The 71,190-nt window shown below is 38.9% G+C and overlaps 4 protein-coding genes and 1 long non-coding RNA gene across 9 annotated transcripts; 1 reads left to right on the top strand and 4 right to left on the bottom strand.

The window, feature by feature from the left end:
• Window positions 1-16,582: 16,582 nt before the first annotated feature.
• On the bottom strand, window positions 16,583-20,920 carry LOC103446839 (probable galacturonosyltransferase 4). 2 transcript variants are annotated; one of them, XR_530954.4, is made up of 10 exons: window positions 20,278-20,920; window positions 20,158-20,195; window positions 20,021-20,068; window positions 19,748-19,871; window positions 19,433-19,629; window positions 18,931-19,202; window positions 18,371-18,728; window positions 17,614-18,189; window positions 16,960-17,292; window positions 16,583-16,829 (listed from the first exon to the last, which is right to left on the bottom strand). XR_530954.4 is itself a non-coding variant. In XM_008385992.4 (9 exons), exons 1-9 carry the CDS (start codon window positions 20,396-20,398, stop codon window positions 17,017-17,019), a joined length of 2,010 nt encoding a protein of 669 aa, XP_008384214.3. In that variant the 5' UTR covers window positions 20,399-20,920; the 3' UTR covers window positions 16,583-17,016. The 2 variants fall into 2 exon arrangements, 1 of the variants encoding a protein (XP_008384214.3); XM_008385992.4 differs by having other exon boundaries at window positions 16,583-17,292.
• Window positions 20,921-31,093: 10,173 nt separating this feature from the next.
• Window positions 31,094-40,439, bottom strand: LOC114819314 (uncharacterized). The gene is made up of 2 exons (XR_011571997.1): window positions 40,085-40,439; window positions 31,094-32,052 (listed from the first exon to the last, which is right to left on the bottom strand). It is a non-coding gene; the product is annotated as an uncharacterized lncRNA (long non-coding RNA).
• A 3,221-nt stretch (window positions 40,440-43,660) lies between these two features.
• On the top strand, window positions 43,661-54,713 carry LOC103414515 (ras-related protein RABB1c). 2 transcript variants are annotated; one of them, XM_029087721.2, is made up of 7 exons: window positions 43,661-43,764; window positions 44,013-44,065; window positions 44,208-44,347; window positions 44,515-44,597; window positions 45,031-45,235; window positions 45,350-45,418; window positions 54,378-54,713. In XM_029087721.2, exons 2-7 carry the CDS (start codon window positions 44,020-44,022, stop codon window positions 54,468-54,470), a joined length of 636 nt encoding a protein of 211 aa, XP_028943554.1. In that variant the 5' UTR covers window positions 43,661-43,764; window positions 44,013-44,019; the 3' UTR covers window positions 54,471-54,713. The 2 variants fall into 2 exon arrangements, with proteins under 2 accessions (XP_028943554.1, XP_070662578.1); XM_070806477.1 differs by lacking the exon at window positions 43,661-43,764 and having other exon boundaries at window positions 43,791-44,065.
• Window positions 54,714-55,254: 541 nt separating this feature from the next.
• LOC103446833 (probable galactinol--sucrose galactosyltransferase 2) lies at window positions 55,255-61,679 on the bottom strand. Of its 3 annotated transcripts, XM_008385984.4 has the most exons (14): window positions 61,068-61,647; window positions 60,748-60,980; window positions 60,296-60,386; window positions 59,997-60,045; window positions 59,790-59,881; window positions 58,762-58,869; window positions 58,558-58,689; window positions 57,502-57,912; window positions 57,101-57,242; window positions 56,937-57,004; window positions 56,295-56,429; window positions 55,967-56,181; window positions 55,768-55,856; window positions 55,255-55,658 (listed from the first exon to the last, which is right to left on the bottom strand). In XM_008385984.4, exons 1-14 carry the CDS (start codon window positions 61,400-61,402, stop codon window positions 55,374-55,376), a joined length of 2,385 nt encoding a protein of 794 aa, XP_008384206.3. In that variant the 5' UTR covers window positions 61,403-61,647; the 3' UTR covers window positions 55,255-55,373. The 3 variants fall into 3 exon arrangements, with proteins under 3 accessions (XP_008384206.3, XP_008384207.3, XP_017190289.3); XM_008385985.4 differs by lacking the exon at window positions 58,762-58,869; XM_017334800.3 differs by lacking the exons at window positions 58,558-58,689; window positions 58,762-58,869 and having other exon boundaries at window positions 61,068-61,679.
• Window positions 61,680-63,977: 2,298 nt separating this feature from the next.
• Window positions 63,978-67,607, bottom strand: LOC103446920 (subtilisin-like protease SBT5.4). The gene is made up of 11 exons (XM_008386071.3): window positions 67,524-67,607; window positions 67,316-67,425; window positions 67,092-67,189; window positions 66,788-66,952; window positions 66,538-66,643; window positions 65,771-66,308; window positions 65,523-65,617; window positions 65,185-65,430; window positions 64,979-65,093; window positions 64,638-64,851; window positions 63,978-64,534 (listed from the first exon to the last, which is right to left on the bottom strand). The coding sequence occupies exons 1-11, from the start codon at window positions 67,605-67,607 to the stop codon at window positions 63,978-63,980; spliced, it is 2,328 nt and encodes a 775-aa protein (XP_008384293.3).
• Window positions 67,608-71,190: the final 3,583 nt, after the last annotated feature.

Genomic DNA, 71,190 nt, shown 5'->3' with positions numbered 1-71,190 from the left:
CATGAAGAAATTCACAACATCAATTATATATAAGATTAATATAAATAACTAGAAAGAAAGTTAGAAATACTAACAAACTTGGAGTTTGAGGCTTGCATAAATGCAATGTCCTAAAGATATAATTTTGCCCATACTCTTGTGCTTGTAGTTTGGTAGGCGTCCGTCTCCTAGGATTCAACAATCTATAATCTGAAGTCAAAACACTTCAATTTTCAGGCTCTGGTGAACTTCATATATTCCGTATTTTTAAGACCACTCGGATTTTTAGACATTGGAGAAAACTCTCTCTCTTTTTCTAATTGGACAGGTGAGATGCTTTAGTTTATATAGAACTCAAGCCACCCTTTTTGAAACATTATGATTGTTGCCTAAAGTTCCAATGAATAGATACAACTCATGAATTTTAATTCAACACAAGACTCTTATTTTTCATTCATACAAAAATTAAATATTATAATATATAATTATAATATATAATTTCCAACAGTTTTGCTGATTCAGCTTAGTCAGTACCATACCAGCAATATGCTGGACAATGATCGAAGCCAGAGAGATCGAGAAGGAATTAGAAGCATCTCCAGGATGATTAAGACCAGAAGAGGTGGCCGGAGAGGAAGAGTCGGCGGAATATATCGCAATTATGCAGAAGATTTGCAAGAAGAAGAAGAAAAATTAGGTAAGAAGATTTGTTTGGCAAACAAGAAAATTGTAGAAAATCGGAAGCAAAAGATCGAATCGTCATGAGACTATGGCGGCGATACCATGTAGAAATCCAATATCTTGCAGAATCAAAAGAGAGAGAGAGAGAGAGAGAGAGAGAGAGAGAGAGAGAGTTTATAGAGAGAGAATGGATATGTGAAGAAGGAATTCTTATTAGCTTTCACAGTACACTCTATAGAAGGATATAGACTTATAAATAACTGTCTATTGCCTAGTCATCAATCTTACATAACAACCTTATCTACCAATTACTTAATCACTAAGGTAAGTATTAATATGGTGCCTTGAGTGCACAGCGATATGATGATCCTCTATTATCCTTAACAAAATTATGGTGAATTTATCCCACTCGCCCTGTCCTCGCTCAACCTCCCTAATCTTGTTCAACGCTTTTGAATGGTCTGAAAAACAAGGAAAAGCAATAAAAAAAATAAAAAAAAAAAGGAGAAAAAGATGTCGGAAGGACCACAATTTTTTTCCAAAAAAAAAAAACAGGAGAGAGAGACCGTGGGCTTGGATTTGAATTTCAAAGCTTGGTAAAAAGAAACAAGTATGATGGCACGCGGCTATTCCAAAAGTAACTGGATGGATTGGATAAGGATTGGACTATCGGAGTTGGACTGAAAAAATAAAAAAAAGGGAATCGTATTGGTTGGCGCCAAAACTATTTATCTTCCTCTTCTATCTGCAGACTGCATTCCTTATCATATTCTATATTCAAAGCAATTTTACTTTAATTTGGAAAATGACTAAAGCCTAAGGTAATTATTGAGTCTGTCAGTATTGAGTATCCGAAACTTAGCGAGCGAGGGCCGAGAGAGTCCCGAGCCGAGAGGAAGGGAGGAGAAATTCTGGGTAGAGAGACCACGTGTCCTTCACTGATAGGATTAAAAGTATACCACAAAGTAGCATACAAATATTCTATTGATTTTCCTTATTAAAGCTAAAATTTGTCAATTGTAGCATATGAAAATAAGGGTTTTTTCCGCAGAAGATTGTTTTATCTAACTATTTAAAATGTCACAAAAACTGGGCTGCTGTCCCTACTGACCAGCCATCGGAAAATAATTATTAGACCAACTTACACTTATCTAAAGTCTACTAAATTTTATATGAAGATACTAGACACATAGAGCTACACTCACACAAAATTTTGGGATTTTTGGAGTTGATTTGCTATTTAAATTAAATCGAACAAAAATAGGACAGAAACAAATCTTAAATAGTTCACAAATTAAAAAAAACGAGTTAGGGGAATTGATATCCACCACCAAATAATCATGCAAACATGTTATGTTTCATTCAAATTCCTTTTATTTCTGGATGAAGATGCTCAAGTTGGCTCAATGTTAGAACTCAACCTATTACTCTTTCTTATGTAGTATGTTAAGAGAATGACGTTTTCAACTTAACTTAGTCTCTATCATGCAATCTAGAATGATGTGTTCACAAATTTAACAAGTAGAAATCATTAAGAACAAAAAGAGTTTGAGTTATTACAAGGCATCGTAAGTACTAGCGTTGTCTTACTTATCCTAGAAATTAGTTTATATGTTAATCGTAATTACCAAGTACTACTCTATAACATATGTAGGTCCTCATTCGACAAGGGCAGACATACACATATTCATAGCATTAGAATCCTAGATATGCTTACTAAGTATGCATCCGTAGAAAACACATAAAGAATTCATCAATAAGATAAGTAGTGAACTAATTTTCATCTATTCATAAAAGTAATTCAAACAAAATGTCATAACAAACTTGCAATCATATTCGGGGCTTCAAAACAGCCCCTAACTACTAAAAATTAGTTACACAGAGTCCTTAAATAAAACCAAAAGAAAGACATGAGTTTGAGAAGATAAAACCGAAAAAAGAGAATGCCAGGATTTCCTCCTTCCTCCCTTCCTTCTCCAACGCCGATGCCTTGTCTTTTCTTTCTGTTCTATTTTTTTTCCACCCTTTGCCGTTGCAACCTGCAACCTTTTTGTTCTTGCTTGCTACCCCAATTCTTCTCCATAACTCACCCTACTAACAACCATTTAGTGATGACAATAAGTGAGAGGAAATGGTAAAACAATTGTAACTCTTTAGGTAGCATTTATGCCCATTACTCCCACTTAATTCTCATCTTTATTTCCATTTCCTCTGATATTTGAATAGGTGTCAGCTAACTTGTTCTTGGCTGCATCAGTTTTGGCTACTAGATTTATTGGATTTATTGCTTTCTTGTTAGTTACAAACTGCTCATCCTCTTGAGAACCTTTCAGTGTTAAAATGGCCATAACTTCTTCTAGAAAAATGATATTAACAATCCGTCAAATGGTCCAGAAAATAGACATCCGTATATTTCCAAGAATATAAGGCTCATTCTCTAATTCATTATGAGTTGTTCGCAACTTGCTTCCAAAGTTAGCTAACCTGCACAGGCAGTTTTGACGAATTTGTTACTTAAAATCTCACTTGTGCTATTCTTCTTTTCTTTACTTGACAAATCCTACAAAACACAAAAACAAAGTAAATAACTCAAAAATATAAAGAACTAAGTAAGAAAAGATAAGTGAATTTAATGTAAAATATATACAAATATAAGCTTATCATCTACGACCCACTCACAAAAAATACACTGATTTGTCAGGCCTAGGGATGGGCAAATACTAATTGGTTATGGGTAACTGCGATTACCAGTCCATTTAAATTTCAGGGTTATGGTTATGGGTAACTAAACATAAACGGTTATGACCCATGAAATTTAAATGGGTGATTATGGGTATTAACCACGGTTATAAACGGATAACCGTTTACTCGTTTATTTTATATATGTAAAATTAACACAAGCTATGTTCCCTATTAGACAAAACTTAAATCAATGCTATTGACTATAATACATGGTTTCTGTAGTTAATATAATATAAACTCAGCACAATTTGAGGGACTTGTAGCCGTTGGATCAAATTTCAAAAATTCGGATATCCGGATCCTTAGGACTTGGTGCAGTGCAATTGAAAATTTTTAATTTGGAGAAAAGATGAACCTGCTCTTGCTTTTTATCTTCTCTCTCATCAACTATTTCAGATTATCATGTAAGCAACAAGCTATCTCTCCCTCTCTCTTTCTAAGATTTTTGTTTAATTCAGTTGTTCAAATTTTGGTGACAATTAATATATGATGGGTATGATCCATTAGATGTATATGCCAACATAACAGTCAGATGAGATTTTCTGCAGCAAAGTGGAACAAATATAAACATATTATATTTGTGTTGAAAAAATATGCCAAATGACAAATTTTTCTTTTTTAATTTTCAAGTTGTTAAAAAAACATGTAAACGGATGAAAAATAGGTAAATGGTAAAAAAGAAAGAATAAACGGGTTAAAAAAGAGTAAATGGGTAAATGGGTACTAAACGGTTACGGTTAAATAGGTACGCGGTTATGGGTATGGTTAACCGTTTATAAACGGTTATGAGTATGGGTAGAACCGTTTAGGCAAATACCCAACGGGTAAACGGTTATGCGGATATGAGTATAAACGGTTATGGATAAATAACCGCAGTTACCCACCCGCCATTACCGTTGTCCATCCCTTCAGGCCCATCATTTCTCAAATTTTAGTCTCATCCTTCTCCAATGGTAATCAGTTGAGTTTCTTAATACTACCTTACTGAGGTGAGGAAATCGTTAGTGGACAAAACTTTGATCTGTACTATAGGTCTGTAAGTAAAGTGATGATGTGCACACACTGATTAGCTGTAGTGGGACATTTGAAAAGGAAGTGAACAAGTAGTTTGAAATTAAAACAGTAGTAGCAAGGCCAAAAGGAGATGCAGCAATTGGTTTTGACAAATCTTTGATTTGGAAGTTTAGAGTTTATTGCATTCCTTGTAAGATGATACCGTTTCAATCTTGAAATTGCAGGTATCTAAAATCACTGAAGAAGGTGTGACTATCTCTCAACTCTACTCTTTGAAGACTTTCTGGGGTTTCTCTGCTTTTGAAAATCCAACATTGGCACTAAAGGATCATAGTAGCTGGATGGCTGCATAGCTTCTAAACATGAAACAACCAGCGAGGACCCAAGTTGAAATTTGTTGTGTTTCTGCAGTTGGAGCTATGAACTTGTAACATAGTTTACACCCGGAATATATTTCTTGGCGGCTGGTTGGTTTTTAATAACTTTTTAGAGAATGCATCATTTTCTTTATTTCGGTGTTGCAACATCCAACAAAAATGAACTGATTGTAGTGATATTTAACAGTTTAATTTTGCAGCGGATTACTTCATATTGATACATGTTATGAACGTTTATGACTAAATATGATTTGTTATGAAAGTTCATGAAATAATACCCTTTGGTGTTTTTTGGATGCCCGCTTGTAATATGTTATGAAATAATACCCAAAACCCTAGTGATGACCCACATGGCAATAAGGAATTAAAAAAATATAATATGAGAAATTCATATAAAATAGAGAAAAAATCAAAAAAAAAAATTTGGTAGTTGCTGCGGACTTGTTGCTGGGTGCTCACTGTTTTGATGGTAAAAAAACTTAAGAAAAGTTGTATCAAACGAATCACAAGGTGTCATATGGCACATACTGAATAAAAAAAAGTTGTCACCGACTCCTTGAATTGTTCTTGTCAAGAAATAAGCATAAAACCTCGAATATGAGTTGAAACCAAATAGGAGAATAAATGTTAGATTGGGCACTTGGTGTTTGTCTTGTTACACGATACACTTGTACAAGTTTCATAATTAGTTACCTAAGGGCATCTTCTTGGCCAAATACCATGTTCATGACACCAATTTGGTATATTAAATGTAACACATCAAAGGCATCACATCATCAGTCACATACCAATCAATGAAATATTTTTTGCATTTGTAAATTATTTATTATGAATTTTATTAATTTCAACCTCCCCTAAAAACATTTTTCATGAAAGTTGTTAATGCACAAAATTGGATAGACTTTGGAACAGCGTAAAATGTTAAGTTTGTGAGCTTCGCACGGTTGCTCCGGTCGCCTAATGAGGATAATATGTAAAGAGATAATGACAGGAAAACAAACACAAGATGTATGTGGTTTACCCTAAGTTGGGCTACGTCCACGGGGGTAGAGGAGTTCTGATTAATAGTAAAGAGTTTACACAATGCATAAGTTCAAGTATAATCATCACTAGTGAGTTATAAGGACGAGTTTACGTACAATAATGGAATTAGGGATTAATTCTAGGAGAATGGCCTCATTTTATAGTTGATGAGAGTTTCTAGCTTTCGTCTAGGGTCGATGTGGGACTCTTGGAGCTTTATTATGATTTTGACACGTGTCGTGTCGTGATTGGCCTCCTAGTTGGAGAGAAATTTTTGTGCTTCAGCATAGGTGTCTCAACACAAATCCTTTAGTGGGTCCTTAAATGTATGAAGTTGATTGATGCTCGGTAATTTTAAGATTCGTGAAGTACGGTACAAACAAAAGTTTCTATGATTTTAAAAATCCAATTGATGATGTAATCATTGCCATAACATAGAGAATGCGAACATGAGCGTTGTTTCAATTTTTTTAATATTTTCACACTTGTAAATTAATTATTATGATTTTTTATTTATTTTCAATCTCCTAAAACACTACTCATAAGGGTTTGGAGGGTTTTAAAAATCCAGACGGATCAACGTCAAAGCGTAGAGGATGCGATCACAAGTGTTTGCATTTTTTTTTCAAATTTTTTACACTTGTAAATTAATTATTATGAATTTTTTAACGTGCTTTTGTATTTTGTAGGAAAAATCAAATTAAATTAAAAATTCATAATAATTAGTTTATAAGTGTGAAAATATGAAGGGTTTAGTTTGGTCGTCGATGAGAAGATGACGGAAGAGATAATATAATTGGGTATAAACAATTTTTTTAACACAAAATAATAAAATTTAACAATTTTAAGTCTTGGTTAAGTTGGAGGACACGTGTCGAAAAAAATATCAAAGAGACATTAAGGAGACAAATAATTGGGGACAGCAGATCCATGGCAATAGAAGTAGAAAGAGAAAGGAAAAGAGAGGGGAGCGGAGAGAGACATTAATGAAAGTGGATGAGTAAATGCAGATAGAGGAGAGACCCGGTTTTACTGTAAGCTTGCTTTGATTGATTTGTTTTCAGCCATTTAATTAGATGTAACGACTTATATTTGTCTGCACTAAGGTCATCTCCAGTCGAACCGGTCATAGGGTCATATGCCAAAGGATAACCTTTTTGACACAAAATCCATTTGCAATGGAGGTCTGGGTAAAAAAATCTTGGGACCCACTGAGGCAAAATCCAGTCAGCCTTTTCAGTTGGGCCCAGTTGGATTTTTTTTAAGACAAATTAAAAAAAAATTCTAATTTTTTTTTTCTATAAATACCTAAGACATTTCTACACCATTTCTCACATCATTTTCACCATTCCATACTATCTTACCTCATTTTATTTTAATGATTCACATTCTATATACTTCAAATACTCTTTTCATACACACCTCATCTCTTACCTTTTCCAATAACCTTTTCTTTGATTTTTTCAATAATTTTCAAATGGCCACATCTTCAAGTGGCACTCAAAATATGTCCGAAAGCTTATTCATTAGAGTGACTAGTGACATTCAAAATATGTTCGAAAATATTATTTAATATGGTAGTTTAATTCAATTATCCAATAAATTAAAGAACAAACTTAAATAATAAATTATTGAGGGAGCTAAAAAATAGCCCATTTGGTTGGAGATGATATATAACTATGACCTAACATTGTTAATTAAAAATTAATTTCTTGCATGGCTATAATCTGGACGGGGGTTAAACATAGCCCATTCAGTTGGAGCTAGACATGGCTAAAAGGCTATAGGCCATTTTTAGCCCGTTTTGGTAAAAAAAAAAAAAAGACTCAACTCCAATGGAAGGCTGGGCAAAAAATGTGTGAAAACCACCAAGCCAAATGATGGCCTTTTGGCTATCAGGCTGGCCTCTTCCAGCCACCTTCTCAACCCATTTGTTGGTGCCCATCTGTCACCCTCTAGCGCGCTAACATTAGCTAGCTGTTGGGTTTTTTTTTTGTTTTTTTTATTTCCAGACAGAATTTAAATAAAAAAAATATTTAAAATCTAATTTTTCCATAAAAATACATATGGCATTTGTACACCATTTCTCACATTTTTTCACGCTTACAAACTATCTTACTTCATTTTATTCTAATTTTTCACATTCTATTCATCTCAAACACTCTTTTCATACACACCCTCTCTTAATGTCTAAGTTGTTAACATGCAAGTAGTATTAAAATATTTAATAAAATATGTAACAATACCAACATGAAACTTAAACAATATGTAACAATACCAACATGTAACGATACCAATAAGTTAAAGAACAAACTTAGAAAGAATAAATTATTTTTATTTTTTAAAATAATAAATTATTGAGGGCTATGTTTAGCCCATTTCAATTGGAGATGATATGTAAATATAGACTGGCATTGTTCATTTACAATTAATTTTTGCAGGGTTATAATTCTGGACGGGGTATACTTAGCCCTTTGGGTAAGAGATGACCTAATGAACCGCAAAAGAAGGTCCACATAGCAGAAAACGCAATGGATAGTAGTTTAACTCCTTACAAGTTGACTTGAGTTGCTTGGCCAAAAATAGGCTTGCCAAGTTATGAGTTTGAGGGTTGGGCTCTTGACGAACGATGCATTTCTTCAAACTAAGGTCCTCTTCAACCGAAGGGTCCAAAGGGCCACAGGGCAAAAAATAACCCGAAAACCGTCTCCAATCGAGGGCTAGGCCAGAAGGCTCGTGGCCCTGATGAAATCTGAACGGGCCAGAGGTCTGGCCATTTTCAGCCAACCAACTAGCCTGCTGGCCAACCCACTTTGATTTTTTTTTCTTTTCACTTGCCCAGCCCGGTTCCCTTTTTGTGTTTTTGTTATTTCAGCCCACTTTAGGGCCTTCAATTTTTTGTGTCAGCCCATTTTTTTTTGTTTTTTTCTTAACAGCCCACTTTTTTCTTTTTTTCTTTTTTTGGATTTTTTTTTAATTTCTAATTTTTTCCTACACCATTTCTCACATACTTTTTTTTTCACCATTTCATACTGTCTTACATCATTTTATTTCAATTCTTCACATTTCATACTATAGCCCTTTGGCCCTCGGTTGGAGATGGGTTTTTGTAACAGTGATAAAACGAGCCCTCTAGCCTTTTGACCCTCAGTTGGAGATGGAGGAAATTATAACTCTGTACTGCTCATTAAAATATTAATATCTTGAATGGCCAGAGGGCTCTTCGGTTGGAGATGGCCTAAGAGTTGTTACAAATAGATCATCCTGCATCATTTCACCCTGGATAAGTTACACAAAACTACCTTAGCTATGAGTCAAATCACAATCTCATACCTCATGTTTTAAATATTGCAATTCATACCGCAACTTATGAATTCATTGCAATGTCAGATATTCGTTAAATTTTCTGTCAATTTAGCTGTTAAATGATGACATGGCAGAACTGGAGGCCACTCATTCCCCAACTAGAGTAAAAATTTATTAATTATTATTAATTTATTAATTTTTTATTTAACAATTAAAATTAATTAAAAAATTATCTTCCTTTTTTCTCCCCAAAACACCTGTCGTCCCCCGTCGTCCTCCACTTACTCCCTCATTTGTACCTCTGTGGTCCTTATAAACAGCCAAATGGAAATGCTCTTGCAGGAATTGTTGCAAATGGAAATGCTCTTGCCAGAAAGAAATGCAGTTCTTCCACACTGACTTCCTCACCTCAGTCACCCCCGTCACCTCAAACATTTCAACGTCGGCGAGGACTGCCCAATATTTGACGGCCTCTTCGATTTCTGCCAGGCCTTAGCCGACGGCTCAATCGGCACCGTCAATTTCGATGTGACTAAATGGGTCGTTAAATTCTGGGTTTTGACCCGTGCGGCGAGCAACGCTGCGACGAATGGGATGATGGCGTTGGTGAAGCGGCCAAAGTATTGGCTGGCGAGGGCTTTGAGCGGCGAGGTGGAGTTGGAGAGGATGAAGCAGAGGCCAAATCCCAGGCTCGATTTAATTTCCGGGAGGACAGAGAAGACAACAGAGGTGGTGAAGGTGGCGACGGAAGAAGAGTTGGAGGTGGGTTTCATGGGAATTTTTGTTGGGTAGAAGACACAGCGGATGGCGAACTAGTTGGTGTCAATTGTGAGGCGAATGGCTGGATCAAGTTGGGCGTCGTTGATGAAAGTGAGGTCAATGACATTAGTGATTTTTTTGAAGGAGTTGAAAAGTGGAGGTAGGGGAAAGGAAGAGGTGGTTGAGGAGAAGAATGATGAGGATGGCTGATAAGGATTGGTGGGTGGATGGTGCAGGTCTTTGGGAGGGTAGTTAGCAATGAGGGGAGGAGAAGGGTAGTCGAGGCGATTTGGGGAATTCGAAAAATTTGAGGAAAGAGAGGTTTTTTTTTTTCATTTGAATTGTTATATAAAAAGTTAACAATTAATTAATTTTTTATTTCAATTGGGAATGAGTGGGCCTGCATCCTACCACATTATCATTTAACAATCAAATTGATAGAAATTTAACAGATGTCTAACATTGCAATGAATTCATAAGTTAATGTATAAAATTGAAATATTTAAAACATGAGTTATGAGATTGTGATTAAACCGTAATTGAGATAATTTTGTGGAATTTACCATTTCTTATGTATATATTTCTTCTATCAATATCAGTATCCCCCTATTTTGGTTAGAGATAGTAACCGACTGTCCAGGATGGACAGATGAACGTCACTGATTTCTGTCCACTGTCTAGGAGGGACTAGGATGGATCATGGATGGCCTGACCACCCGACTACAACATGTTGGTATATGGTCCAGCCCATGATCAATGTTCTAGATTATTCTAGTAAGCAAGAGAGGTGGCTGGAGCATGCTAGACAATTCTAGCATGTTATTAAGTTGATGGAAGAAGCTAGAGAGTACTAGCTTCCTTGGTTGCAAATGGAAAGATCTAGAAGCTACAATTTTGTGGCTAGTCTAGAATTATCTATGCTAGAGATTTGAAGAATACACTAGAAACTAGTAGAATGCCAAACCCTCACCTATACATATGGGTGTGATGTTGTAGTGAAGTAACCAATTAAGAACTAAGTGTGAGTAGCAAAGGATCAAGTCCAAAACTGCTCCACTCCAAGAGTGAGAGTGAGAATGTTCCACTACACATTGTGTGAGTGAAGTTTAGAGTGATAGAAAGTGTTTGTTATACTTTCTTGTATCCATCAAACCTTGTCTTTGGCTTGGTAAGACTACTCTTGTTGTACTCATTTTTTTCATATAATGAAGATTGATCCTTGTTTGGTGGACATAGGCATAAATTGCCGAACCACATAAATTCTTTGTATCCAGTTTCTACTTTACCTTGAGCATTCTCTATCTTGTAGTACCGACATTCCTAACAAGTGGTATCAGAGCCCGGTTGGCTCGTACTACTACGAGATGGAAGGAAGTGGCACTATGATCAAACTCACCAACTCCAATTGGGTAACATGGAAGCCAAGGATGGAAGACATTCTCTATTGCAAGGATCTGCATGAGCCAATTGAAGGAGATGCCGCTAAGCCCGAGAGCATGTCCGATGCCGAGTGGAAGAAGATGAATCGCAAGGCTATTGGCACAATTAGACAATGCGTGGACGATAGTGTCTTTCACCATGTGTTTAATGAAACCAATGCCCGCGAGTTTTGGATGAAGCTTAAGTCATTGTTCGAGAAGAAGACCCCAGCCAAGAAAGCCTTCTTGATCAAAGAGCTCATCAATGTGAAGTACAATGATGGTTTAAGTGTAGCAGAACACTTGAACAATTTCCAAAATATCATCAACCAGTTGGCTACTATGAAAATGACGATTGAGGACGAGCTGCAAGCGCTATTGCTACTTGGATCCTTACCAGACAGTTGGGAGACCTTTGTGGTGAGTGTAAGTAACTCTGCTCCTATTGGTGTTCTTACTCTTAATAATGTTAAAAATAACTTGCTCAATGAAGAAACAAGGAGAAAGACTTCAGGCACAGATAGCAGCCAAGTATTTGTCATAGAAAATCGCGAAAGAAGCAAGAGTAGAGGACCTAGAGGTCATGGCAGGAGTCCTAGCTGATCCAAATCAAGGTTCAAGGGTGCATGCCACCATTGTGGCAAAAAAGGCCATATGAAGAAAAATTGTCGAGTTTGGAAGAGAGAGCAAATGGAAGGAAACAATCAGAAGAAAGATGATACTGGCAATACCACTGCTGTCATATGTGGTGATGTACCAGAAATGTTGTCTGTTGGTGAATGTCTGCATATGGGCAACTCTGACAGAGACATTGAATGGATCTTTGACAATGGAGCTTTCTTTCATGCTACGTCCAAACGGGAGTTCTTTAGTACATACAAAGAAGGTAACTTTGGCATAGTGAAGATAGGGAATGAAAGCTATTCCAAAATACTTGGAATTGGTGATATTTGCCTAAGAACTAATCTCAGATGCCAGTTGATATTGAAAGATGTGAGACATATTTCTGATATACGTCTCAATCTGATATCCATCGGTACCCTTGATCGACAAGGTTATTATCACCATATTGGCGAAGGAAAATTGAAGCTTACTAAAGGCTTAATGGTGGTAGCAAGAGCACGACTTTGTTGTACGTTGTACCGGTCAAATGCCAAAGTTTTGAAAGATGAGTTGAATGTTGTGGAGGACTCATCTATAGACTTGTGGCATAAGAGGCTAGGCCACATGAGCGAGAAAGGCCTACAAGTTTTGGCAAAGAAGTCTCACATTCCCTTTGCCAAAGGTACGTCGTTAAACTCTTGTGAGCACTGTTTATTCAGAAAACAAAGAAGAATTAGTTTTTCTGTTCCATCTACAAAGAAAGGAAATTTGTTAGATCTTGTTTATTCAGATGTGTGTGGTCCCATGGAAGTCGAGTCACTTGAAAGAAATAAATATTTTGTTACTTATATTGATGATGTTTCACGAAAGGTCTGGGTGTTTTTGTTAAAATCCAAAGACTAGGTGTTTCAGACATTTCAGGAGTTCTATGCCAGGGTGGAGAGGGAAACTGGGAAACCTCTCAAGTGCCTTCGTAGCTACAACGGTGGCGAGTACACATCTTACCAGTTTAGAGAGTATTGTGCGAAACATGGCATACGCCATGAGAAGACAGTTCCTGGAACTCCACAACATAACGGTGTTGCTAAAAGAATGAACATAACCATCATGGAGAAAGTCAGGTGTATGCTGAAGACTGCAAAGTTATCTAAGCAGTTTTGGGGTGAAGTTGTAAGGACAGCCTGCTATTTGATCAACCGATCTCCATCAGTACCATTAGGTCTTGATGTTCCAGAGAGAGTATGGACTGGTAATGATGTGTCTTACTTTCATCTGAAGGTGTTTGGTTGCAAAGCTTTTGTGCATGTGCCCAAAGAGCAGAGATCAAAATTAGACTACAAAGCTACACTGTGCATCTTTCTTGGTTATGGCGGTGAAGGTTTTGGTTACAAATTATGGGACCCATACCAAAAGAAGTTTATTCGAAGTAGAGACGTGGTCTTTTATGAAGATCAAACAATTGGGGATTCGGATAAAGAGGCACAACCAGATGGCGCAGTCAAATGAGTTGATTCATTAGCTTCAGATGAAGAAAGTCATGGTGACATCCCTGAAGCAGCTGCCAATGAAGTGCCTGCAGAACCAGATAATGTTGATCAGGGGAAGCCTGATCAAGATGTGCCAGACCATGAGATTGCTGATCAGGGGGTGCCTAGTCAAGAAGAGCAGATTCAAAGAGAACCCAATCAGAGGGAGCCTCCAGCCCCGCAAGAGAATAAAGATCAGGTAAGAAGATCCAGCAGAAGTCGAAGACCGTCTACCAAGTATTCTTCATCAAAGTATATCATGTTAACTAATTATGGAGAGCCTGAAACTTATGAGGAGGCTAGAGCTCATAACGACAGTGATAAATGGATGAAGGCAATGAAGTTAGAGATGGATTCCTTATTAAAGAATGATACCTATGAGCTAGTAGAGCTTCCAAAGGGCAGAAAAGCGTTGAAAAACAAGTGGGTGTTCAAATTGAAAAGGGATGACAACATGACAAGGTACAAGGCTCGTTTGGTTGTCAAAGGTTTTGGTCAAAAGAAAGGAGTTGACTTTGATGAGATTTTCTCACCGGTGATGAAGATGACTTCCATTCGAGTTATCCTTGGTATTGTAGCAAGCATGGATCTTGAGCTCGAGCAGTTAGACGTTAAAACTGCATTTCTCCACGGCAACTTAGAAGAGGAGATATATATGGAGCAACCCAAATGCTTTGAAGTCAAAGGTAAAGAAACTTTGGTGTGCAAGCTCAAGAAAAGCTTATATGGTCTTAAGCAGGCTCCGAGACAGTGGAATAAGAAGTTCAACTTATTCATGGTGAGTAATGGGTACAAGATAACTCATGCTGACTCTTGTGTCTATATCAAACAATTTTCTGGAGGTAAATTCATCATTTTATTGCTTTATGCTGATGACATGTTGATTGTCGGTTAAGATGCTTCTATGATTAAAAAGCTCAAAGAAGAGTTATCTAAGTCCTTTGACATGAAGGATTTAGGGCCAGCCAAGCAGATTTTGGGCATGGAGATAATTCATGATAGAAAATCCAAGAAGTTGTGGCTGTCACAAGAAAAATATGTTGAACGGGTGCTTGAAAGGTTCAACATGAAAGCAGCCAAATCGGTAAGCTCACCTTTAGCCAATCATATCAAGTTGAGCAAAGAGTCGTCTCTAAAAACATATGAAGAAAAGGAGAAAATGGCAGTTGTTCCTTACTCTTCAGTAGTAGGAAGTATCATGTATGCAATGGTGTGTACACAGCCAGATATTGCTCATGCAGTAGGTGTGGTGAGCAGGTTTCTCTCTAATCCAGGGAAAGACCATTGGGAAACTGTTAAGTGGATTCTCAGATATTTGAAGGGGACTTCTAAGATGTGCTTGTGCTTTGGTGGGTCTAAACCAATCTTGAAAGGATTTATAGATGTTGACATGAGAGGTGACCTGGATGGTAGAAAATCTACGTCTGGGTATTTGTTTACTTTTGCAGGGGGAGCCGTGTCTTGGCAATCCAAGTTGCAAAAGTGTGTTGCCTTGTCCACAACCGAGGCTGAATACATAGCCGCTACAGAAGCATGCAAAGAGTTGTTATGGCTGAAGCGGTTTCTTCAAGAGTTGGGTTTGAAGCAAAGTGATTATGGCGTTTATTGTGATAGTCAGAGTGCTTTGGATTTGAGCAAGAACACTACATATCATTCATGCATTAAGCACATTGATATTCATTATCACTGGATTAAAGATGCTATCGAGAACAAGTTGCTACGGCTGAAGAAGATTCATACCGATAATAATTCTTCAGACATGTTGACAAAGGTAGTCACAAAATCAAAGTTGGAATTCTGCATTAAGGCTGCTGGGATGGACTCCAGGTAACTTGGAGTCATGATCGGAATTCCTCCCTTATGGACTGGAGGGGGAAATTGTTGGTATATGGTCCAGCCCATGATCAATGTTCTAGATTATTCTAGTAAGCAAGAGAGGTGGCTATAGCATGCTAGACAATTCTAGCATGTTATTAAGTTGATGGAAGAAGCTAGAGAGTACTAGCTTCCTTGGTTGCAAATGGAAAGATCTAGAAGCTACAATTTTGTTGCTAGTCTAGAATTATCTATGCTAGAAGTTTGAAGAATACACTAGAAATTAGTAGAATGCCAAACCCTTACCTATAAATATGGGTGTGATGTTATAGTGAAGTAACCAATTAAGAACTAAGTGTGAGTAGCAAGGGATCAAGTCCAAAGCTAGAGTTCCACTCTAAGAGTGAGAGTGAGAGTGTTCCATTACACATTGTGTGAGTAAAGTTTAGAGTGAGAGAAAGTGTTTGTCATACTTTATTGTATCCATCAAGCCTTGTCTTTGGCTTGGTAAGACTACTCTTGTTGTACTCATTTTTTTCACATAGTGAAGATTGATCCTTGTTTGGTGGACATAGGCATAAATTGCCGAACCACATAAATTCTTTGTGTGCAGTTTCTACTTTACCTTGAGCATTCTCTATCTTGTAGTACGGACATTCCTAACACAACATCCACCTACACATGATCAATCGCGATTACTTCCATCCGGTTCAGCCTCTTCAAGTTTCAACACAGCCTGTCACTTGCTGGGTCCAAATCCAACACAACGTTTCAATTTCATCCTCGATTATTAGTTAAACACTTTCGAGTCATTTTCCGGCCAAATCACGACGATTTAACCATCGAGAAAGGTACCATTCTCTTCGTCTTGTCAAGAAGTATGATTTTCGTTTTTGAATTATTCGATTTCGTTGAGTATTGAAAAAGTTATGAACATTTAAAGTTTACCTAGTTTCCCGTGAGTTTTCTATTTTTCCCACCGACCAGTCACCTTTAAAGCTATTTTCCAACCATCTCCAGCAAACATTGGGCTTCCAAATAAGTATAATCTTGTTCTACACTTTCCTATCTTCATTTTGATATATTATTGATCGATTTTGGTTAAGAAACGATTGAGTTACGAAGCTTTGAAAATTATCCAAACTTTCAGCCAAAGGCTCGGGAACACTTAACGAAGTTTTTAATGAAACAACCAAAATAATAGATGGTGAACAATCTCATGAACCATTTTGATTTTCAATTTCAAGGACCAATATGATGTGTTATGCAAATCTCAGAATCATTTTGACTAAAAAACCTTAGTGAAAAGGATCGCCACAACACCAACCGCTCACCTCTCTAAATTTAAAAAGCTACCATATTGATATTGTTACAATTTTAATACGAGTAATATACAATCAAACTAATAAAACAAGTTTCCCTGCTCTCTCTCTCTATGTGCACTATACAGCAGCACTACCAGACAGAGAGAGAGAGAAATACAAGGGCTAAATATATATTATATAATATGGCGGTGCTGAAAAGATCAATACTTTACAAGTGCATGCGATTTCTCCAGATATGTATTCGCACTCAACATGAAATACCTAGTCAGGAGCAAATGAAACCGATAAAGGGGAAAAGAAAAATCAAGATGTGTACAGAAAGAATAGCCTGAAAGCTGTTGCTTTAGAACCAAAAATAAATAAATAATCCTCCCAAGAAACAAAGGCAAACCTGTCGCATTTTATAGCAAATTGTCCAAAACACTTCAAAATTACCACGCGAGCCATTCTATGGATTGATGTTGCACTCCCGCATGTACATTTGATCATAGTCAACAAACTTTGCCCAGTAATTTCGGTATTTCGGTATGCCTATCTCAAGCCACGGTTTCATGTTGCCGTTGTAGTGTATAACAGCTGCTCGATCAATTTCCTTCCGGTTAACACTAGGGTTATAACCAAGGCCCAACACATGCCAGGAGCGATCCAGTGGGTATGTGCGTTTCCAAAACGTTATGAGACCAGGTGGTAGCGTTCCCAACTTCCACAGTTGTCTATCATGATTCTGTGCACAAAATCTTACGTTCAGACTTGGGAACAATTTAATTCAAGTCACTAAAGTATAGCTTTCATATTAGTGAATGCTGGAGGGGGCAACAAACAAGAGATCTTAGAGATATGAAAATATTGGTCTAATAAATGCTAATCCAGTCTCTACAGATCCAAATCTCTGTGTAAGAAGAGAGATGTTATCCTAACAGTTTACACAAACATCCATCGATTCATGTTGCACACACACATGTATTAAAATGTCAACAAAATTTAAATCGTCAAGTCAATCATTTTATATTTCCAAGAAAAAAAAATATGAAACCATTTTTCTTACCAGCTTCTGCCATCCGTGGTACACTTCTGTGATGTTTTGCTTCTTCCATTCCTTCAAATCAAATATATTCATTCCATATGCCCATCCGCAAGCATGGGCATCAAAATTCTTTGAGATTAGAGGATTTGAAAAGTTAAGATACCGATCAAAGCGATGGAAGCTTTCTCCACAAGTCTCCACAGCACCATTAACATTTCCCTTCAAGTCAAGGGACCATACCGCAGTAAGATCCTTCTGCACAACTACGTCATCATCCAAGAATAGAACTTTGTTGAGCTTCGGGAAGATCTCCGGAAGGTAAAAGCGGAGATGGTTCAGGATAGACAAGTACTTTGGGTTTCGAAACTTCAAGTTTGAATCAGAATTGGTCCGATGAGTCCTAAAGTAATAATCTATCATGGATGCAGAACCCAACTGCTTCAGAACTGGACTGTAACTCGAATTCAACCATGAAAATTCTTCAATGCTTTGAACCTGAATAGTGGCCTTGCCCGGTGGATTTACCAAAAACCACATTCTCATAGCAGCATAATTGAGCCTGTCAGTGACAATGTGAAAAACATGGTTTGCAGGGTCCTGTCAATGGTCGAAGCAGGGTAGTCAGTTAAAGATGTCAACCAAAAGAAAAGGTCCTAGACATGGACGATAGTTTCTTGATTGGTACTCTAAGGCTCTTTTTACTTAATTGTTCTTAATATTTTTATTTACTTGCAAGCAGGACAACAGAAAGAACATGAGAATCTCTCTACATCGATACCTTAGCATGGGTGACAGTTGAGTTTACAACCACCGCTGTAGCCAATACATTGTCCGAGAATAATGCATAATGGTACATCCGGGGATCTTCTAATTTCTCTTGATTGGGAAACTTCTGCTGAGAAGAATTTAAGGTATAGTATTCAGTGGTAAGGCGCAACGGAAGACAGTGAAGTCCCCTTGGAAGTGTTTTTGCTGTTAGTTGCGTCAAGAACAAAGTCTGCTTCTTGTGCACCCGGAGTTGCTCTTCCATTGAATGGAGCATAGCCCGAAGCTTTTTCACCATAGCAGCGCAGTCATCTTGAATCTGCTCTCCTTTAGTCAATGTCTGTTCCATTGCCTTCAACTTATCGTAGGCGCTGTATTAATAGCAATAATTGTTACGGATAAATTAAACAAAACAAGAAAAGGGAGTTTTAGGTGGGAGTAGAAATATAAAAAGATAAATGTTACATTCTAAACAGGGAACTAATAAGGATATCAACAACATATTCATGTCAAAAAAGGAACAACAGACTTGGGTCAGCTAGCAGTGCTAATTTATTTTAAGAGAAAACATACTTCCTTGGGAGGTCAGAATCCTTGCTTGCATCCCCAAGAGCTTTTTGAACTTCTTTTATCCGCAGCCGAATCTCCCTTGTGAAATGGGGGTTGTTTCTTGTGGCTGGAAGAGATAGGTAAACCTTTGCCCTGATAAGCTGGTCTCTAAGATGTCGTACCCGGACATCTGGAATAGCCGTTTCATCGTTTTGTTTTGCAGTCATAGTTTTTGTGGGTCTTCTTCGATCAACCTTGCTGGAGGTTTGAGTGGATTGTTGTTCTGGTTTTGTTTCCTGAAAGAAGAAGCAGAGACAGAAAGAAGAGAGAAGCAGGAAGCATGAATCAATATATCATCTAATTCCAAGTAGAAAGGAAATTCAAAAACGAGTTGGTACAAGAAATGGATTCTATTTGTTGCATAAAACATTCACATTTGGCAATTAGAAGTTTGAAAAAGGACAATCATTTCTAAATAGTGAGCCAGGAATAGCATTGGTCTAAAGGGAAATGGAAGAATCGATACCCTTGTCCGAGAGGCATCATCATCATTTTGCTCAGAAACTCCTATTTTGGCATCCAACTCGGACAGAAACTGATTTCCTTGCTCAAGCGTTTGAGTGACCTGTCTGATGGGGTTATCTGTTTGAGACAGATCTGGGTCAGTGGTGGTAGATAACACTCTAGCTGATACATGCTCCATGGAGTCGACTGAATGCCCATCTAAGAAGAAGTAAATGGAGATCCTCTAATTATAAAGAAGAAATCACAGAAATTAAAAAAGGGGAAGGCAGGCAGGCAGGCAGGCACTCAGTTGAGGAGTAAAATAAATGATGATAACCTTGATGTTGAAGAGAGTGATTGGGGTGGGCGGAGGTCCCCTTTGTCTCTGGTAATGAATCAGTGGAGTCGTCGGAATATACGACTCCTACTGGTTCTTTAAGCCTTGTGGTTGTGGATGATTCCTATGCACAAGAAACAAAAAGCATAAATAAAGATCTGAAAGTCGAGTCCTTCATGCATGGAAATTTTTCTTTCGTGCGCGCTCACGTGTCAATTGTGTGAATGTGTGTGGTGCTAGAAAAGGAAGAAGGGAAAGTAATTAGAGATAAACCTGAGGAAGCAGATTTAGACGGGCAGTAGTACGAGCAGAATTTGCAGGCTGTGAAGAAATTTCAAAAATTCGAAGACATTAACACAACCAACGAGAAAGAGGTCATTGAGATCGAAAAGAAATAGGGAACAACTTACAAAGGCTGTAACATCTTCAAAGAAGTCGTCGTCTCCAGCTGCAGAGAAAAGAAAAGGAGCAGCACAGGGATTTAGGGATTAGAAGAAGAAGAAGAAGAAGTTGTTAGATGACAGACTTACAGGAGGAGGAGGAGGAGGAAGAGGCCTGGATGGAGATGGAGGCAAGGCGATCAGTGTAAAGAATAATGGGAGCAATCACCGTTACAAACAACATGACCATCACCACATTCCTAACCATCATCTTATCTGAAAAAAAGAAAAGAAATGGAAGTCACCGACACGACACCCAGAGGCACTCGCTTTTGGGGAGACTTCTGGGGCAAACAGCCGCCGCAGATCTTCTTAATGCAGAGGTGGTGGTGGTTTCTCCTTCTCCTCCGGTGGGTGTTGAATGATCGATTTGATGATCCTTCCTTCGACTTCGATTTCTCTCTCTCTCTCTCCCTCAAAAGGTAAAGTAAAGGTAATGGAATAAAATAAAATAAAATGAATTTTAAGTGGTCGTCGTCTAAGTTCTAACACAAACAAACAATTGCGTTGCGTGAATTGGTAATAAATAATAATACAAGCAGCGAGTAAAATGATAAACGGACGGACAGTCGTCTAAGTTCTAGCTACAAGCTACAACAACAACGAAATTGGAAAGATATGAAATGAGCAGTGCAAACAGAGACAGCAGAGAGACAAACAAAGTCGGCGGGCGCTTGATAAATAAACAAAATAATAATAATAATCTGATGGATGGATGGAAAATGAGTGATCCACACAAGTCCACTTATTACAAATATAAAATAAATACGCTTGGTTTTGTAATATTACACATTGACCACGAGATTTTGTATGCTTTTGCGTTTTGGGCCAAACTAGCTTTAGCTAATGGAGAACAAAAAGAGCCGTTTAGGTCCCGCCTAGGTGCTCCCAATTAATGCTTAGACGTTTAAAAATTAAGAAATAGCACGTAGACCTGCTAAGGCGTCCGCCTAGACAAGTGCCTAGCCCATCCTAACTTGCCTAGGCACCAACTTAGGTTATGACTCAATTAGACAGAAAATAGATAATTTTCATTTTGCATTTTATTTGTTTCAATAAATTGTAAGAGACTTGTTGAATACTTAAATGAACACACATTATATGCTTGTTACCCATGTTTTCAATATGTTCCAATACTTCATAATATATATGTCATTCTATTTTGTAGTTTATGATGAAATTACATATATTTTAAGTATAAATAGACACTTATTTACATGAAATATAGTAGATTTACTTAAATTCGCCTAGTCTGCCTAGGCACCTACTTAGACCCCACCTAACCATCTAAGTGTTAAGCCCCAACCCGCCGCCCGATTAACGTCTAATGTCTTTTAGAAACTTGGTTTTTCCTGCTTGCTTTATTCAATTTGCAAAGGAAAAGAGATTATCACAACAAATTCCCAAATCCAAAATCACATCGAAATGGCTCCATTTCAATTCATGCATACATATATATTATTTATTAGGGGTATGCTATCCACACTATTTTTTACTTTATACACACCCTCTTAATTTGCAGCTGTCGGATCGACTGAAATTAAAAAGATCAAATAATATAAATTAACAAGGGGTGTGTGAATATCACATCCCTATTTATTATTGATATGTATATATAGACCATTAAGCATGTCAATGTAGATACATTTTGTATAAGTGCTATATTAATAGAGAATTGTTATTGGCACTCTACAAATTTCATTTTGCACTCTAAACATTTTATAATTAGAAAGAAAAGCACATTGTGAGGAGTGCAGAACGAGATTTTTTTTAGTGCTAATAAATAGTTCTCTATATGTAAACATATATTAATTACCCACATTATGTAAACTATTCTTTACGTAATAAATACATTATTAGACTAAAAAAATTATAATATTAATTAACTATGTTTGGGACACGAGACAGAACAACAATGTCATTATACAATTAGATAAACAAAATTCAATTGTCTTTACAATCATTCAATAACACATAGTGTTCCGTCTCATATTCCAAACGCACTGAGAAGTCTCTCGAGAACTAGAGTCGCCCTGAAAGAGGATCCCGAGGATCCTCCAACCTCATCCGTTTATTGTACATTGTGTGACTAGTTTTTGTCAGGTACTGTTTGTATTCAATTTTAAATATAAAAAATTACAATGATTTCTGACCGTATGATGTACGATAAACGAATGTGATTAAAAGATTCCCAAGATCCTCATAAAGAGGATCCAACGAGGATCCTCCTAGAATCGGCCTTGGAGTGTCGGCACAACTAACACTACACCACTCATCAGTAGCTGCTGGTGCTGGCCCATTCCCTCCCTTGCTCCTTAATAAAACTAGTCTAATTATTATTTTGCAAAGGAGATCTCACACAGACCCACCTATTTTGTATAATAATATTCTTTCTTCAAACACCCCCAATCACTATAAAAAATATGAGCACTGCACATAATAAATTATATGTACCCTTTGAGGCCAAAGAGTACCAATATATTTGCCTATAGACTAATAGCAACAATGCATCAACTAAAATGGTATGTGTGCCCTCTATTGTTGTGCCCTTTGGTCATAGGGCACAATGTGGTGTTTTGTGCTCCAAGAGGTAAGCACAAATAAAGGCTTTTTTGTACCTATATTCTGACAAACCTGTCAGATGACCTTCTCCATCCATGTGTTGCACAATTTTTGTTATTGTGCCCAATAGGTTCTATTTAAAAATAAAAAATAAAAAAATGTAAAAATTTTGAAATAAAACAAAAAATTAAAATTTACATAGAATCAAAGATGGCAGTCTTTGCTGTAAAAAGCAATTCAATAGTAGAAATGAAATGTCTACAATGATACTATAGAAATATTCCTCATAAAGAACATATTTACAATCTTTCAAGATACAAGACCAACAACATAATGAGATTTTCCTATCAATGTATCCATGCATTCCTATATATGGCCGCCCATAAATGATTTGACCCTTTTTCCTAGCTCGGTGGATTAAGCAATCACCTTCATGAAACCCAAACCGAAGGAAAAATGAAAAAGGGAAAGGATCACATATTTCCAGTGATGTTTAACCACCTAAACATCCAATCAACATCAAGAATTCATTAGCTTCACGTATATCTGATAACAATAAGAGTTTCATTTTCTCCGACAAAAAGAGTTAACATTTTTCTATTGATACAACTAAATGTCCAATGTACCTTAACAAGACAAGGAAGCAAATCTATATCGACACAGGGAACCATAATCGTAGAAGGATGTTCATCCTCTTCTTGGAAAAGAAAGAAATTTAGTAAATATAAGTTTCTTTAAAAAAATAGTTATTTTATGTATAGTAAGCGCAAACATTAATAGGACCTCTAATACTGTTGTATATATTTCAAGCAAATAAAAACCAACTGTTGTATATATTTCAAGCAAATAAAAACCAAACTTATTAATAGTACATTAACTACTTACAAAGATGAGAAATAGCACGAAGGTAAAGTACACCTCTACATAGGGATGGGCAACGGTTATGACGGACGGATAACTGCGGTTATTTATCCATAACCGTTTATTCTCATACCCGCATAACCGCTTACCCGTTACGTAATTGCCTAAACGGTTATACTCATACCCATAACCGTTTATAAACGGTTAACCATACTCATAACCGTGTACCCATTTAACCGTAACCGTTTAATACCCGTTTATCCATTTATCATTTTTAACCTATTTATCCTTTCTTTTTTACCATTTACTCATTTTTCACTCGTCTATATGTTTCTTTAACAACTGGAAAATTAAAAAAGAAAAATTTGTCATAATTTTTTTTTCTGACAATTAAACACCCTTATAGGTATATTCATCATACATTTCCACATTTTAATTTTTTAAGTCCTTATACCATTCTAATAATTGAAATATAGTTTACAGACAATATTTTAAACTGTTATCGATGAAGGTAATATAAAATTTGCTAAGCATTCTTGGGTTACAAAAACTGTTAAAAGACAATATTCTTGAGTTATTTAACTCGGAATGTAAAGTATTCACATAATATATATAATAGACCGTAAAATTTAAATTAGTTAAGGAAAACTATATTATATTAGCTACAGAAACCATGCACTATAGTCAATAGCATTGATCTAAGTTTTGTTCAATAGGGAACATGGTTTGTGTTAATTTTACATATATAAAATAAACAGGTAAATGGTTACCCATTTATAACTGCGGTTAATACTCATAACCGCCCATTTAAATTTCACGGGTAAACGGTTATACCTATAAGCGTTTATTTATCTAAATTGTTACCCATAACCGTAACCGTGAAATTTAAATGGGAGGATAACCGCGGTTACCCATAACCGATGGGTATTTGCCCATCCCTACCTCTGCAACATGATATTTTCCCATCAATCCCGTAAAAAAATATGTATAATCCCAAATGAAACATTATATACAAATAACAAGTCATAAAACAATAATAAATTGAAAAACTTATGTAATAACAGAAGCAAAATTCTCATCAAATGGATAAAGGCAGGGGCCATGTCTTTCTGATCCAATGGATAAACTTGAGCAAACTGGAAAACAACAAATCAAATGTGTGATGTTTAGGGGAACTAATGAACAAACATTGATATTTGAATCTACAAATGCCTCTGCGAAACTGCGATGTACTACTTCTAAATCTACTACAAATTTGTACTCCTAAATCCCAATATCAATTAGTAAGGCAGATGAAAATACAGGGCATACAGATAATCAAGTTTGGGGGGAATCACGTGAGTCACAAAATTAAATACAGAGATGATCTTTTATTTAATTTTACTTAGTGCAGGGAGCCAGTTTTATACCTTCACAACCTCGTGTTCAACATACAGTCAAAATCTTTCATAAGAACGCTATATCAAGAAACGGGTAGGAGTTTTACTTTAGTCTCTCAGGATTCAGGGACTATGAGAGCTTCGCCTTACTTCAGACCGTCTGATCTGTCTTAGGACGTCTTGTCTCACTTAGAGCTGAGAACTGATGGTGTTTCTGTCCATCATCTTTCTCGGATTCGCTATGGTGATAAGATCTAATTCTCAATTCCCTTAATCAACCTGCAAGTGGCACAAGAAAGCTATGGAAGAAGAGGGAAGGAGAGAAGAAGGAGCAGAGCTCCAATATTTTTTGTATTGATTTCTTTTGTAAAATTCTAATCTGTTTTCAAACCAAAGAGCAAGTGCTCTTATACACAAAGTGTGACTACTGCCAGCTGGCACTTCTAACGAATTCCCCTAACAACAAGTAAAACCCTCAATTACAACTAACTTGACTCTTAATTTGTGATTAAGACAATCACAATTCTAAGTTCATAACATTGCCCTTCCCTTGAAGAGCAACCTTGTCCTCAAGGTTAGGATTAGAACTTGAAATCTGGAACTGTTTGTAGTGAAATTCAACTAAGGAGTCTTGCAACCGAAGTGTGAATTTGTTGTTCTTGGAAGGAATGTGAGAATTTTGCTGAGTCAATACTGCTTGTGGGGAGACTTTCTGCACTAGACCTTCTTCTGTGCTCACTAGCAAAGTGGTGGAAGGCTCAACTTTGGGAGCTAAGGAAGAAACATAAGACCACCAATTATGAAACATAAGAACTTGCAGCAACACACTTGTGAAATGATATGTTTTCAATTCAATTGCTATGTTTCCAAAATCTGAGTGATGGATGAATGGTTGGTAACTTTTTTCCCACGAGGATTGCAGCATCGGTATCTTCTTGTAGTCCATACTTCCAGAGACCAGGTGCTTGCCATTACTAACCGTGAGAATGCCTCCCTGGACAAGAACAAGCCCTTGGATTAGTGCCTCCACAACATCCAAATCCCGATGATTGGAGGGCTCACCAAGCAGTATTATGTGCAGTTTCATGGTAGTTATCTTGGCAAACGCATCTCTGCTCATCTGACCACCAGACAACATGTACCTAGGCTGAAGTGCCATCAATGCGGTGCTGACTGACAGAGCGATCTGAACCGTAGCCGAATGGAAAACTGTCAAAGAGATTAGTTGTAGCTTTCCTGCAATTAGTTGGAGTATCGTTGATTGGCCAATACCATTTGGCCCAACCATTGTGATGCGGCTGTCAAGGTCAATTCCAAAATTGAAATTCCTAAACAAAACGGATCTGCTAGGATAACCAAATGTTGCATCACTGAGACTTATTGTAGGAGGACCAAGTCTGTCATCGGAAATCGGGAACTCCAGTTTATAGTCAGGGCCATTCACAATCTCATCCACATGTCCCAACCAGTCCAAAGCCTTAATTCTTGACAAAGCTGATAGATTGGTAGCTTCCCACAAATAAATTGTGCTTGCAAGAGCTATTACAAGATTATTGCAGCTTCCCCAAACCAACAAATTAGAGTAGTAATCATCTATGAGGTGTGGAGCATCCAATGTCTTATCTGAAGTTTGAGGTATGTGTCCTCGGGGCTTTGCCAGTTTATCCTGTTTCAGAGAAGATAACTCGCGCAAGAATATCTCAATAAGGCCTTTCTTACCTTTAAATAGCATCATGTTTGCAAAATCAAAATCCATTGCTGACCTGCTTAGTATGAACTTGTCCAACTCTATAATAACATATGTGAAACCATATTCAAGCAAGATAGCCTTCCATGGAGACAAAATAGTTGCTGACATAAGATGACCCAAAACTTTAACCCTGTTATTCACCTCCCTCAGTGAATTGCAAGAAGTTGGTAAGTGGGTGTACAAGGTTACCATACAAATCTTCAGCTGTTAAAAAACTGAATCAAACTCTTTCATCACAAAATCCGCCACAATTGGGACAGAAACCTTATACTTGCAAGCTAGTAGCATGGCTATCACACCCACTAACTGAAGCTGCTTTCTGATCACCATTTGGCGCTCGAATAACCTGTCTATGAGATTGACGATAAGAAATTGTGTCTCACCCATAAGTTCAAACTTGTAGTGGACCTTAATAAGCCAATCAATGAGAATTGCCCTCATTTTCTTGTTGATGTTAGGTTGGTGATAAACCCTGTAACTTGGGGAGAAAGAGCTTGACTTCACTTGAGCTTTTAAAATGGAGAATTGAGTATTGTGATATGGGAAATACCACTGAGACACTGCCTTAGCCATAACAGCCTCTAATGTAGCCGTAGAAAATGTCAATGAAAGCCATTGTTGCTTGAAGACCTTCTTAATGTGTTTTACCACAAGCCAAGACTCAAAAGCTGAAAAAATTAAGGAAATGGCATTGCCTCCCCATAGAGCAGCTTTGATATCATTTTCCCACAGGAACTCAATGTCCATTATGTAGGCTGTAATGGTTGATACATTCCAAAACGGCTTGAGCAACTGCCATAAAGTGGCAATGTGCAACTCAAAACTTCCATGAGTAGTCAAGTGCAAGGTCGTAGGCAGCATGAAATTGAAGAGAGTTCCCATATTGTTCAGTGCCCCCTGGCATGCATTGTACCATTTTACTGTATCAGTGTCTTTAGTTACAGACCACGCAAACTTCGCCATTGGATGCGTCTCATACAAAGGTCTCTTAGACATTTCATCAAACAGATGCAATGCAAACAAATTCTTCTTCACAAATTTACCCACAAGATACAAATTTATCCATCCAAATTTATCATTCAAAAAATCTTCATACATGACTACAATAATACCAATATGATACGCCAGAATAAACTGCAAAAGCTGATGCCATTTGGCCTTCCAGTGTGACAAATTGGAAATCAAAGATCGCAATACCTCATGTCTACGTTTGGTGGTGTTTGTATTAGTTGACGGCTGATTACAGAGGCGAATAATCTGTAATTTGACGCTCCTGTGGTCTCCATAGCCCTTAATGTTGCTGGTATTATTGGCGTCATGTCGTAACCATGGAAAGGGGCCTAAAGCTTTGGCTCCTTCATTACTGAGAGTAAAACCCAGACCCTGCACACTTGTTGGAGCTTCTTGGTTGCTCAAAAATGGTTTGTTATTGTTGGTGTGGGCTGCCATTGAAGCGTTCAACTGCGGCTGTGGCTTAACAGACGGAGCTGCGATTGCTCGCAACAATGGTGATGACGAAAACAACGGCGGAACAGAATGGACGGTGATTGGCGATGGAATTCTTGGTTGTTTGCCATCTCCTTGAAGTTTGGGATGACCGAGATCGTGCGATTCGCCGTCTACAGAAAACATCAGGACCTGATTTGATTCGCACTAGCAATGCGAGCCAAATCACTGTAAAACGGAGCAAGTGCACGGCGGACGGCCAAATCAGCGGCGACGAGTGAAGAGTCCCAAGCGTCATGGAACGCAGCACGCACTGAAGCTTCAAATGAGTCTATTGCAGCAGAGATGCGTGCATCCATGGCAGGAAGACGGGTCGGGTGGGCGTGCACAGGAGGGAAACCAGGATTCGAGAATGATGATACCATTGATAAGATCTAATTCTCAATTCCCTTAATCAACCTGCAAGTGGCACAAGAAAGCTATGGAAGACGAGGGAAGAAGAGAAGAAGGAGCAGAGCTCCAATATTTTTTGTATTGATTTCTTTTGTAAAATTCTAATCTGTTTTCAAACCAAAGAGCAAGTGCTCTTATACATAAAGTGTGACTACTGCCAGCTGGCACTTCTAACAAATTTCCCTAACAACAAGTAAAACCCTCAATTACAACTAACTTGACTCTTAATTTGTGATTAAGACAATCACAATTCTAAGTTCATAACATATGGATCCATAGAACCTGCATAAAGAGCTAGCATGCTTGAGGTTTTAGCAATTTTGACCTTCAAGACAGCTACTGGACAAGAAAATGCAGAAGAATGAAGGCCGTTTACCTTTTCATAAACTACAGGACGATTGTGGTTAGAATCTCTGATTTCTGAGATTCAGTTTGCTCAGACGATGACGGCGGTCTGGGTTGGTGTATGTGATGTCTATGGCTTCGAAGATTTTGGGTTTGATTTCTCAAGCTCGAGTTTGGAAGTCACTGGGTTTTAATTTCCCAGATCCAAGGTGTGGGGGGGGGTTGCAGGTTTGGTGGAGGTGGGTTCTGGATTTCGAATCTGAGCGCGCAGAGCGACGGATATGTGGAGAAATAGGGACTAAGAGTTGAGAGGGTTTGAGAGAGAGAGCTGCGGCCTTAGGGTTTCGAAGGTAGAAATGGAAGGATGGACGACGGCTTTTTGATTGTTGAAGAGAGGCATGGGTGGTGTTGGTGTTTTTCGAAGGAAAAAAAGAAAGAAAATCTCCAATCCGAGAGGAGTGAAAGAAGCTGAGAGAGATGCACATGATTTTGTTTGGTTGGGAAAGAGAGATGATGTGGGTAGAGACAGATAGAGGAAGGGGTTAAAGGGGACAGAGGGAAGTTGAGTGTGGCGTCTGGGTAGGTTAAGGAGACAGAGAAGGGTAATTCTATTAACACCCCGTAATCTTACGAAGGCACCCCATACTTTAATTTATTCACTTAAATTTCCTCCTTTACCTCTATTTAATTTAAGTTAATAGACAAAGAGAAAATTCCAACTATTCATTGGCGGCAGCAACATCTCATGCAAACAGAGGCAAAAAACGCCTAACCAGTCGTAATTTCTCATCACAATAGCACAACTCTCTCCATTGCATTTGCATCTGATACTCTAGAAGAAATGTCTTTTTTTTTTTTTATGTTCTTTTGAAAGTGGGAGACAAAGAAGGGCCACGATGGGGTGGCTTGTGCGGGACAACGATGAAGGTGATAAAGGTAAAGGAGTATCCGGGTTGATGAGTCGAAATGTTGGATTGTAACCAAAGAAACAGGAGTTTCCGGCTGATGTTTATGGAGGTAATCAGATATACTTGGTTGTCGAATTGGGGCTGCTGAGTGTGCTCTTTGTTTTTTGGAGTGGGGGTGTGGGGTGGCTTTAGAAGAATGAGGGACAAAGTTGGAATTTTTGAGAAATTTTTTTAATGTGAGGTGTTTTCATAAAATTGTGGGGCGTGTATAAAACAGTGGGGTTAAGTGAGAGAGAGAGAAAAAAAAAGGTAAGGGGTATGTGGACTTTGAAAAATAATAATAAAAAAAATAATTGTGTTTTTAGAAGTAAAATATTAGCACAAATGATATATTTGAGTTCATTTTCTTTACAATGATGTCTGGGAAAAATATTTGTGCCAAATTTGGAGAAGAATGGGCACATTTATTGGTAACAAATACAAATTTTTTTTGTGTGTAAAATTGGTTAGTTACCCATAAAATAAATAATTGTGTCCTCAATTTTGTATTTATAGGCGATTTTTCTTGTAGTGAATCAACTCTCCCTATTTCCCCTCTAGCTAGCTAGTAGCTAGGCGTTTATAATTTTTTTAGGTTTATAGACGGTGGTAGATTGGCAATCGTCCCTCTCTCTCTCTGTTCATATCTCACTTTTTTCTGATACGCTCAAGGGAGAAGGGACCGATATATATGGACAATTATTTGCTTCTTTCTTGGTTAGAAATCATGACAAGTTAAACATTCAAATGAATAATACAACTAAAACTACAGGTGTCTGAAGGAGAAAAAAGAAAATTAAACCTAAATTTAGGGTGTATGGTTGAGGATTATTTGCTTAAAACTCATACTCTCAGTTATTTTTAGGTTAATAATGGTGTTTCTTTAGGCATTCACGGTTGATCTTATGGGTAATTTGGAGCGCACAACTGAGATAAAACAGAGAGATTCCCCGACATATCCGGTCATGAATTCACAAACCTCTACATTTGAATTTGGTGCATTTTCTTACATTTTGTTTCTTTGGAAGAGTGAAGAAAACAAAAACATTGTCTTTTATTGAATATACATTTATTACATAACATATATAACCCAAGCCAAAACAATGGAATGTTGAAAATAAATCAGAATATGATGATGGTTTCCAAATTTTAATAAAATGTAGTTTAAAAACTTGGAAGTTTCCATGTTTATTATTCCCAATTGGTCTGGATAACAAACCATAGCAGTAAGGCGAGGGCTACGTACTATGAATTGGACAAATAATTACAACCAGGAAAAGGAAAGAAGAAAGGAGATGAAGACTGGAAGAGAATGAACATCAGAAGAGACGGTTACATTGCCACTGCCATTGCCACTGAATTATCAAGCCCCATCAGGGCCTCTGGCGCAACACATGACATGACATCACCCTCCCTGGCTTGTTAGTCGTTGGCTTCTTAGATACTCAACGAGTTTCTGCAGCGACAATTGATCAATTGAAACTTAATTAGTTGGGCTGTTGAAGAGGCTGATTGAGCAGGGAACTCCAAATGCAATCTTCCCCGGCCTCAGTCTTCGACCCATCATCTTGATTAAGATCTCGAGGTCGCCACAAATCTATATCAAGCTTGTCCTTTGGAAAGTCCAGGAGTGCATCAGGATGATCAGTCTGATCATGATAGAAGCACTGCCCGGAGAAAGGAAATTGATCATCCAGTACTGCCAGTGGTGATGAAAAATTACCATGTCCAGGAGTAGTACTACTGGTAGTCAAGGTGGATGTGTCGACATCCAGTACTGCCAGTGGTGATGAAAATGAGTCTTCAAAATTCAAGTCCTCTGGTTTGGATATTACACTATCTTTCAGCCACGGAAAATCAAATACTCCTAATGCCAAGTTGGAATCCGAATCTGATGTCTTATAACTGCTACTATTACTACTAGTGCTGCTGCCGCTGCTGTTGTATTCAAGGTCGTTTTTGAAGTCCAAAATACCACAGTTAGGATCTACTAAATTTGTCTTCGCATGCTTCTCTGAAAAAGAATAACAAGAAGAAGAAGAAGAAGAATCGTTGTGGTCTTCATCTCCTTCTCTTACTCTCTTTTTGCTGTCACGCTCCATGTTTTTTTTACAAAACCTCCCTGCTAACGAAATATATATATATATATATATATAGATATATCAATATCAGAAATATAGAGGATTATTAATACAATGAAACAAACTCATGGCAGAGCAAACAAGTGCAATGCTCCTCTTCTGATCTGATTTTCGGGTATAATTATTACACAATACGTATGAAAGTACTCACCAAAAGAACACGGCTAACAATGTAAGTACTAATGATACAAACAACAACAACAACAAAGCCTTTTCCCACTAAGTGGGGTCGGCTATATGAATCCTAGAACGCCATTGCGCTTGGTTTTGTGTCATGTCCTCCGTTCGATCCAAGTACTAGTCTTTTCTTAGAGTCTCTTCTAAAGTTTTCCTAGGTCTTCCTCTACCCCTTCGGCCCTGAACCTCTGTCCCGTAGTCACATCTTCGAACCGGAGCGTCAGTCGGCCTTCTTTGCCCATGTCCAAATCACCGGAACCGATTTTCTCTCATCTTTCCTTCAATTTCGGCTACTCCTACTTTACCTCGGATATCCTCATGCCCAATCTTATCCTTTCTCGTGTGCCCACACATCCCACGAAGCATCCTCATCTCCGCTACACCCATTTTGTGTACGTGTTGATGCTTCACCGTCCAACATTCTGTGCCATACAACATCGTTGGCCTTATTGTCGTCCTATAAAATTTTCCCTTGAGCTTCAGTGGCCTACGACGGTCACATAACACGCCGGATGCACTCTTACACTTCATCCGTCCAGGTCGTATTCTATGGTTGAGATCTCCATCTAATTCTCCGTTCTCTTGCAAGATAGATCCTAGGCAGAAAAAACGGTCGCTTTTTGTGATCTTCGCTAGATTGCTCCGGTCATTAGTGTGGATAAGTATATAAATGAATAGAGATAGGAAAGCAAACACAAGATGTACGTGGTTCACCCAGATTGGCTACGTCCACGGAATAGAAGAGTTCTCATTAATTGTGAAGGGTTTACACAAGTACATAGGTTCAAGCTCTCCTTTAGTGAGTACAAGTAAATGATTTAGTACAAATGACATTAGGAAATATTGTGAGAGAATGATCTCGTAATCACGAAACTTCTAAGTATCGGAGTGTGGTATCGTCTTGACTTGCCTTATCTGTCTCATAGGTAGATGTGGCATCTTCTCTGGAAGTACTCTTCCTCCATCCAGGGGTGGTATCTTTAACTGGTGGAGATGCACAAGGTAATGTATCAATTTCACTTGGAGCTTACTTGTAGTTTCAGGCTTGGTCAAGCGCGATACAAACCATGTAGTAGGAGTCTCCCAAGTCGCCGAGCTAGGGGATCTGCTGAAAGAGGTGACAGACAAGGTAAGCAATCAGAGCTCCGGCTGATTGTTCACCTTCTCCCCATCTTGCAGCAGCATGAAGGATAAAGAGAAGAAAGATGAGAAGAGATGATATGGGATACTTTTGCTTTTGAAGAAGTAACTTTCCACAGGCTTATTCTTGAACTGAGCTGGAGGGTTTTCTGGTTTCCTCCAGAGCCGACTGAAGAATTTGAGGGTCAAAACAAGTCCATCAAATCTAGAGTACGTTCGACCCTGCTGATATGGGATACTTTTGCTTTTGACAGAGTAATGGATGTATCGGCACGTGTGCTGTTACGCTTGTCTCCACATGCTTCCTTGTATCCTTCGCACTTGCCCTATCTGTTCCTCAAGCAGATGCGGTATCTTCCCTGGAAACATAAGATGTTGAAGATGAGTACTCGAGAGCAATGCCAGGTAAGTAATCAGGTAAGGGGTTCCAGGCAGTCAGTTCCTGGCTGGAAGCTTGATTCCAAGTGCTGACTGATTGCTCTCTTTCTCCTTGTCTTGCAGGGAACAACAAGGCCAAAGGAAAAGACAGGGAAAAAGCATGATATGGGATACTCTTGCTTTTAACCCTGATGATATGAGATATTCTTGCTCTAGTATAGCTTGTGTGCAAAGGTATTATCGGGGGGAAAGAAAGCTGAATATTTCGAAAGGCTTCGTTGGGAGTGCCCTCTCAAATATGAGGAAGGATTGAACATTTTTGCAGGTCTGCCTGTCCGTTGGGGATGGAGGTCGACATATATAGGAGTCTCCCTAACAACAAGTAGTAATGCTATTCCTTTACCCTGCTTGGTCATAGCACGGTAGTGGGAGCTGCCAGCTTCACATGTTTTAACTCTGTCAGAGCACTTTGAAAAAGTGGTCTGTGCTCTCGAGAAGTCTTCGACAGAATGCCCATAATTTCCGCAAAGCTGAGTGTGCGTGTGACAGGTGCTGACAAGGCTAGAAAAGTAGGTGCCTCTTCGATTTCTGAGATCGGCCCTCGTGGTCTCTGAGCAGCTCAGCTTTTGAGAAAGCGAGCGTCTCTTCGATTGATTCGGAGAACGATGCATCTTCGATTTTTAAGAAAGCAATCATGATGGGGGTCTGGCTCTCGAGATTCGGGGAGCAGTGTCACTTCGATTTTTGAGAAAGTAATCATGTTGGGAGTCTGGCTCTCGAGATTCGGAGGGCGGTGCCTCTTCGATTTTGGAGCAAGCAATCTTGTTGGGAGTGTTTTCTCGAATGTGAGTAAAGGTTGGGCATCTTTGCTAGTCTACCTTGCCACGAAGCACAGAGGTTGACACACAGGGATTTTCCAATTATCCAGCAATGGTACTGTTCCTTTACCCTCTCTTCGATTTTTGAGAAAGTAGTCATGTTGGGAGTCTGGCTCTCGAGATTCGGAGGACGGTGCCTCTTCGATTTTGGAGCAAGCAATCTTATTGGTAGTGTTTTCTCGAGTGTGAGTAAAGGTTGGGCATGTTTACTAGTCTACCTTGCCACGAAGCACAGAGGTTGACACACAGGGACTTTCCAATTATCCAGCAGTGGTACTGTTCCTTTACCATTGTGGGTAAAATATGGTAGCTAGACCTTCAAAATTTATGGGTCTAAACTTTGTTAGTGCTGTTTCTTTGCTATTCTTTTACCTTTCTTGGTCAGAGCGATGTAGTGGGAGCTGCAAGCTTTACGTGCTCAATTTTGGCAGAGAACTTTGGCAAAGTTATCTGTGGTACCCATGAGCTAGTGTTGCGTGTGGGAAGTGGGTGATTGAACAGTAAGATTCATGTGTTTTCTACTTCCTCAGAAGTCTTCGACAGAATGCCCATAATTTCCGCAAAGCTGAGTGTGCGTGTGACAGGTGCTGACAAGGCTGGAAAAGTAGGTGCCTCTTCGATTTCTGAGATCGGCCCTCGTGGTCTCTGAGGAGCCCAGCTTTTGAGAAAGCGAGCGCCTCTTCGATTTCTGAGATCGGCCTTCGTGGTCTTTGAGCAGCCTAATTTTTGAGAAAGCAAACGCCTCTTCGATTTCTGAGATCAACCCTCGTGGTCTCTAAGCAGCCCAGCTTTTGAGAAAGCAAACGCCTCTTCGATTTCTGAGCAGGCGCCTCTTCGATTTCTGAAGATCCGTCGAGTGCAGATTTTTATAGGGGCTGGCATTAAGTTCCAAAGCACACTTGAATCTCCACCAGTAGAAGCTCCATTCTTGCACTTCTAAGATCTTGATTTGTCCAACCTCTTCTCTCTTCAACACCTTTGAAAATGTCTGGCCCCTCCGACCGTCGTTTTGACTTGAACCTTGTTGAAGAGGCAGCCCCGCCTTCTCCAGACAACATATGGCGCCCATCCTTCGTCTCCCCTACTGGTCCTCTTACCGTTGGGGATTCCGTGATGAAGAATGATATGACTGCTGCGGTGGTGGCCAGGAACCTTCTCACTCCCAAAGATAACAGACTACTTTCCAAACGGTCTGATGAGTTAGCTGTTAAGGATTCGCTGGCTCTCAGTGTTCAGTGTGCAGGTTCTGTGTCTAATATGGCCCAACGCCTATTTGCTCGAACCCGCCAAGTTGAATCATTGGCGGCTGAGGTGATGAGTCTCAAACAGGAGATTAGAGGGCTCAAGCATGAGAATAAACAGTTGCACCGGCTCGCACATGACTATGCTACAAACATGAAGAGGAAGCTTGACCAGATGAAGGAAACTGATGGTCAGGTTTTACTTGATCATCAGAGATTTGTGGGTTTGTTCCAAAGGCATTAATTGCCTTCGTCTTCTGGGGCTGTACCGCGTAGTGAAGCTCCAAATAATCAACCTCTGATGCCTCCTCCTTCTAGGGTTCTGTCCAGTACTGAGGTTCCGAATGATCCCCCTCCGGTGCCTTCTCTTTCTGGGGCTCTACCGACTGCTGAGACTTCTCATAAGCAACCCTTGTGAAGGCTCCCTCTTGTTTGTTTATTTTGACTCATGTATATGTACACATTTGTAGCTTATCGGGGATATCAATAAATAAGTTTTCCTTCATTTCAACGTATTGTGTTAAATACACCAAAACCTTCTTCGCTAAGTTCTTTGAATTTTCTTTTGTTGAAGCTTTCTGAGTGGAGCATGTAGGTTGGGGTAGTGTTCCCTTAATTTCCCGAGTGAGGAAAACTTCTCGATTGGAGACTTGGAAAATCCAAGTCACTGAGTGGGATCGGCTATATGAATCTTAGAACGCCATTGTGCTCGGTCCTGTGTCATGTCCTTCGTTAGATCCAAGTACTCTAAGTCTTTTCTTAGAGTCTCTTCCAAAGTTTTCCTAGGTCTTCCTCTACCCCTTCGGCCCTGAACCTCTGTCCCATAGTCGCATCTTCTAATCGGAGCGTCAGTAGGCCTTCGTTGCACATGTCCAAACCACCGTAACCGATTTTCTCTCATCTTGCCTTCAATTTCGGCTACTCCTACTTTACCCCGGATATCCTCATTCTTAATCTTATCCTTTCTCGTGTGCCCACACATCCAACGAAGCATCCTCATCTCCGCTATACCCATTTTGTGTATGTGTTGATGCTTCACCGCCCAACATTCTGTGCCATACAGCATCGCTGGCCTTATTGCCGTCCTATAAAATTTTCCCTTGAGCTTCAGTGGCATACGGCGGTCACACAACACGCCGGATGCACTCTTCCACTTCATCCATCCAGCTTGTATTCTATGGTTGAGATCTCCATCTAATTCTCCGTTCTTTTGCAAGATAGATCCTAGGTAACGAAAACGGTCGCTCTTTGGTATTTCTTGATCTCCGATCCTCACCCCTAACTCGTTTTGGCCTCCATTTGCACTGAACTTGCACTCCATATATTCTGTCTTTGATCGGCTTAGGCGAAGACCTTTAGATTCCAACACTTCTCTCCAAAGGTTAAGCTTTGCATTTACCCCTTCCTGAGTTTCATCTATCAACACTATATCGTCTGCGAAAAGCATACACCAAGGAATATCATCTTGAATATGTCCTGTTAACTCATCCATTACCAACGCAAAAAGGTAAGGACTTAAGGATGAGCCTTGATGTAATCCTACAGTTATGGGAAAGCTTTCGGTTTGTCCTTCATGAGTTCTTACGGCAGTCTTTGCTCCTTCATACATATCCTTTATAGCTTGGATATATGCTACTCGTACTCCTTTCTTCTCTAAAATCCTCCAAAGAATGTCTCTTGGGACCCTATCATACGCTTTTTCCAAATCTATAAAGACCATGTGTAAATCCTTTTTCCCATCTCTATATCTTTCCATCAATCTTCGTAAGAGATAGATTGCCTCCATGGTTGAGCGCCCTGGCATGAACCCAAATTGGTTGTCCGAAACCCGTGTCTCTTGCCTCAATCTATGCTCAATGACTCTCTCCCAGAGCTTCATTGTATGACTCATTAGCTTAATACCCCTATAGTTCATGCAATTTTGTACGTCACCCTTATTCTTGTAGATAGGCACCAAAGTGCTCGTTCGCCACTCATTTGGCATCTTCTTCGTTTTCAAAATCCTATTGAAAAGGTCAGTGAGCCATGTTATACCTGTCTCTCCCAAAACTTTCCACACTTCGATTGGTATATCGTCTGGGCCTACTGCTTTTCTATGCTTCATCTTCTTCAAAGCTACAACCACTTCTTCCTTCCGGATTCTACGATAAAAAGAGTAGTTTCTACACTCTTCTGAGTTACTCAACTCCCCTAAAGAAGCACTCCTTTCATGTCCTTCATTGAAAAGATTATGAAAATAACCTTTCCATCTGTCTTTAACCGCGTTCTCTGTAGCAAGAACCTTTCCATCCTCATCCTTGATGCACCTCACTTGGTTTAGGTCCTTTGTCTTCTTTTCCCTTGCTCTAGCTAATTTATAGATATCAAACTCTCCTTCTTTGGTATCTAGTCGCTTATACATATCGTCATAAGCCGCTAACTTAGCTTCTCTCACAGCTTTCTTCGCTTCTTGCTTCGCTTTTCTATACCTTTCACCATTTTCATCGGTCCTATCCTTGTATAAGGCTTTACAACATTCCTTCTTAGCCTTCACCTTTGTTTGTACCTCCTCATTCCACCACCAAGATTCCTTTTGGTGTGGGGCAAAACCTTTGGACTCTCCTAATACCTCTTTTGCTACTTTTCGAATACAACTAGCCATGGAATCCCACATTTGGCTAGCTTCTCTCTCTCTATCCCACACACACTGGGTGATTACTTTCTCTTTGAAAATGACTTGTTTTTCTTCTTTTAGATTCCACCATCTAGTCCTTGGGCACTTCCAAGTTTTGTTCTTTTGTCTCACTCTTTTGATATGTACATCCATCACCAACAAGCGATGTTGATTAGCCACGCTCTCTCCTGGTATAACTTTGCAATCCTTACAAGTTATACGATCTCCTTTCCTCATTAGGAGAAAATCTATTTGTGTTTTTGACGACCCACTCTTGTAGGTGATCACATGTTCTTCTCTCTTCTTAAAGAAGGTGTTGGCTAAGAAGAGATCATATGCCATTGCAAAATCCAAGATAGCTTCCCCATCCTCGTTTCTCTCCCCAAAACCATGGCCACCATGGAAACCTCCATAGTTGCCTGTCTCCCTGCCCACGTGTCCATTTAAATCTCCTCCTATAAATAACTTCTCCGTCTGAGCAATTCCTTGCACCAAGTCTCCAAGGTCTTCCCAAAATTTCTCCTTTGAACTCTTATCCAACCCTACTTGAGGTGCGTACGCACTAATCACATTGATAAGTTCTTGTCCTATTACAATCTTGATTGCCATGATTCTATCTCCTACCCTCTTGACATCTACAACATCTTGTGTCAAGGTCTTGTCCACGATGATGCCAACACCGTTTCTCGTTCTATTTGTGCCCGAATACCAAAGTTTAAACCCTGAGTTTTCTAGATCCTTTGCCTTACTACCAACCCACTTAGTTTCTTGTAGGCACATAATATTTATCCTTCTCCTCACCATAACTTCCACTACTTCCATAGATTTTCCCGTTAAGGTTCCTATATTCCACGTTCCTAAACGCATTTTGCTCTCTTGAACTCTACCCTTCTGTCCTAGCTTCTTCACCCTCCCCCGTCTAATAGGATCAAAGTACTTCTTTTGTGTGTCCCGTGTAAAGTTGATAGGAGCATATGCTCCCAAACAACTTTGAGTGGAGTCGTTCGAAAAGAAGTTTCTATGGCCCCCTTGCTCATTTAACACTGCATCCGGGTGCCGATGGAGATACAGCGACCCTTGCTCATTTATCACTGTGCTCGGGCCACACAGCGCGCCACTTACGGGTGACGCCCTAGCTTTAGCGCGATTTTTTACAAATGGGAATTTTTTACACACAAATTAAAGCGTAAAGTTGATTCATGAGCAAGGACACATGCTAATGAAAATCATGTGGTGAGCTAGCTAGGCTATATATCAAATTATTAGCTAGATGCTTAATTTAAAAGTGGCAATGGCAACATACGTTTGCATAATGAAATTTTGAGAATAAATAAAACGATGCATGAGCTGAATGGCGGACAAAGATGAACCTTAAAATTGTGACCTTGAGATTCAAAGATTAAATTGAAGTGGTATTATAAAAAAAAGAACGAGAAGGTTTGATCTGATGGTAGTGCTAAAACTTTGTATATCAAATCTATCTTATGACTATGAGTGTCATGCAACTGCTAGCGCTATTTACTGAAAATTTTCATCCATTACGTACCTGTACCTGTATTGGGCTAGGTTGAGGCTGAGGTTGTATATCTGGAGCTGTTGTTCAATGCATATAATTTCTGCTGAAGAAGAATGATGATTACAAACGAGTTTTGCTCACAAACTACGCGATTTTAAGCTAAACCGTCTCTAACCACACACACTCTTCCATCATGCTTTTACCCACCCATATCTCTCTTTCTCTCTCCTTTTGCAAGAATGAATGAAACGAAACAGATGGGTTGTGTTAGTTCCTCTTTTTGCGTTTCTTTCCTTTCTTTCTTGCCTCTCTATTTTTTCAGTTTCCAAGTTTCCAAATACCACAGGCAAAGCCATCAGCATATCCCATCTTTTCCTCCTTTGCTTTTTTTTCCTTCTTTTTTGTCTCCACTAGTTTTGCCACGTCATAAACCCAAAGCAACGTAAGTTTCTTACAATTTCCCTTCTCGGCTCAACAATTGATTCACTCAGGAAAAAAAAAAAATATATATATATATAAAGAACCAAAGTTCATTCTATTTTATTGTCTAACAAAGCTAGACTAGATGTATACTAATCTTCTCCGTCTAGGGTTCAGGATTAGAAACGGAGCGAAGGTATCCGCAGTTGAATTCAAGAAATAACGAGTCCGTCCTCAATTGTATTCAAGACAACAAATATAGCAATTCTGCATATCATGATTTTTTAAACTTAGGATATAATTTGGATCGTTAACAGGGCTCCTCGTAGGTTGTTGCCCTTCACAACCAACTATATGCGGAAACCTTACACTTGATCAGGTAGTATCGTGATCTCCAATGCAACGGAAAAACAACTTGCATCTATGATCTAACCTTTTGTGTGTCCGTATAGTCTATTTTCGACGTTCATAATTCACAGCACTTTTGCACGCATTTTGCATCATGCTTCGCATTGCCTATGTGAAACAATCAGGTATATATATAATATTTCAGTACCTTAAAGTTGAAGTTGGTTCCAGAAGAGGAAGCTTGTCGCATCATAGATCACAAGCATGTAAAACGCAGCGGACTCAAACACGAACAACCAGCTAATGAGTTAATTTGGTACGCAATGCAAACAGGACCATGAAATTAGGACTATCAGTAGTCCCCACAAGTACAAGAGCCATTGCGAAAATGATGGAACTGCTTGGTGTCCCTCACAATGATTTGTCTCCCTTCCATCTTTGACACGTATATAATTGCTGAATGACAATCACCACAAACCCTGAATGTCTTCTTGATCCGAATGGTGGAGCCAGGAGTGTTAAGAATTGCAAATGTTGGAGCAAGCTTCTACTTTGGTGCTGCAAGTCTGCAACTTGACTTCCCTCTCCTGCTGATCCACAAAGAAAAGTACGTGGCTAGTGTCTGGGACGTATCCAATCTCCTTTATCTTCATGCTAATCCTCTCCCACATCCTAAGGAACTCTACTCTTTGCGGGTGAGCGGGTGAGCATCATCTTTTGCTACAAACATGTGGACGGCATTCTCAATCTCTACCCAACTACAAGCAGGTTCCTTTTTCACCCGGCCTTCTTATATCATCCTCCTCAACTTTGCAGCGTCACTCCATCTGCCAGTGGAGGCATAGATATTACAAAGTATGACCTGGGGCCTGAATCATGGGGATCAAGCTCAAAAACACGTTCAGTAGCATAAACACCCAATTATGTGTTCTTGTGCAACCTGCAAGCACCTAACAAAGCTCCCCAAACAGCTGCAGCAGGTTCAATCAACATTCCTCTTATGAACTTCTCCGCTTGACCAAGCAGACCTGCACGGCCAAGAAGATCAACAATTGTCACAGTGTGAAACCTGTAGTTCTATGTTGTACTTTTTATCAAGTCAAAATAATAGTGTCCATCCAAGAGACCGGCATGCTACATGCTGTAAGAACACATAGGAAGGTTATATCATTAGGCTGGATTCCAATTCTCAGCATTTGTTCAACAGTGCACAGTTTCCCTTCCAATCCCATGCTGGGCGTATCCAGTAAGCATTGATTTCCAAGAAACGAACATCTTGTCTAATCTACTTTTCAGAAACCTTTTTTGCATCCTCAATGCTGCCTGATTTGGCATACATGTCGAGAAGAGTATTCACCACAAAAGCGACGAGGGTAACAGCCGATTTGATCATGTGGGCGTGAACCCACTTGCCTTGCTCCATAGACCCTGCATTGGCACAAGCAATCAATACGTTAGAATAAATGAAATGGGTAGGTTTGAATCCCTCCCTCAGCATCTTCCAAAACAACCTGATATGAGAGCATGTTCGCCTTGAGCCTTCCTAGTATGCCCATTGCCCAGCAATCAAAGCATTCCAAGAGTCCTCATTCTTGGTGTCCAAGGCATCAAAGACCAACTGGGATTCATGGATATGGTCACACCTAGCAAACATGTTCACAAAAGCACTGGCCACCAGTCCATGGCGGAGCATCTCAGGAAACAAAACAAGGGAATCCTGAATTCGACCGTGTTGAGAATAGCGACAAATCAAGGCAGTCTAAGTGAACAAGCCCTTGCGAGGCATTTCATTGAACAGGTTGCGAGCGTCTACTTTTAAACTCGGAAGTAAGGACCTGTTCGGCTGTTATGGAGGCTGCCGCGGAGAAGGTCCTTATATACCAACTCTAACTAGTTTGTGAATGCCACTAGCAGCTGCATTGTTGTAGTTGTACGACTGTACAACTCTAACCTGTTCGACTGATTCGTTAGATAATTCTTAAATTTTAGGTTATAAATCTACCCCAACTTGCTCTAACTCTTAGGCCAAATATGATTTCTAACCCAAAAAATCTCATTTTTGGGCAAATTTAGGCTTAGAATTCTTCCTGGATTAGTAGGCTGACCCACTATATATGAGTATTTTTTTTAGTTTTATATTTATAAATTTATTGAAACTAACGTCTAAGATCTTATATGATTAAATTTAACGGTAAAAAAAATTATCTAACAGTCCAAATTTAAATCAAACAGTTAAAATAATTAAAAAAAAATCTTTAAAGTGTTTCATATTCTTTTGTAGCATACCACGAGTCACATGATGTAAATTTAGTGATTTTTCAATATTTACCGAAATCTGACTATGTTTAGGTAAAATGTTCATAAAATTAAGTTAAGATAGTCTACATAACTTTTTTTTCTCAAAGTTACTTTAAGAAAAAAAATTATCCTAAATTCGAATCTCGGGCTAAAAATTTAAATCAGAAAGGTTGAAGCATAAAAACTGTTCATGTGTCCCAAGGGTTGGAGATGTTGGGAATAAGTGAACTTAACCTCATAATGAGCTCGCAATGATATATATGATTTGAATTTTCTTTTGTTGAGAATTGAACCAAAGACTTCTCACCTGTAAGCGAATAAAAACACCACTAAACTGTAGTACTAAGTAGATATAAACGAGAGACTTATAAAGTCATATTTGGAATAAACAAAAGATTGGTGTAAAAAAGTTTTGGTACATTGGAGATGGTACGAAGGAGGAATATTGGGGGTGACCCATGTGACGAGATGGGCTGAAAAAGAAATGGGCCAGAAAATGGGGGAAGGCCCAAATGGGAAAGAATAATTAGAGTTGGGTGGTGATGTTGGTGGCGGAGGAACGGACAGCGAGGAAGGAGAGCGGTAGTATGGAAGAGAAAAGAAGACGCTTTGCTCCGCTGTAAACTGTTATTGCTTTTGATTTGGTTTGACCTCTCTCTCGCTCGCTCTCTCTCTCCTGTTTTATTTCGGTGGTTTTCTTTTTTTCCCCAACCCCACTCGGGCCACTGCCTTTCCCTTGTGGATTCCGTTCCGTGTACAAATTACATTTACAATTTACAATTTTCTATAAAATAAACAACACAGACAGACATTAGTTTTGGAATTAGAATTCAATTTGCGATCATTCGATTCGATCAAACTTGTTGTTTGTGTGTGTTTGTTGATAAGACAGGCAGAGAATGTCTTACGCTTATTTGTTCAAGTATATCATCATCGGCGATACTGGTACTCCTCCATAAAAAATAATTCTTATTTCTTTGATTTCGTTTGATTTGTGCACCAATCGAATTTAATTTAATTGTTCTTCTGTCGGTTTTGATGAATTTCGATTTGGTATTTTCATAAGTGATTTGTTGTTGTGTTGCAGGAGTTGGAAAATCATGCCTTCTTCTTCAGTTCACCGACAAGAGGTTTCAGCCAGTGCACGATTTAACTATTGGCGTTGAGTTTGGAGCCAGGATGATCACCATCGACAACAAACCTATCAAGCTCCAAATCTGGGACACGGTTTCTTTCTTTCTTTCTTTTTCTTACGAATTCATTTATTCTTTCATTTTAATTCGTTTTTTATGGAATTAACATAATAATTCAGTTCAATTCAATTGTAAGCTTTTCGATTTACGATTTTCTTTGCATGCGAATAAATTTGCAATATATTTGTATATATGTTTTAGGCTGGCCAAGAGTCTTTCAGATCCATTACCCGATCCTACTATAGAGGGGCAGCTGGTGCCTTGCTTGTCTATGACATCACCAGGTATTCTTTCAATTCTAATCTCATTCTCAACATAATAATTTTGTATTCTTGCTGCACTTTCGCCATGCGGCATCTCTTACTTTGGACGATGGATTATGGACTATGGACACCACTTTGTCATATTCAATTTTGCTTTTTGGTTTTTCGAGTAAGATATAACCCCGTCTGCCTTGATTCACTATGAGTTTCTCAGAGTGTTTTTTTCAAATTAAATTGTTTTTGGAGAAGGTATTTCCATCACAATTCACAAGGAAAATCATATCTCGTGCTTGTTTAATCCAGTTTGGTTAGGCTTAAAAACGCTCTTGCTGTTTTTCCTATTGCATTAGAGAAGTAAAAGCTCAGGCGAGATAGTGTAGATAATGAGCATTAAGCACCTACTATGACATGTTAAGGCACCGGCAATGACAATAATTCCTTCTTTTACTCTTAGGAGGGAAACTTTTAATCACTTGGCTAGCTGGTTGGAGGACGCGAGGCAACATGCAAATGCAAACATGACAATTATGCTCATTGGTAATAAGTGTGATCTAGCTCACAGACGGGCTGTGAGCACAGAGGAAGGGGAGCAATTTGCAAAGGAGCATGGCTTGATCTTCATGGAGGCCTCTGCTAAGACTGCTCAGAATGTTGAGGAGGTGACAAAAGATTGGCTTTTTGATGGACATTGTTTTTTTAAAGAAACCTTTGATATCTTCATCATGTTTTTTATTTTCTTGCCTTTATTGGTAACGGTTACATTTTCCATTCAGGCATTTATAAAAACTGCTGCAACCATATACAAAAAGATTCAAGATGGAGTGTTTGATGTATCAAATGAGGTTAGCTTTCTCTCTTTATGAAATATTCCTTACATGTCCTCCTTATCTTTTACTTGATATTTATTAAGGGTAAATTACATTTTTCACCCTCAAATTTGGGTGTAATTGCAACCCCATACATCATCCTTAAAACATTGCAATGTCATACACAAACTTGTATTTTAGTTGCAATTTCATACATCTGTTAGCCTTTTTTTAAAAATATGTAGAAGAGGTTTGTGGTATGGGTTTGTATTTGCACCCAAATTTGAGGGCGTCAGGTAGTCGACAGCCGGCACTCCATGATCACGTCGAATCCTTATGAAAATGAATCCAGAACAAAATCGCGCTAAAGCTAGGGCGTCACCCGTAAGTGGCGCGCTGTGTGGCCCGAGCACAGTGATAAGTGAGCAAGGGTCGCTGTATCTCCATCGGCACCCGGATGCAGTGTTAAATGAGCAAGGGGGCCATAGAAACTTCTTTTCGAACGACTCCACTCAAAGTTGTTTGGGAGCATATGCTCCTATCAACTTTACCCGGGACACACAAAAGAAGTACTTTGATCCTATTAGACAGGGGAGGGTGAAGAAGCTAGGACAGAAGGGTAGAGTTCAAGAGAGCAAAATGCGTTTAGGAACGTGGAATATAGGAACCTTAACGGGAAAATCTATGGAAGTAGTGGAAGTTATGGTGAGGAGAAGGATAAATATTATGTGCCTACAAGAAACTAAGTGGGTTGGTAGTAAGGCAAAGGATCTAGAAAACTCAGGGTTTAAACTTTGGTATTCGGGCACAAATAGAACGAGAAACGGTGTTGGCATCATCGTGGACAAGACCTTGGTACAAGATGTTGTAGATGTCAAGAGGGTAGGAGATAGAATCATGGCAATCAAGATTGTAATAGGACAAGAACTTATCAATGTGATTAGTGCGTACGCACCTCAAGTAGGGTTGGATACGAGTTCGAAGGAGAAATTTTGGGAAGATCTTGGAGACTTGGTGCAAGGAATTGCTCAGACGGAGAAGTTATTTATAGGAGGAGATTTAAATGGACACGTGGGCAGGGAGACAGGCAACTATGGAGGTTTTCATGGTGGCCATGGTTTTGGGGAGAGAAACGAGGATGGGGAAGCTATCTTGGATTTTGCAATGGCATATGATCTCTTCTTAGCCAACACCTTCTTTAAGAAGAGAGAAGAACATGTGATCACCTACAAGAGTGGGTCGTCAAAAACACAAATAGATTTTCTTCTAATGAGGAAAGGGGATCGTATAACTTGTAAGGATTGCAAAGTTATACCAGGAGAGAGCGTGGCTAATCAACATCGCTTGTTGGTGATGGATGTACATATCAAAAGAGTAAGACAAAAGAACAATACTTGGAAGTGCCCAAGGACTAGATGGTGGAATCTAAAAGAAGAAAAACAAGTCATTTTCAAAGAGAAGGTAATCACCCAATGTGTGTGGGATAGAGAGGGGGAAGCTAGCCAAATGTGGGATTCCATGGCTAGTTGTATCCGAAAAGTAGCAAAAGAGGTATTAGGAGAGTCCAAGGGCTTTGCCCCACACCAAAAGGAATCTTGGTGGTGGAATGAGGAGGTACAAACAAAGGTGAAGGCTAAGAAGGAATGTTGTAAAGCCTTATACAAGGAAAGGACCGATGAAAATGGTGAAAGGTATAGAAAAGCGAAGCAAGAGGCGAAGAAAGCTGTCAGAGAAGCTAAGTTAGCGGCTTACGACGATATGTATAAACGACTAGATACCAAAGAAGGAGAGTTGGATATCTATAAACTATCTAGAGCAAGGGAAAAGAAGACAAGGGACCTAAACCAAGTGAGGTGCATCAAGGATGAGGATGGAAAGGTTCTTGCTACAGAGAACGCGGTTAAAGACAGATGGAGAGGTTATTTTCATAATCTTTTCAATGAAGGACATGAAATGAGTGATTCTTTAGGGGAGTTGAGTAACTCAGAAGAGTGTAGAAACTACTCTTTTTATCGTCGAATCCGGAAGGAAGAAGTGGTTGTAGCTTTGAAGAAGATGAAACATAAAAAAGCAATAGGCCCAGACGATATACCAATCGAAGTGTGGAAACTTTTGGGAGAGACAGGTATAACATGGCTCACTGACCTTTTCAATAGGATTTTGAAAACGAAGAAGATGCCAAATGAGTGGCGAACGAGCACTTTGGTGCCTATCTACAAGAATAAGGGTGACGTACAAAATTGCATGAACTATAGGGGTATTAAGCTAATGAGTCATACAATGAAGCTCTGGGAGAGAGTCATTGAGCATAGATTGAGGCAAGAGACACGGGTTTCGGACAACCAATTCGGGTTCATGCCAGGGCGCTCAACCATGGAGGCAATCTATCTCTTACGAAGATTGATGGAAAGATATAGAGATGGGAAAAAGGATTTACACATGGTCTTTATAGATTTGGAAAAAGCGTATGATAGGGTCCCAAGAGACATTCTTTGGAGGATTTTAGAGAAGAAAGGAGTACGAGTAGCATATATCCAAGCTATAAAGGATATGTATGAAGGAGCAAAGACTGCCGTAAGAACTCATGAAGGACAAACCGAAAGCTTTCCCATAACTGTAGGATTACATCAAGGCTCGTCCTTAAGTCCTTACCTTTTTGCGTTGGTAATGGATGAGTTAACAGGACATATTCAAGATGATATTCCTTGGTGTATGCTTTTCGCAGACGATATAGTGTTGATAGATGAAACTCAGGAAGGGGTAAATGCAAAACTTAACCTTTGGAGAGAAGTGTTGGAATCTAAAGGTCTTCGCCTAAGCCGATCAAAGACAGAATATATGGAGTGCAAGTTCAGTGCAAATGGAGGCCAAAACGAGTTAGGGGTGAGGATCGGAGATCAAGAAATACCAAAGAGCGACCGTTTTCGTTACCTAGGATCTATCTTGCAAAAGAACGGAGAATTAGATGGAGATCTCAACCATAGAATACAAGCTGGATGGATGAAGTGGAAGAGTGCATCCGGCGTGTTGTGTGACCGCCGTATGCCACTGAAGCTCAAGGGAAAATTTTATAGGACGGCAATAAGGCCGGCGATGCTGTATGGCACAGAATGTTGGGCGGTGAAACATCAACACGTACACAAAATGGGTGTAGCGGAGATGAGGATGCTTCGTTGGATGTGTGGGCACACGAGAAAGGATAAGATTAGGAATGAGGATATCCGGGGTAAAGTAGGAGTAGCCGAAATTGAAGGAAAGATGAGAGAAAATCGGTTACGGTGGTTTGGACATGTGCAAAGAAGGCCTACTGACGCTCCGATTAGAAGATGCGACTATGGGACAGAGGTTCAGGGCCGAAGGGGTAGAGGAAGACCTAGGAAAACTTTGGAAGAGACTCTAAGAAAAGACTTAGAGTACTTGGATCTAACGAAGGACATGACACAGGATCGAGCACAATGGCGTTCTAAGATTCATATAGCCGATCCCACTCAGTGACTTGGATTTTCCAAGTCTCCAACCGAGAAGTTTTCCTCACTCGGGAAATTAAGAGAACACTACCCCAACCTACATGCTCCACTCAGAAAGCTTCAACATACAAGCTTCAACATACAAGCTTCAACAAAAGAAAATTCAAAGAACTTAGCGAAGAAGGCTTTGGTGTATTTAACACAATATGTTGAAATGAAGGAAAGCTTATTTATTGATATTCCCGATAAGCTACAAATATGTACATATACATGAGTCAAAATAAACACACAAGAGGAAGCCTTCACAAAGGTTGCTTAGGAGAAGTCTCAGCAGTCGGTAGAGCCCCAGAAAGAGAAGGCACCGGAGGGGGATCATTTGGAGCCTCAGTACTGGACAGCACCCTAGAAGGAGGAGGCATCAGAGGTTGATCATTTGGAGCTTCATTACGCGGTACAGCCCCAGAAGACGAAGGCAATAAATGCCTTTGGAACAAACCCACAAATCTCTGATGATCAAGTAAAACCTGACCATCAGTTTCCTTCATCTGGTCAAGCTTCCTCTTCATGTTTGTAGCATAGTCATGTGCGAGCCGGTGCAACTGTTTATTCTCATGCTTGAGCCCTCTAATCTCCTGTTTGAGACTCATCACTTCAGCCGCCAATGATTCAACTTGGCGGGTTCGAGCAAATAGGCGTTGGGCCATATTAGACACAGAACCTGCACACTGAACACTGAGAGCCAGCGAATCCTTAACAGCTAACTCATCAGACCGTTTGGAAAGTAGTCTGTTATCTTTGGGAGTGAGAAGGTTCCTGGCCACCACCGCAGCGGTCATATCATTCTTCATCACGGAATCCCCAACGGTAAGAGGACCAGTAGGGGAGACGAAGGATGGGCGCCATATGTTGTCTGGAGAAGGCGGGGCTGCCTCTTCAACAAGGTTCAAGTCAAAACGACGGTCGGAGGGGCCAGACATTTTCAAAGGTGTTGAAGAGAGAAGAGGTCGGACAAATCAAGATCTTAGAAGTGCAAGAATGAAGCTTCTACTGGTGGAGATTCAAGTGTGCTTTGGAACTTAATGCCAGCCCCTATAAAAATCTGCACTCGACGGAGCTTCAGAAATCGAAGAGGCGCCTGCTCAGAAATCGAAGAGGCGTTTGCTTTCTCAAAAGTTGGGCTACTTAGAGATCACGAGGGTTGATCTCAGAAATCGAAGAGGTGTTTGCTTTCTCAAAAGTTGGGCTGCTCAAAGACCACGAAGGCCGATCTCAGAAATCGAAGAGGCGCTCGCTTTCTCAAAAGCTGGGCTCCCCAGAGACCACGAGGGCCGATCTCAGAAATCGAAGAGGCACCTACTTTTCCAACCTTGTCAGCACCTGTCACACGCACACTCAGCTTTGCGGAAATTATGGGCATTCTGTCAAAGACTTCTGGGGAAGTAGAAAACACATGAATCTTACTGTTCAATCACCCATTTCCCACACGCAACAATAGCTCATGGGTACCACAGATAACTTTGCCAAAGTTCTCTGCCAAAGTTGAGCACGTGAAGCTTGCAGCTCCCACTACATCGCTCTGACCAAGAAGGGTAAAAGAATAGCAAAGAAACAGCACTAACAAAGTTTAGACCCATAAATTTTGAAGGTCTAGCTACCATATTATTACCCACAAGGGTAAAGGAACAGTACCACTGCTGGATAATTGGAAAGTCCCTGTGTGTCAACCTCTGTGCTTCGTGGCAAGGTAGACTAGCAAACATGCCCAACCTTTACTCACATTCGAGAAAACACTCCCAATAAGATTGCTTGCTCCAAAATCGAAGATGCACCGTCCTCCGAATCTAAAGAGCCAGACTCCCAACATGACTATTTTCTTAAAAATCGAAGAGAGGGTAAAGGAACAGTACCATTGCTGGATAATTGGAAAGTCCCTGTGTGTCAACCTCTGTGCTTCGTGGCAAGGTAGACTAGCAAACATGCCCAACCTTTACTCACATTCGAGAAAACACTCCCAACAAGATTGCTTGCTCCAAAATCAAAGAGGCACCGCTCTCCGAATCTCGAGAGCCAGACTCCCAACATGATTACTTTCTCAAAAATCGAAGAGACACTGCTCCCCGAATCTCGAGAGCCAGACCCCCAGCATGATTGCTTTCTCAAAAATCGATGAGGCATCGTTCTCCGAATCAATCGAAGAGGCGCTCGCTTTCTCAAAAGCTGGGCTGCTCATAGACCACGAGGGCCGATCTCAGAAATCAAAGAGGCACCTGCTTTTCTAGCCTTGTCAGCACCTGTCACACACACACTCAACTTTGCAGAAATTATGGGCATTCTGTCGAAGACTTCTGGTGAAGTAGAAAGCACATGAATCTTACTGTTCAATCACTCACTTCCCACACGCAATAATAACTCATGGGTACCACAGATAACTTTGCCAAAGTTCTCTGCCAAAGTTGAGCACGTGAAGCTTGCAGCTCCCACTACATCGCTCTGACCAAGAAAGGTAAAAGAATAACAAAGAAACAGCACTAACAAAGTTTAGACACATAAATTTTGAAGGTCTAGCTACCATATTATTACCCACAAGGGTAAAGGAACAGTACCACTGCTGGATAATTGGAAAGTCCCTGTGTGTTAACCTCTGTGCTTCGTGGCAAGGTAGACTAGCAAACATGCCCAACCTTTACTCACATTCGAGAAAACACTCCCAACAAGATTGCTTGCTCCAAAATCGAAGAGGCACCGTCCTCTGAATCTAAAGAGCCAGACTCCCAACATGACTACTTTCTCAAAATCGAAGAGAGGGTAAAGGAACAGTACCATTGCTGGATAATTGGAAAGTCCCTGTGTGTCAACCTTTGTGCTTCGTGGCAAGGTAGACTAGCAAACATGCCCAACCTTTACTCACATTCGAGACAACACTCCCAACAAGATTGCTTGCTCCAAAATCGAAGAGGCACCGCCCTCCGAATCTCGAGAGCCAGACTCCCAACATGATTACTTCCTCAAAAATCGAAGAGACACTGCTCTTCGAATCTCGAGAGTCAGACCCCCAGCATGATTGCTTTCTCAAAAATCGAAGAGGCATCGTTCTCCGAATCTCGAGAGCCATATACCACAAACCACTTTTTCAAAGTGCTCTGACAGAGTTAAAACATGTGAAACTGGCAGCTCCTACTACTGTGCTATGACCAAGCAGGGTAAAGGAATAGCATTACTACTTGTTGTTAGGGAGACTCCTATATATGTCGACCTCCATCCCCAACGGACAGGCAGACTTGCAAAAATGCTCAACTCTTCATCATATCTGAGAGGGCACTCCCAACGAAGCCTTTCGAAATATTCAGCTTTCTTTCCCCCCGATAATACCTCTGCAAACAAGCTATACTAGAGCAAGAATATCTCATATCATCAGGGTTAAAAGCAAGAGTATCCCATATCATGCTTTTTCCCTGTCTTTTCTTTTGGCCTTGTTTTTACCTGCAAGACAAGGAGAAAGAGAGCAATCAGTCAGCACTTGGAATCAAGCTTCCAGCCAGGAACTGACTGCCTGGAACCCCTTACCTGATTACTTACCTGGCATTGCTCTCGAGTACTCATCTTCAACATCTTATGTTTCCAGGGAAGATTCCGCATCTGCTTGAGGAACAGATAGGGCAAGTGCGAAGGATACAAGGAAGCATGTGGAGACAAGCGTAACAGCACACGTGCCGATACATCCATTACTCTGTCAAAAGCAAAAGTATCCCATATCAGCAGGGTGGAACGTACTCTAGATTTGATGGACTTGTTTTGACCCTCAAATTCTTCAGTCGGCCTTATACTCTGGAGGAAACCAAAAAACCCTCCAGCTCAGTTCAAGAATAAGCCTGTGGAACGTTACTTCTTCAAAAGCAAAAGTATCTCATATCATCTCTTCTCATTTTTCTTCTCTTTATCCTTCATGCTGCTGCAAGATGGGGAGAAGGTGAACAATCAGTCGGAGCTCTGATTGCTTACCTTGTCTGTCACCTCTTTCAGCAGACCCCCTAGCTCGGCGACTTGGGGGACTCCTACTACATGGTTTGTATCGCGCTTGACCAAGCCTGAAACTACAAGTAAGCTTCAAGTGAAATTGATACATTACCTTGTGCATCTCCACCAGTTAAAGATACCACCCCTGGATGGAGGAAGAGTACTTCCAGAGAAGATGCCACATCTACCTATGAGACAGATAAGGCAAGTCAAGACGACACCACACTCCGATACTTAGAAGTTTCGTGATTACGAGATCATTCTCCCACAATATTTCCTAATGTCATTTGTACTAAATCATTCACTTGTACTCACTAAAGGAGAGCTTGAACCTATGTACTTGTGTAAACCCTTCACAATTAATGAGAACTCTTCTATTCCGTGGACGTAGCCAATCTGGGTGAACCACGTACATCTTGTGTTTGTTTTCCTATCTCTATCCATTTATATACTTATCCACACTAATGACCGGAGCAATCTAGCGAAGATCACAAAAAGCGACCGTTTTCGCTACCTAGGATCTATCTTGCAAGAGAACGGAGAATTAGATGGAGATCTCAACCATAGAATACGAGTTGGATGGAAAGAGTGCATCCGGCGTGTTGTATGACCGTCGTAGGCCACTGAAGCTCAAGGGAAAATTTTATAGGACGGTAATAAGGCCAGCGATGTTGTATGGCACAGAATGTTGGGTGGTGAAGCATCAACACGTACACAAAATGGGTGTAGCGGAGATGAGGATGCTTCGTGGGATGTGTGGGCACATGAGAAAGGATAAGATTGGGAATGAGGATATCCGAGGTAAAGTAGGAGTAGCTGAAATTGTAGGAAAGATGAGAGAAAATCGGCTCCGGTGATTTGGACATGTGCAAAGAAGGCCGTCTGACGCTCCGGTTCGAAGATGTGACTACGGGACAGAGGTTCAGGGCCGAAGGGGTAGAGGAAGACCTAGGAAAACTTTGGAAGAGACTCTAAGAAAAGACTTAGAGTACTTGGATCTAACGGAGGACATGACACAAAATCGAGCGCAATGGCGTTCTAGGATTCATATAGCCGACCCCACTTAGTGGGAAAAGGCTTTGTTGTTGTTGTTGTTGTAGTGCTTTCTGTTTGGGAGGGATGATAAAAGTGTATTTTTGATATGGCAGAGTGCTTTGTGAATGCCAAGTGGAATGATTGACTGTATGGTTTCATGGAGCCATTATATGAATGCTTTTTCTATTGGTTGGTTATATAATAATTGTCCTCTGTGATTGCAAATTATGGTTGCTTAGATTTCTAGTTGCCTAAGAATGTGATGGGTAAGCTCACATTTGAAATATATAAAGACGAGGCTGAGTCTCAGCTCATGCTCATTGTATTGACTCTGAAAAAATGATATCCCGATAGATACTAAATACCAAATGAACAAAAACCCTTCTTGTGAATGCTCAGAGACAAATTGAACAGTTTGTGATATTGAATGAAAGAGAGCTGTGTATGAGCTTATTCCCGATTCTTGGTCTTGTTTGCAGTCTTATGGCATAAAAGTTGGATATGGTGGAATTCCGGGACCATCAGGAGGTAGAGATGGCGCTTCCTCTCAAGCTGGAGGCTGTTGTAGTTGAAGTTTGATCTTATTTGCCATATTGAAAGCAGTTTATCAGGCGTCGTTTACATTCTTGGGTTTTTTTTTTTTTTGTGTGGTTAAATATGAAGATTATGGATCCTTTCTTTGTATAAACGTCTTAAAATGGAAATACATGTATAATTCCTTGTCATGTTCTAATTTGATTGTAAATTAGTCATTTAAGGTTAGCTTGTTGAATGAAACTGCAGATTGTGAATAGACAGTTACTCATCGTTATTTATTGGTGCTGATCTTGGCGTTTCTATACGTTGCATGCTGAAAACCGATGGTGGCTAATACCTTCGATTTGAATTTTCCCAATACACGATTGTCTTTCAAAATAACCGAGTCCTGGAGTCGGTACCTAGTACCTATACCTAGAGACTATAGAGATGAAATTTGAGCCTTGGAAAACTTTGAATAACGTCCAATTATCAATGTATGCATGGTAAACTTTGAATAACGTCCAATTATCAATGTATGCATGGTCGTGATCTTCTCCCATAGTTTCTGTCCCTTTCATTCTTCATAAGAGTAAAGTGCTTTTGCATATGGAAGCGTTTCTCGTCTGCCGGGGAAAATCAAAATCTGATAGTTGTGAAATCACGTCTATACCATTAGTATTTGTTCATACAGTATTTCTTCCAGCCTTTCTGTATAGAGCAGCAAAGTATGGGATTTTTTATTGGTATGGAGTACGGATGACTCGGTCGCATGGTTTCCGACCACACACCAAAAACACCCCCGCGACATTATAAATTTGAAATGACTGTACATGCGAATTCATGTATCACTTTTTATATTTTTTTTCACATAAATACGAATTCAAATATATTATTCAAGCTAAGACTGTCTAAGATTATTAAATTTGAATCCGTCTAAACTAAAATACTTATCTGAATCAATAATGTAGAACAATTTTCCAACTAGTTGTGGCAGGAACTGTTACTTTTAAAAGATTGTCGTCTTCATCTCTAAATTCAAATTCCTCGTCGTCTTTGGAGTTCACTGAGCAAGCTTTGGGCTTTAAACTAGAGTAAGCGCCAAAGCTACCACCTCCTCTTCCCTTAATGTGTATTTCACTGCTAGAGTTATGACTAAAGCACTCAACTGCTTCAACAGCTCCACCGGAATTGTACATGTTCAATAATCCAATCGCTGCAAATTCAATGTTTTGCTTGTAAACCTGTGGAAGTAGAAATCACCCACAAATTTATAATTGTTTTAACACTAATCAGTGTACTCTTTTACATACTTTTAATCCCGATTCTCAAGAGACGCGCTCAGAAGCCAACCTTAATAGGAGATACAGTAAAGACATCGCATTGGAGAACTCTTAATGCAACGTCAAATGACTTATCCTTTGGTAACCGAGACAGACGCCCTGAAATTGTATGAAACATATGTCAAAATACGTTGAATTTAACATTGGGTGCCGGCCAGATGAATTAACTGGTGTTTTGGTGTGGCAAAAGGCAAGATATATAATCCTACCTTTTGCGAAGGAATAGACCGCACAATCTCCTGTCCACAGCTTGCCAGAAACCTCGTCGAAATACTCAATATCTGCAGGGGTCACCTTCCCAGACACTTCAGCACTAACTTCTACCGGAACAACTTGTTCTAGACAAGGCCAGTTCCCTGCTCCTTGGCAATTGAAAATGCCTAAAACTCCATTGTATTTGTTCAAATTCCATATCTTTAGAAGGCTACATATAACATCACCAATCAGAGAAGAGAAGATTTGTTACTTGTTAGAAAAGTAATATCATATATTATATTGAACAATTTAACAAGGTAATTGGGAGGGACATCACATTACCTCTTCCCATCTGTAACGGGGTCGACAAATAAACAATCCCGTGATGGCCTCCCGGGGAATCTAGCTCGCAGAATTGATCCATCAGGAAGTACAAGCCTTTTAAGTATCTCGAAATCATGATGGCCAGGTTTGTCACTGTTGTCAATAGTGGCGTGTTGTGAAGTTAGTCACAGCTACACCATTTTGAGAAATGATTAAACATCATGATCCGTCAATCTAATCACCGGCGGAACTGGTACTTTTAAAGATATGCATCTGCAAGTAAAGTGCATGCATTCTAGCATACAAAGCACAGAAGCAGATAATCCTGAAATGCATTAAATTATACATTTTCCAGTGAAATCTTACATGTACAAAGTAGAGAAGCTGATAATTGTGGATGACATTCATAATGCCATACAAAAGACACTCCAAATAAAAGAATTGGAATTACTCCAAATAAACTCCTATGCAGTAAATTATTGAGACTTTCATAATGCCATACAAAAAAAAAAAGTTAAAAGACGACATTCTAAGATAATCACTTCATTTGGACACGGTTAAGACTGAGAACAGTAAAAGAAAATGATAAAGATTCAAGCAATGGACTGTCAATTTGATGCCTTCATTAGCTCATGTAATTGTTATTTCACTGTTACTTACCTAACATAGACTCCGCATCCTCCCACAGCTCTAGCAGCAGCATGGAACTCAGCTGCTTCATGACGGCTCTGAAAGTTGTAATTTAATGTATTAAATTCTGCATTTGGAAATACAGCAATAGGCTGAACTTAACAGTACGTAAGGAAGCCACAGCAATAGCATACATAGAACATGTCCCAATCTGGGAGAACAACTTCACCAAGGAATATGCTGTTGAAAGCCACAGCAGCTATGTGCAGTGTCTGTGTTGTTGGGTTTTTCGGGTAGTAATCATCAGATGCTCGAGTAATAGCACTTCTTTTTGAACTGCAACACACAATTGGGCGGTTACCTTACCATGTAGAAACCTTAAAGCAAAGAGACTGTTGGTCACAGTTCGTTATGGCTTTCAACAAGAATGATATACAGGTATGTCTGTAACCTGCACTTAGCCCACATAAAAGTAGACATGCCCATCAACTGATGCTATGTAGTTACATGCATCCACTGTATGAGTCAAATACTGGAGGTCCTAAGTTTTTCCAAACAAAATCTGATGGGGTCATTGTAAAGCATAAGTATATACTGGTAAATGGAGTCCGTGTTTTGGCCCATGCAGCAGATGATGCTGTTGTCTTGGAAGTGGGTGGCTATGGACTTCTCCAGTGCCTGTTGGAACTGTCTGGTCAGAGAAACTCGCCCTCCTAAATCAGCTGATATCGTCTCCAGTATGTTCTGAACATCAACCTTAACCCCATCAACGTTTTGTGAAACAAGATAACCGTGTAGATCATCATAAAACTGATACACCTTTGCAGGATCTATTGTACCAACACCATATTTCTCCATGCAATCCATAGCTAAGTCCCTCATATTTGCCAAATTCCCAGGTGACTGCACTGGGTATCTTAGCTCAGGATTGTACTTTTTAGTTCCAAGAGCATTTGGAAGAAGCCCTCCCCAGTATCCCAACAGGGCATGCCACACATAGACGTACCTGGGAGTTTGGGAAAAAAAGCAAAGCATTAATGGAACATAAATGCAAAGATTCAAGAGAAAAGATCTAAGATACATGAGGAAATCACAGATTTCACTCTATTTCTCCAAGTGGTAAGTATGTTCGACAATTGCAGACAAACTACACCTCAAACCACGTTATGTCTACTTCTAAACATCAGATACATTGCCATCACAGCCCCAAAATTGGGTCCGGTAAATATCGGTTTTTAAGGGAAAAAGAGAAACTTTGAGGTCTAGAAGAAGACTCATGGTTTTGGGGAAAGATGATAGGAAACAGCTTTCCTTGAAGATTTATGCAGCTGTAAAATGGGTTCATTGGTGATAAGACTTGACAGACAATTAACGAACAAGTCTATATACCATCAGAAACAGTTTTAAGTAATAAACCAAAGTTCCAAGTTCAATAAATTTTCTTGAAACTTGTACTAAACTCCAATTAGTTTGAAAATGTACCATATAAATTAAAGCAGACACATATAACTACAGCTTATAGTGAATTATGGAAGTTGTCCAAGATTGTTGCTGAAATTTTCAGGCCGCTGCAGTTTTCTGGTTTGTTTATATTTCACAATATCTGCATAAACTGTGAAAGTAGTTAAAATGTGCATGATGGAAATCTTACTTAAGACCAAAAGTCCCCTTGATTTCAGATACAAAATCCTTGAGACTACTTGGCGTCTCACTTTCACCCTCTTTATTAGTTGTCCTACGAAACTTGTTATTTTCTTGAATGCTATTTAATCTACCACCAAACCTGCAGTTAGGGGAAAATCAGTAAGCCTGATTGCGCTTTTAATTAATTAGCAAGAAAAGATTATGAACATACTGTGATCCGTCAACAAATGGTTCCCCTTCTATTTGGAACTCATTTGATGTATCTTGCCATCCATCGTCAATTATCAAAAACTTCGCTGGAGTACCTCCCTCTGATAAACTGTGTAATATATATATATATATATATATATATATATATATATGTGTGTGTGTGTTTGTTTGAATGAGATTAGTGTTTAAACAAATGAGTTGTCATAAATATTACTGGAGAAAAGATTAAGAGGCAATGTAATTGAGTAAATATGGTGGTAATCATATAAAGAATTCACAATAACATAACAAGTCTGCTGCTTAAACTTGTATGAATTTATTTCTATCATTCCCAAGATACTGCAACCATTCAGACATTTTGTTGATGCACAAAACCGGCACAAAACCGAAGGTCTTGGAACAACGTAAATCCGACCGTGAATCTGCAAGAAATGTAAATAACACAAGATGTATCGTGGTTCACCCTAATGTTTGGGCTACGTCCACATTGATTGTATTTCTCTGACTGTATGTATGGATTACAAGGATGAGGAGGAGTCCCCCAGAGAAAGAGAGTGTTGTTGTGTTTGTGAGGATATTGCCCTCTGTTGGGTTCCCAGAGTCTGATTTGTGAGGGGGGAGGAATCCCCTTTTATAGAATAAGGGCTCCTCCTTTTACATAATCATATGGGCTGGGTAATGAGGCCCAATGTATCAAAGTCTGAGGCCCATTATGTGTGGTACCAACACATTTCATTCACAAAGACAAAGCAATGCAATATTCAGTTGGCGCAGCATCTTCATAATGAACTTCTTTATATGCAAGCTTTACACAGGAAAATAACAAAGTTAAATGAACTTCTAGCTCGACATGATTCTCATCAAAGTTAAACGAACTTCTTTAAATGCAAGCTTTACACAGGATCCCTACCAAATCATTATGGTCTCATAACTAAGATTATTCTAGCTATCAGTGCAATTGGTTTCTGATGACATATCAATTCCAGATCATTTTGAAGGAGACTAAATAAGCAAAGCGCTTAGATTTACCTTTTCAGGCCATCTCTGATTCCTTGAGGATTAACCCCTTGATAAAAGGCATCCCAGGTACACCAGCCAAAGCAATCTAGCATTCCAGGCATCTGCACCAGGAAACAATAACAGGATGTGTTATTGATCAATGATCATAGTTGTTGATGAAATCCAGAGATATTATAGAACTTTGGTCCTCTAGGTCTAAAACATTGGCTGACTTGCCTGTTTGGATTCTCTACAAAAGAAAGTTCCAAAATGCTTCTCCAAAATCCTGAATATGACAACAAGTTGAAATACTTCAGTCTCACTTCAATAAATTAGTAAAGTAGAAAATGATAAATTGTGAACCCAAGAAGCAAGTTTAAAGGTCTTGTTTCTTATACTACTTACGATACAATGTGGTGATTCACTTCATATCAGAGATGTTTCACTGTAGTATAAAGGTTATGTCATTTTGCTTCTTGATCACTAAGCTAAGTATTTGCTTGAAACTCAAAAATGTGCTCAGAGAGCTAACCTACTTCATAGATTCCTTCATCAGATCGAAAGGATGGTTCCCGCAATTCACAAAAACTGCTTTTGGGGATTGGGAGGTAACGATAGCTGGGTCACCTATCAGATTATATAATAAACTTCATATCATTAGACTATCAAAAGAACCAATACGGGTGAGAAGGTCAGAGGGAACAAACTCTTCTCTCGTCTCTTTTCTTTTCTTTCCCCTCATCCCTCAGTACCAAGCTTGAAAACAAATTCATATTGTACATTGTGCTTCATAAGCAAAAGTGCACAAGCACTAAAGCCAAGCTCAATGAAATGTGCGATAGCAGATTAGAATCATCCAGTAGGCAGTATATCATGTTATATCTTTAACAAATATTAAAAACAATTCGTGTAGAAATAAGGGAAGAAAAAGGAAGACGGTTGATTATAAGCAAAATATTTGAATAGAGATGAATTTATGAATGATTACCACTTTCGACACAAAACTCAAGTTCATTCGATGAATTCCCCTGCAAGCTGCTTCTAAATTCACCATCTAGAACTGGCAAGAATAAGATATAATTAGGAGGAGTAGCTTCTTCGGCTGACTTTGCTTGCAGGAGCAACATCTGAGTTTCAACTGGGATGTCACTTCCTGTATTGCCCACTCTTGGTATCATCCACCAAAGTTTAAATCTAAAAAGACTAAGCAATCTGACATCCCTGCATCACCACAAAAAAGATCAACATACAACTGAAACATGGCGATTGGGGTATGAAATCAACGGTAATGAAGACTAAAATGCATACCGTACGAGTCCAAGCTTAAAAACATGACGTGAAGAAGCAGTTTGAGAAGTGGCACCGACGAATGCGGATGAGTCGGTCAATGGTGTGACGACCACATTGTCAGGCACGTGTGTCAACACATCGTTACCATCGACACTGAGAATACCATCTTCAAAGACAGGTTTTGTACTCCATGGGGATGCAGTGTTACTACTTCCACTAGTGCTGCTGTTAGGACGCACAGACCCCCGTCCCCGTCCCCATCCACATCCCCGTCCGCGTGAGAAGATGATCCTGTGGTTGATGTTGAGTGGAAGGGCTCTGGAAGACGGAAAAAAGACGGTGGTCTGGAGCATGGCGATCAAAGCAGGTGTGCAGGTGTTTGTGACTTGTATATACTACTAGTTAACAAGTGAACGTATATAGTATATTACTTCTACAAGCTAGCTAGTGTAACTGTACATTTGGCCGTTATATATAAGAAGCGGGAGACAATGTGGGAGGACCGAGGACTGAGGAGGAGCTTAGAAGGAGTGAGGAGGATATGATATGATATGTGATGGAAGTTGGTTCCGAGAAGATTGATTGATTGATTATAATTAAGTGGAGATGGAGATGAGGGGATGGGGATGGGATCAGCCTCCTTAACTTCCACCATTCAGCGCTTGCTGTCCACATTTTACATTCGGGACCTGACCTCACCCCTTTACTCGTCTGTCTTTCGCTTTCTCTTATTTTTCAATCTTCTATGGGAATTAAAATATCCTCTCATCTTCCATGACAATTCTGCCCTCAGTAGTAGGAGAAAGACTTTATACGGCCACCATGTTAATAATACAATAATATAATATAATATTGTGTAATTTTTTATTCATGTGACATTATATTATTAGCCTAGAATGTTATGGATATACTCGTGCAATTGGTAAGGATCGATAGACATTTATATTGAAAAACCTACCAAATCGGCTTGTTTAGTGTCAGTTTTTTTTTTTATGTATTTTTTAACATCAATGGTTAAACTCGTCGGGCCGGATGTTTAAACCAAACTAAATGACCTCCATTAATTTTTTTTTTTCTTCTCCTTTCAAAAACTTAAGCGCATTAAATAGGTTGAACAAGAGATTTACAAGATATCAATTAATTATAAACTCGTTGAAATTTTCATTAGAAATTCAAGCGCTTCACAGAAAGTGTTTCTTCAAGAAACATTTGATAAGTGCTTTCCTAAAAAGCATTCTATGAGAAATAAGCAATTCTTAGTCTAATATCATATGCAGTCATAAACGCTTTTGGCTGTCAAAAAGTGTTTTAAGCCCTTCTAAAAGTAAACCCCAAATAGACTCAGATTGGATTGTATAAGATAAACTCGCTAAATTTAAGGCATATTAAAACAAGAAATTGAGACCAACTTCCAAATTTTATCAAAATTAAAATGGAAGATAAATTAGATATGAAGAAAACTTATATAATATAGTAAGATATCAACACTTTATAACTCATCTATCTAATTCCATCAACTTAAACAAAATGTGAAAGTCGGCTTTATTTTATAGTTTAACATACCTTGAATATAGTGAGTTGTCCAATTTAATCCTATTTAAGCACCAAAAATTGCCTAAGATTTGAATCCTAAATTAGGAACCTCCACCAAATGTAATCGACTCAATATTACCCTTCAGGTAACGTTGTGTGCCAAATGAAATAATAACTATGGAGCCAAAAATAATCACAAGCCGACATGTGGATTTTTGGTAAAAAGGACAAAGTTACCCTTGAGACACACCGGTTGTCCTACGCGTGAGCAGTGGACAATCATTCTTTAATCAAGCCAAGAGTGTCCAAAAAAGGTAACCAATTCCAAATTATCTCATCCATCCTCATCTTAGGTAATTACTTCATAACCTACAAATGATTCCATATAAATGGAGATTAATTGGCTAATTAATGGATTAATCACCAATTAAATCACTCATTTTCACACAAAAAACCTCTAAGGGCCAGCCACCTCCATTCCCTATATATATGACCCTATTTTTTCTAAAAAAGGGGTTCCACACTCTTGCAAAACTCCCAAAAACTCTCAAAATACTTTTCTCTCTAAATTCTAACTTTGGCATCGGAGGTTCTTCGGCCAAAGCTCCCCACCCCCCATTCATCGTGGGCGCGTAAGGCTCTTGGCCTTGACCTAAGGTGTTAATTGTTTTGTAGGTGCAATTTTGTCCAAGAAGAAGAAGACGGAAATTTGCATCCACAATAACTCACTATATTCAAGGATTGTTGTAGTAAAAATAAGATTTTTGTGTTTAGCTTAAACATAAAATATGAAACTTATTCCTTCTAATTTCAACATGGGATAAGTTCATTTTATCTCTAACCTTTTCAATCCTCTAAAAATGAGAACTCATTCACCTCTGACTTCAATTAAATGATCAAATTAATTTTTATAGTTATCCAATCCACTCCAAGCCAACAGGTGTAATGTACTTAATTTGTGACGGCTAGAATCAGCCACTGCTAGTGCTCTCGTGCACAATAATTAATGCTGCATCATTGCTTAATTAAATCTTTAATTTATTCCTCGAATTGAAGAAAATAAGATACGTATAATGAAGAAAGAATATTATTCAAGTGAAAAAGAAAGAAGTTAATTTGATAAGATAGGAGGGATGGATCCCCGGGAACAAATAGCATGTGAATTCTTGACCTAGCAGCTAATTAAATTGAATCCAATCATCCCTTGCAGGCTGGGCTGTAATAAATTAGAGCTAGCAAGAAGATAAAAAGGAAGATTATAAAGCTTAAATACAACGATCTTTTAGTACTTAACCAGAAACAAATTAAAAGACTCGATTCCTAGGTAACTAGCTTAATTAATGTGAGAGTTCTTGCTTATGATGAGCTGACTACGTACTTAATTATCATGTTAAACTAAACAGCAGCTGCTGAGGCAACTACGATTGGACTCCTGACGTAGTGCTTGCCATCCGACCAGGTAAGCCCTCCAAATACATAATCCCCCTTAGCTACTCCACCTCTCTTAGGCTTCGCTTTCAGTGTCACCCTAAAGCTCTTCTCTTCCCCAACACTTTTAAACCTCAAGACATTAGGCTCAACACTCACTGAAATTCCATTTGCTCGTTTAATACGGACTGCATAGGTACCCGGAGAACCAACATTCTTGAGTCTTCTAGTCACAGTGACTGAACCAGACAATCGAGGGACTGATATCGAAGGGTAATTGAAGTCCAGAAGACTGGCTGACTCGGGGCATTTGTAGTTAGGACCCTCAGAAAAGAGTTGAATCGTTGTCTTGTTATAGCCAATGGCACAAAGAAAGTCCAAGTAATCATTGGCAGTTAGGTCATAGATCAGGCCAGGATCCATGGCACGATTTGGTCGTATATGGCCAGAGCCATAGCTGAATGGCGTTGCCTCAACAAATGATGCACTCATCATTGGATTCAGAGTGTTGTCCCTCGTTCTTGCTGTGGAAAAATATAGAAGCACAAGTTAAGACACAATTACAGTCGTGTGCAGAAAAGTTAGAAATAAATAAATAAATAAATAAAGTGTAATGATGATGATCACCGGTTGTCATGATTGCTGATCTAATTGCAGATGGACTCCAGTGAGGGTAGAGTGTCTTGAGAAGTCCTACGACTCCAGAAACATGAGGGCAAGACATGGAGGTGCCAGATTCCGTGTTAAACGGAACCCTGCGCTTATCAAAGTCTTGATCTGTAGGGCTGGTTGCTTGGGTGTAGGCAGCTATGATATTTACACCAGGAGCGGTGATATCAGGCTGATGAGAATTAATAGACAGTGAAATAAAGCAAAGATAATCAGTTTGTCAAAGATTTTTAGCTGCGTACATACGTGGAAGGAAAACTGTATAAATATCATTTAGTACATAAAGACTCAAGGCAAACCTTGAGGATCTCAGGAGTGATAGTGTTGGGGCCCTGAGAGGAGAATGAAGCCATGAATGGAGCAGGTTTTGTGTTCAGCTTTGCAGTTGGGGGCGTTATAAATCCAAGTGGATCGCTATAAAATAATGTACAACAATTTAAATGAGAAAATCAACAAATAAAGCAATACATAAATTAAGATCAAGATTCCAAAGAGAGAGAGATACTCTGTAGAATTGATGTAGTTAAAGACCGCAATGCCATCTGTATAATTGATTTGGGATGCTGGTAATACGTGAGGATCAGCGATGAGTTCATTGCCACTGGCCTCATCATTGCAAAGAATCATCCCTGCTGCTCCAGCTAGTGATGCTTGTTGACCCTTGTCTACTCTTGCACTTAGTCCCCTAAGACAGGCCAAAATCTTACCCTTCACCTTCTTTGGGTCCAACGATCCTCCTAAACAAAGCATGCTGCATGGCGCTGAACGAGTATTACAACTTATTTTAAGGTTGATGAAAATATAGGATAGCTTTTAAAAGAATTAAGGTTGATTCATTCTTACGCATCCTTAGCAGAAGCATTATCTGCTTTAGCTTGTGCACCGGTTATAAGTGGATAAAATATGTCATCTGGTAAAGGCTTTGAAAGGCTCGTTCCCTGGTACATATTTCAAACTAATTAATCATGTGCACATTGACCATGAATGAAAATTTGATATCACTCTTCAGGCGAGTTTCTTGCTGTCTAGAAATATTGAAATTGATCACTAGAGATAAGTGAGTTGATGGATGGTGCATTCTTAGTACGTACCTTGAGACGCATCCCATTTCGGAGTTCAATCATAGTTTCAAACTCTCGATCCAAAGTACTTGCTCCCACGGTTATCATCCAAGGTGCAACATTTGAGACAGTTCCAGCAGCAGGACCAGAGTTTCCTGCAGAGCATACAACAACGATACCATTCTTGACAGCATGGAATGCACCAATGGAAACGCCATCACTAAAGTAATCGGAAGGGTCTCCACCAAGCGAGATTGAAAGCACATCAACCCCATCATGTATGGCTGCATCAAAGGCTGCCATGATATCAGCATCAAAGCATTCACTGCCATTGATGGGTGGCCAGCAAACTTTGTAAGCAGCAACACGGGCTTTTGGAGAGCCACCTTTGGCAGTTCCATTCCCCAGACCAAACACATTGGCTCCAGGAACAAAGTTGCCACCTGCAGTGGATAAAGTGTGAGAACCATGACCTTCATGGTCTCGCGCACTGTTTAAGGAGGACTTGACTGGTACCCCTGCATATGCAGCATATCCTTTGTTGAAGTACCTTGTGCCTATAAGCTTCCTGCAGTGGTATGCATGTATATGAAAATATGATCCATAGTGCCGGGATTAATTTATCACCAAATCCAATAATCAAAAAGAAAATTGGCCAAAGACTTAACGAGCAGTAGTAAAATTAATCTGTCTGCATTGTGTCATATCATATGAATTGTTGACTGGTTAGCACTTTAGGCTATGAGACCCAGGCAGCCACCAAAGAAAGAAAAGAAAAGCAACTTAAGGAAGGAAACCTGTTGCAAACAAATCCGGCAGTGTGATTCTGGCAGATTCCTTTCCACTTTGATGGAACGGGTCCAATCCCTTTGTCACCAAAGCTCTCTGATTCGGGCCAAACACCTAACACAATCATAATATCATCCTAATACTCAGAATAATAATCGTAAAAAATTAACAAAAATCCAGTAACATTAATCAATCGGAGAATTAAAAACAAAGAAATGAAGGCTGTGCTGCTGAAGAAAGAAAGAAAAAGGTTATTACCAGTGTCAAGATTCCCAATGATTGTATCTTCACCAAATCTGGCCTTTTTCCACAAGGAACTGGGGTGGATTACTCCGTCCTTTTCAAGCAACATAAAGTCCCATGAGTGAGTAGTGTGCAATTTTCTTCCTCGGTTTAAGAAAACCGACACAACTTTTGGATGCTCTACATTTCGTTAGCACATCATATATCAATATGTAAGAACTATATAGCATGCATCACTAATTGATTGACGTAAAACTAGTACCAAAAAAAAAAGAAAAATAATTGATACAAGTGTTTAGAGATTGATTGATGTTCATACTTGCGATTTGAGCCGCCTCTTCCTCTTCAAGGGTGGTAGCAAAACCATTGATATGTCTTTTGTACGAGTAAATAATTGCTTCTTTCGCTTTCTCGGTACTGCACATGCACGTAAGTATAAACGATATAATTACAATAATTAACAAGAAAACCATGGACGGACGGGACATGCATTGCAGAAATGCTTATATGTGTGTGTGTGTGTGTGTGTGTGTGTGTGTACACCTTCCGAGGAATGATCCGAGGAATTCATGATGAGAATGAGTGACGCGATGAAGATCAGCTTCTGAGACTTGTGGAGCATGTGCATGCGATCCCAGGTACACTATATACGACTACGTACAAATATATACCATCATAAAGAAACCATGATTAATTTTCCAACTTTCAGGAGAAAATCAACATGCATATATACAAGTAAGTATGGTTTTACCTTTTTTATTGCAAAGGCGGGAACTTGAAACAGAGAAGATATAACGAATAACTGGAGCAAAAACGAAAGCTTTCCAAACCACATTTTTGCTTTGTCAACGGCTGGGTTGCTGTTCACTCTCACTCTCTCTCTGATGTCAATATGTTATCAAATATTCACTCGGAAATTTATTAAGGGCAAAAGCAAAGCAAAACAAGAGGAAGAGGTGTGTTTCTGAGTGATTAGGATACATACACATAAATAGCAGATATAACATGTTCTGTTAGAATTAAGATTACGACAGCGGAAGGAAATTAATTAAATAGAAAACTTCATTTTAATCCTTGGCAAAGATGACTTTTTGATTAAAACCATGAGTAAGATCAAAATCTAATTTTAGTCCCTTGATACATTAATAACCTCATTTATTAATTATATTTTGATTTTTTAATTATTTATCTTTTTCTTTCTAATTTTTAATGTATTAATTTTATTTCATTATAATTTTTATTTTCATTTCATTCATTGTAATATATTTTGTTGTGAACATTTAGATAAACTAATTTTTGTTATACAATATATTTTGATGTACTTTATCTTCTTCATTTAGGTATATTAAATTCATTATAATACATTTCGGTGCATACATTTAGGTACACACATTTCGGTACATACATTTCGATACAAACATTTAGGTACATTAATTCAATATAACACATTTTCGGTACTAACATTTCAGTGCATACATTTTGGTACATACATTTAGGTACACTAATTTAATATTAATACATTTCGGTGCATATATTTAGGTACATACATTTCGGTACTAACATTTAAATATATTAGTTCAATATAATATATTTCGGTACTAACATTTAGGTATATTAATTGAGTCTTTCAAGTTTGAAGAATGTTAAATAAAATTAATAAATTAAAAAACTCTTTTTTGGTCAAAAACTAAATTAAAATTTGTGTATTAATAAATTTAAATATTTAATGGGAGACATTAAATAAAATGCTCATTAATTATTTTGAATTAAGGGCACATTAGGGACTAAAATCAATATTTAATCTAACACCAGATTTTTTTTAAATTTTAATCTTCTTGAGGGATTAAAGTTCAAAAACCCCTTAATTAAAAGACCTACATCAAAACAATCCCTTCATTGCCAAAACTCTTCTTTTTCATATTTCTTTTTCGGTTACAATACCAAACTCTTCCGCTAGTAAAGAGTTTCATTGTATTTTTCAAATAACGAATATCTTGTAACAAATTTTAACCCATCTTTTGAACTTTTTAACTGGATATGTAACATGATTACAACAGAAAATGACAACCAATCGTAGACTAGGACTACTTGTAGAGGTCCTCAAATGATCAAATCCCTTGAATCATATATTCATCAACATCGAAATTTGCTCCTGCTTTCTTGTGGTTTAGTACGTTCGAAATTCTAATCGGGTACATTGATTTCTTTCGTTGATTTTTTTTTTTTTTTTCACATCATAACATCATGTAAAATGTTATGTTTTCCAAATTTCAACAAAATTGAGATGTGACTCGACAAAATATTTGAAGGCCATAAAAGCCAAGTAAGCAACTTCGATATTGCGTATCTGGAGTCAAGTGAATTCATAGGGCCATTAGATCTTGGATATTGCTTAATATTCAAATGAAAAAGTTGAAAAAGTTGAAAAATTGAATTGTTATTGAGTGTTACTAAGCCCACTTCATTGTACTATTTTCTCACAAACATTATAACATCCCCCATCATAAAAAGTTAAAATTTATATACTATTTCTTCACCCACTATTATTTCTAAAATACCCTCTTATAATTAAAATTATAAACTTGTCTCCTAGAAAAAAGAATATAAACAAATAAATATATAAAACTAAAATTAAGGACATGATCTTGCTAACGAACTTATGAGTGCAGATATAATCCTTAAGTAATTGCCGTAGTGCCACCCACCAATTTATATTTGTGTCCTTGAGCAATCTGATATTATGATTTGAGGAACTTGGATTTGCTTAGGAAAGATAATGGTTCTAATCGGCTTTAATTGATTCGATATATAGTTTTTTATTCTTAGTTCAAAGGCTTATTATATTAGCACCCCAAATATTATTGAATACACATCACATACTTAATACACCCCACATTTACTTTTTCAATTAAAAGTTATATTTATACACCTCACGTACTCTCTCTTAATACCCTCACACCCCACACTCTCAACATACACCCCACATTTTTTTACCTACACTCCACTTCACTTTTTTTTTTTGTAATTTTTTACTCAATGAAACTGGATTGAAGAAGAATGTGGGGTTGATAGAACGCATCCATGAATCATTGGATTGAAGAATTTCATTGTATGTACAAAACAACCAATCATATGTGCATCTGCGAGAGCTTTTGGTATCATAGCCAAAGTGGCGAGTAGCTTGACTTGGACATTCCTCTCCTTCCCTTCCTGTTTGGGTGTAATTTGAGTCGTCATAACGAGAATCCGCAAGTTCTGAGTCCCCAAAATCGTCATAACAAGGCAGATTTGTTGATTTCATACGGAGATGAAGCTGTAGTGGTACGGTGAATGAAAATCAGGAGGCTATTGATCAATATCCCTGGGCTTTAAAGTTGTGATCAACGTGTTTGTAGTTTCATTGATTTAGGTTTTGTACCACAATAGAGGATGAGATTGGTTTTGAGAGTTGAAGAAAAATAATTGTAAGATATACATGTTAAAGTTGTGATTTGGGGTGTATTTAGATTTTTTATTGAACTTTATGAGGTTAAAATTGTCATTGCATATTAAATTTATAAGTGATTTAATATTGAATTTTAATGTAAAATGTATTCAACATTATGTGGAGTATTAATAAAAAAAAAACTTAGTTCAAATCACAATTTCATTTTGGGAGGGAGGTTTTATCTTCAGTTTTTCTAGGTACTGGGTAGTACAGAGAGAAGAAGAGTGGTGGTGATGGAGAGGCAACGTAGAAGAGAGACGGCAAGGACGGAGCCATAAATTTCTTCTAGTGGGGGCAACCGAAAACAACTAAGAAAACCTTATTATAGTATGGTTATATGCAATATGATATTAACGATGGTTTCAAATGATGATGTATCACAATTTCAATGTTACAAAAAATTCAATATAGTAGTGGAAAGTGGCAAAGTGATGAGAAAAATATAAGTACATGATAGACGAGAGAGGATTTTTTCGGTTTGAATGACAGAACAAGAGCACTAATGCTCATATAATATTTGATATGGAGTATAAGTAGAATGAATGTATGTTGGATATTAGATACATATATTTTCTTCAAAAATAACCCGTATATATTATATAATTGTAGTCTGCAACTAAACAAATGAATTACTTAAGTGGGGGCATCTGCCCCCAGTGAACCTTAGTTGGCTCTGTCCATGAGGGACGGCCTGGTTGGGATGAAAGGCTTTCAGTTTTTTCTATTTTTTCAATTGGAGGATATTATTGAAATTTAAAGTACAAAAAATACCAATGGATGAACTTAGAAATTTGGTGGTCACATCTAGAAAAGCTCAACAAAAACACTTTATTTATATATTGCTTTATGTCCTTCTATATAATTTTACAATAGAGAAATCTGACATTAAAATTTTGATTAAAATGTGGGTGGGATAATAAGACACTGAAAT

The sequence above is a fragment of the Malus domestica genome, chromosome 10 (assembly GCF_042453785.1).
Source record: "Malus domestica chromosome 10, GDT2T_hap1".
In the NCBI taxonomy this organism is placed as follows: domain Eukaryota; kingdom Viridiplantae; phylum Streptophyta; class Magnoliopsida; order Rosales; family Rosaceae; genus Malus; species Malus domestica.
The sequence above is the reverse complement of the archived record's forward strand: the minus strand, read 5'-3'. Positions and strand labels throughout refer to the sequence as shown.

Excerpts from the sequence above, each read along its gene's own strand:
- LOC103446839 (XM_008385992.4), bottom strand. The coding sequence starts at position 20,398 with ATGATGGTTAGGAATGTGGTGATGGTCATGTTGTTTGTAACGGTGATT. Across the intron at positions 19,872-20,020 it reads GTCTAAATCTGCTTCCTCAG|GAATCATCCACAACCACAAG; the intron begins GTTTATCTCTAA and ends TCTTGTGCATAG. Across the intron at positions 18,729-18,930 it reads GATTCTGACCTCCCAAGGAA|CGCCTACGATAAGTTGAAGG; the intron begins GTATGTTTTCTC and ends CTATTAATACAG.
- LOC103446833 (XM_008385984.4), bottom strand. The coding sequence starts at position 61,402 with ATGCTCCAGACCACCGTCTTTTTTCCGTCTTCCAGAGCCCTTCCACTC. Across the intron at positions 60,046-60,295 it reads CTGATGAAGGAATCTATGAA|GATTTTGGAGAAGCATTTTG; the intron begins GTAGGTTAGCTC and ends TGTCATATTCAG. Across the intron at positions 55,659-55,767 it reads TTACTGTATCTCCTATTAAG|GTTTACAAGCAAAACATTGA; the intron begins GTTGGCTTCTGA and ends CTACTTCCACAG.
- LOC103414515 (XM_029087721.2), top strand. The coding sequence starts at position 44,020 with ATGTCTTACGCTTATTTGTTCAAGTATATCATCATCGGCGATACTG. Across the intron at positions 44,348-44,514 it reads AGCTCCAAATCTGGGACACG|GCTGGCCAAGAGTCTTTCAG; the intron begins GTTTCTTTCTTT and ends TATATGTTTTAG. Across the intron at positions 44,598-45,030 it reads CTTGTCTATGACATCACCAG|GAGGGAAACTTTTAATCACT; the intron begins GTATTCTTTCAA and ends TTTTACTCTTAG.
- LOC103446920 (XM_008386071.3), bottom strand. The coding sequence starts at position 67,607 with ATGTGGTTTGGAAAGCTTTCGTTTTTGCTCCAGTTATTCGTTATATCT. Across the intron at positions 66,644-66,787 it reads CATTGGGAATCTTGACACTG|GTGTTTGGCCCGAATCAGAG; the intron begins GTAATAACCTTT and ends TGATTGTGTTAG. Across the intron at positions 66,309-66,537 it reads GCCGGATTTGTTTGCAACAG|GAAGCTTATAGGCACAAGGT; the intron begins GTTTCCTTCCTT and ends ATACCACTGCAG.